The sequence below is a fragment of the Pleurodeles waltl genome, chromosome 3_1 (assembly GCF_031143425.1).
Source record: "Pleurodeles waltl isolate 20211129_DDA chromosome 3_1, aPleWal1.hap1.20221129, whole genome shotgun sequence".
Classification (NCBI taxonomy): domain Eukaryota; kingdom Metazoa; phylum Chordata; class Amphibia; order Caudata; family Salamandridae; genus Pleurodeles; species Pleurodeles waltl.
This window is the reverse complement of record NC_090440.1, coordinates 537,462,300-537,534,388: the sequence shown is the minus strand read 5'-3', so window position 1 is coordinate 537,534,388 and position 72,089 is coordinate 537,462,300.

Genomic DNA, 72,089 nt, shown 5'->3' with positions numbered 1-72,089 from the left:
GCCCGATTGTCTGTCTAGGCTTCCTGTGCGTTCAGTGCTGAGTGCAAAGGGAGAACATGAAGTTGATGAACTCATAGCATATGTTGGTGTGGATATTGGATGTGTGACAGAGGGTAGAATTTCACATGAGGAGTGGGTGTTTATGGTTCAAAAAGATGTCGTGCTGCAAGAAGTTATGGGTTATTGCCGCCATGGGTGGCCAAGTAGAGGTAGTGCTTCTTGCAATGCAGAGTTTTTCCGTCAAGTTGGTGTAGAGTTGTGTATGGTGGATGGAGTTATGTTCAGGGGCGAGCTGTTGGTGGTTCCTACTGGCTTGCGGGAATGAGTATTAGAATTGGCTCATGAGGGCCATCTCGGAATGAGTGCAACTAAAAGACGAATCAGATCGGAGTACTGGTGGCCAGGGTTGGATAGGGATGTAGAACATCATGTAAGGGAGTGTATGTTGTGTGCATGGAGCGATAAGTCACAAAAGGTTGTTAAAAAGGATCTTGTGGTGTCCGACAAATCGGATGGGCCATGGAAAAAAATAGCCATTGATATTATGGGTCGTTTAATATTTTGGGATGTGTGCCAAAGTATGCTTTGGTGGTTGTGGACTATTTTTCCAGGTGGCCAGTCGTGAAATTTGTAGAAAACATAAATACTGTGTGTGTTGTGGAGTTCTTGTCGGATTTATTTGATATAGAAGGTGTTCCGGAGGTGATAGTTTCTGACAATGGTGTGCAATTTGTATCAAATATTATGAAAGAGTTTTTATGCAAATTTGATATAGAGCACATCAGAGCATCTGTTTATTATCCACAGAGTAATGGTTTGGTGGAGAGGTGGAACAGGACGCTGAAAGAGGGGTTGCAATTAGCGATCTATAATGGTATAAATTGGCGGAAGGCAGTGAAGGACCTAGTTCGGTCGTACCGTACAACTCCTCACAGTGTCACAGGAAAGTCACCTTTTGAGGTCATGAGAGGTAGAAGACCGAGGACATTGTTGTCAAAGGGTGTGGTGAGTAAGAAGTTTAACATGAGTGAAATACCTGGTGATTACAAGGTTGGTGATTGGGTGCGAGTAGTGAAGGGTGTGTGGGCAGCTAAAGGGGAGACTAAGTTTTCAGAGCCTTTGGAGGTGAGAAAAGTCTATAGGTACGCTGTGTTGTTGAGTGATGGTAATGTGTGGAACCGTGGGAAGGTTATAAGAGTGCCTGTAGGGGGTAGTCGGAAGAAGTTGCCCGACATGGGAAATAAATCGGGTAACAGTGTGGATGATAATACCAGCACTAGTGAAACCTCATTGAGTAAGAGAGAGCATGATGGCGTGAAGGTGAGAGACAGGTCAATGTTAAGAAGGCCTAAGAGATTAGGGGGGTTATTCCAACTTTGGAGGAGGTGTTAATCCGTCCCAATAGTGACGGTAAAGTGACGGATATACCACCAGCCGTATTACGAGTTCCATAGGATATAATGGACTCGTAATACGGCTGGTGGTAAATCCGTCACTTTTTCGTCACTTTTGGGACGGATTAACACCTCCTCCAAAGTTGGAATAACCTCCTAGAGGATTATGTTGAATAGTAACATTGGCAATGTGCTTCTGTTTAAGATATACTTTATTTGTATTGTCAATATTTTTTTTTTATTCTTCATAATTAGTCATTTTGTATTGATGTGTTACATTTATTGTCATATATATTTTTTCATGTTAGGCTAAAGTTTTCATGTTGTAAAATATGTTGATGTTATTTTATTTTGAAGAAAAGGGGGTGTGTTGTATTCTATTGATTCTGTTCCGCGCGCCGTGCGATGTGGATTCGTGCGTGTCGGCGCGAGGGACAGAATCAAACGGGAGAACGGAGCGCGGAGGAGGCAGCGGCGGTTGCGGTGTCTCTCTCACGGTTTTTACAGAAATTAACATCTGATTAAAGAGACGTATTTCCGAACTCACTGCTTCAGTCCGGATTCCTCACCCCCCTCGCCAACATCTCAGGAACCCACCACATCAACATAGTTTCCTACGCAGACGACACTCAGCTCATCCACTCCCTCACGAAAGATCCTACAACTGCACAGAACAACCTCCACAGCGAGCTTCACGCCATCGCCAGCTGGATGGAATCAAGCCACCTCAAGTTAAACACAGACAAGACAGAAATCCTCATCTTTGGCACCAAGCCCTCAACTTGGAATGACTCCTGGTGGCCCACCTCGCTAGGAACCGCACCCTCACCCACCACCCACGCACGCAACCTAGGCTTCATCTTGGACTCCACACTCAGCATGACTCAGCAGGTCAATGCCATCTCCTCTTCCTGCTACAACACTCTCTGCATGCTCTGCAAAATCTTCAAGTGGATTCCCGTCAAAACCAGGAAAACTGTAAGCCACGCCCTGGTCAACAGCCGATTGGACAACGGAGACGCCCTATATGCAGGAATAAAAAACAAACTCCTAACAAAACTGCAAAGAATCCAGAACGCATCCGCCCGCCTCATTCTGGACATCCCCCGCCGTGACCGCATTTCCCCCCACCTCAGAGACCTTCACTGGCTACCAGTATCAAAGAAGATCACCTTCAAACTCCTCATCCACGCACACAAGGCCCTCCACAACACAGGCCCAGCCATCCACAATGACAGACTCACCTTCTACACCCCCACCCGCAATCTTCGCTCCGCCAGCCTCGCCCTCGCCTCCACTCCCCGCATCTGCTGCACCACCGCCGGAGGAAGATCCTTCTCTCACCTAGCCGCCAAGACCTGGAACTCCCTATCGCTCCACCTTCGCCAGACCCAAGACCTCTTGACATTCAGGAAACGCCTCAAGACATGGCTCTACAACCAGTAGCTCTCCCCCCCCCAGCGCCTTGAGACCATAACGGGTGATTAGTGCGCTCTATCACTCCTTGATTGATTGATTGATTGATTGGTTTCAATAAAAAAAGATTTTGCTAGTTTTCGTACTATTAGTCCTGCCATTACTTTTCCACAATTTTGATGTTCATGGCTACTTTAGGATGTATGATCTGATCTAGTAACCAGTGCTGGAGTCACCCAGGACAAATAGAAATGGTCAATTCATGGATATGTGGAATACAATCCAATTGGGGCAGACATTGCATTGGGTGGTATTTCATATGGTAAGTATGTCATCTCGGCTTGGCCAATGTCAATATCCATTGGGTTACATTTTTCCCTGTGATGTAGGTTGGACTTTTGTTTAATGTGTGCAAGCTAGAGATTTGTTTCTCCACACATGGAGGGTGTTCAATTGTCATACCTTTGTACACATTTTAATGGAAGTGTTAATTTTCATGTGTGTACCTTACACCTACTTTATCTAAGTGTGACCCATGCTGTTACTGCTGTATTTGCTTTCATGACTTGCACTTACACATTTCCAACATATGCATGGCACTTGGGTATACTACTGGTTGTCCCTGATAAACATCAAGCCACAGTTCCTGTGCAAATAGTGGTTTTGATGCATGTGCAAAGTGCAATTTGGCCCAGGGCACCATCCTTCCAAGGTCCCCCTGGTAGATGCATACCTATTCTGCAGGGATTCTTTACGTTGTGACCTATGAAAGTTTCTCACACTATTTTGCATGCCATTTACTTAACATTACCTTGAAATGTGGGTGATATATGGAAGTCCATTACAGAGATTTAACAAAGAAGGTGTGTTTCAGTTCAATAACAAGCCACGGCATGTGAGCAATGTGAGGGTTTCACTTAGATTAATTGATGTGATATTGATAAGGAGTTGCTGTTGTGTGACACAATTTAAAGGACATTACTATCCTTGATTATGGGATATGCACACATGTCAACTTTTGTAGAGAGTGGCTGTGTAGTGTCAGTGACCTGGCCAAGGAGGGCATCATGGAGCTGTGACTGGGTCATACACTGAGTACAACTCCAAATAAAGGCCCACAATATACGTTTGGCACACTGACCACAGACCCCATGCCAGATCGCTGGCGGGGCATCTATTTGATGTGGAGTTGATGGAAATGGGTAAGTGTTTAGCTTACAGTTGGTTGCGTCCCCGACCGCGTCAGTTTTGGGCGTCATTGAGCAGCACAAACAGCGGAAGTCCATGTACGAATGGCTCCAAAGCAGCACATGATGTGTGAAGCTGAGTACAGGTGAGTTCCAACCTTATTTCCCTCCCTTTAGGCAAGCTCAGATGTGGTGGTTGGACCACCACAGTCACGTTGGCGGGAAGCTACTTCGTAATTGGTTTGGCGGCAACACTAGCGGTCCACCCTCCGACAGATGCATTGGCCTATCTCCCCAATGCTACAGTCTAGATTTGCTGGCGGTGTGGGTGGGACCGTGGCAGACTTTCATGTATGCAACCGCATGCATCGTAATACAGTGGTCGGACCGCCAACACTGTGGCACGGTATTTGTCGCCGCAGCTATGGCGGTCCCAAGACAGCAAAACTCGTACCAGGCCCTAAATTGGCTATAATGTTTAAAGAGAGGTTTAGATTGACTGTAAAAAAACACAAACATCCCACAGAACAGTTTAATTTGTTCTTGCTTTTACTCTGGTTCCAGTATTGGGCATAAGGATCAGGTCCTCTGTATTGTTATTTGCTCCCTGTTTGTCATCAGCAAGGAAGCTTGTCTTTGGGGTGCCTCAGGGCTCCTCATTGAGCCCTATCAACATCTTGCTCCCCTGGTCAAATTAGTAGAATTGGATAGCCTTAAGGCTTTTTCTTATGCTAATGACATCATCCAGCTTCTTCTGACAGTCGACCCCTCTTCCTCTATCGCAGCTTGTAGGAAAGGGCCCCTTTTGGCATGGTTACCCCGCCCCCCACACCCTTTTTGCCTGCTAACCAGGCCCCAGCACCAGTGTTCCTTCCCTAAACTATACCATTGTTTCAACAATTGGCACGCCCCTGGTACACAGCTAAGTCCCTTGTAAAAGGTACCAGTGGTATCAAGGGCTCTGTGACCAGGGACAGTCCCTAAGGGATACAGAATGTATTGTGCCACCCTAAAGGACCCATCACCAAGCACATGCACACTGCCATTGCAGATTGTGTGTGCTGGTGAGGAGAAAAAAGTATAGACGACATGGCATCCTTCTCAGGGTGTCATCCCACCAACCATTGCCTATGGCATAGGTAAGTCACCCCTCTAGCAGGCCTTAGAGCCCTAAGGCAGGGTGCACTATACCACGGGTGAGGGCATAGCTGCATGAGCAATATGCCCCTACAGTGTCTAACTCCATTCTTAGACATTGTAAGTGCAGTGTAATGTAATGTAAAGAAATTCGTGATTTATAAAACGCATTCCTATTCAGAAGAGCATCGAAGCGCTAGAAGGAGAGCACGTGATGGAAAACAAAGAACACAGTAGAAAACAGTAGAAAAGCGCTAACCAAAGGAGATGGACGAGAATAAAATGATAAAGAAACATCCAATGAGAGACAAAAACTAGAGAGTTAAAAACCCTGATCATAATGTACCAGAAAGTTCACGAGGAAAAAGCCAAGTTTTTACCATTTTCCTAAATTTCATATAACAGGATTCTTGCCTAATATTCAGAGGGAGCGAGTTCCATCCTCGGGCAGCAGCCACTGTAAAAGCTTTATCCCCCCATTTAGCTTTATGTGTTCGAGGGACCTGTATCCAATAGGCTTGGGACGACCTCAGGTTTCTTTTAGGTATATACCAGTGGAGTCTAGAGGTCAAATACCGTGGTCCTATTCCATGGGCTGCCTTAAAAGTAAGACAGAGCGATTTGAACTGAATACGCTGCACCACCGGCAGCCAATGTAATTTCTTAAGACTCTCTCTAGCTGATATGCATCGCGGGAGATTGAGAACCGCTCTGACAGCGGAATTCTGGACTAATTGGAGTCTATTAATCAGCCCCTTGTCCAAATTAAGGAACAGTGCATTGCAGTAGTCTATAGCAGATACTCTCCATTCATGTGACAAATAAGGAAAGATTTTTCTGAGCATTTTAATGTACCATAGACTGATGTTTACTGTGTGATTAATCTGTTTTTTAAATGACAAATGTTCATCAAACAAGATGCCCAAATTTCTACTAATAGTAGTGGGCACGGGACAGTTGCCACATTCTGAGGGCCACCACCGTGAGTTCCATAAATCTTTTCCAAGTCCGAAACATAAGATTTAAATTTTGGTGGCATTCATTTTAAGCCAATTGGTATTCATCCATTTACTCACTGCCAGCATACAGTTACTAAACCGATCTGCCACCTCCTCCCATGGCTGATTAATAGGAATAATAAGCTGGGAATCATCAGCATAGGAAGATGGGGTAAAACCAAAAGTGCGAATTAGGCTAGCCAATGGCGCTACATACACATTAAACAATGTGGGGCTAAGGGAAGATCCCTGAGGGATCCCACAAGGCAGAAGATAAGGTGTAGATTTAAAGTCACCACAGCTAACTGTGGTCCATCTATTTGTAAGAAAGGACTCCAAGAGTTTAAGCGCCTGGTCCCTTATTCCCACTTGATGCAGACGAGACATCAATAATGTATGGGAGATAGTGTCGAAGGCTGCAGATAGATCTAAAAGAACCAAAACGGCTCCCTGGCCTTTATCAACTGTCCTCCGAATTGCATCAGAGGAAAAGATCAGGGCTGTTTCAGTACTATGCCTTTTCCTGAAACCATGTTGGGAGACATCAAGAACCTCTGCTTCTGCTAAAAACTCAGTCAATTCGGAATTAAAAAAAATTCTAAAATCTTTGCCAAATATGGGAGACGCGCTATTGGCTTCAAATTACTCAAGACCTGACTATCACCATTAGGTTTTTTCTTAAGGGGTACCACTCTTGTTTCTTTCCAGATAGAGGGGTACACCCCAGACATTACTACCTTTTGATAAATGGGAACTAACATCCGTGCCATCAAATCAGGAACCAAATGAAAGATAGAAGGAGGACACGGATCAAGAGGAGAGCCAGATTTTATTTCAAGAATCCTCTTTTTAATAGTATCCATAGAAGGGGGTTGGAAACGTGACAACAATGATTGGCCATCTGCTGTAGAACTCTCAGGTATCATGGGGGTAATACTTCAAAAGTGACCTGAGGATCAAAGTTGCCATGTATTTGCAATATCTTGTTTTCAAAATGAATAGCAACTTTGTCACAGAATTCCTGAGAGTTTTCTAAACCAGCAGGCTTCATAGGCACAGTTAGAGCCTTAATCGTCTTGAAAAGTTCCCTGGGGGCATTAATTACCTCCTTTACTTTGGTAGTGTAGAAATTAGATTTGGCCATGAAGTGTGCTGCTTTATAAGCCTTTAGAGTGGACTTAAGGGCCGCCCTTTCCTCAGGTACTGGATTAAGTTTCCACTGGCGTCCCAGTGTGGCCATATTAAGTACATGGGCTGAGAGTTTGTCATTATGAATTCCACAGTTCCATGATGGCTTCACTGAGGGCTGAAACCCACACTGATGCCAGTGTTGGATTTATTGTACAATGCATCCTGGGGCATCTTAGAGATGCCCCTGTATTTTAACCAGCCCTTTAGTGAAAGGCTGACCAGTCTGTGCCAGCCTGCCACTAAAAGATGAGTTTCTGCCCCATGGGGTGATGGCCTTTGGGCCCTCAAAAGTCAGAAACAAAGCCAGCTCTGGGTGTAGGTGCTTTACACCTCCCACCTGCAGGAACTGTAACACTTGGCGGTGAGCCTCAAAGGCTCAGGCCTCCTGTTACAGTGCCCCAGGGCACTCAAGCTAGAGGAGATGCTCAGCCCCAGACAATGCCCTACTTTTGACGGCAAGTCTGGCGGGAAAATGAGGAAAAACAGGGAGGAGTGACCACCCCAGCTAGGACCACCCCTAAGCTGACCCTCTCCCTGCAGAATCCTTCATCTTGGTTTGCAGGACAGGGTCCAATAGGGTTAGGAATGTGCCCCACTCCCCAAAGGGAGTGGGCCCAGGGAGGGTGTAGCCAACCTCAGGGACAGTAGCCACTGGCTACTGCCCTCTGTCCATTATAATGCCCCTAAATATAGTATTTTGGGGCATCCCTGAGCCTAGCTCACCAGAGTCCTGGTGAAAAGAAGAAAGAAGCAAGAAGAAGTACTGCCAACTTGACCTCAGCAGAGAAGACTCCAGGCACCAACTGACTTGACCCCAGCCCTACCGGCCTGTCTGCAGCTTCAGAAGCCCTGCTACAAATAGGCGATGCATCCAGCAGGACCAGCAACATCTACAAACCCCCAGAGGACTGCCTGCCCACCAAAGGACCAAGAACTCCTGAGGACAGCGGCCCTGTCCACAAGAAACTCCAACAAGGACTCCAGAACCGCCCCGTAACCGCGAGTCCTGCCCACTCTGCACCCAATGCCCATGGCTCGTGTTCAGTCCCTAGGCAATTCCGACGTTGTGTCCACCCTGGGTTGACCCCTCTTGGCTAACACGACAACGCATTGCAGCCTAAATCCAGAGGACCTCCTGACCGCGAGAGAACCGGACAAAGATAACCATGGCCTTAAGGTAGTCCTGCAACCACAGTCCCCTGGCCTTGGGGAATTTGACCACCGGTTCAGCAATGTTCAGCAGGTGGCCCTCCTCCTTGTCCAGCCTTTGGTTTCCTGGAACCGACCCCATGGACCCAGCCTGCAGCATCTTTGTGTACCCTGGGGTCCCCCTACTGAAAAGTATTGGGAGCCTGACACTGTGTTTGCACCCTGCACCTGGCCGCCCCTGCGTCATTGAGGGTGTGTGCTTAGTGCTAACCTGTGGCCCCGATGCTTACCTAAACCCCCCAGGTCTGCCCTCTGAAGTCACAGGTACTTATTTGCCCTCAGATCTGTTTCTAAGTATCCCCAGTCTCCATAGGATCTAATTCTAAATCCAGCACCAACTTTGACCTCTGCACCCAACTGGCTCTTTTTGCTGGTGGTATATGTGTGGGGTCCTCTTGAATCCCGATTAATGGACATCCTAACCCCTGGAGACTGGAATTGTAAATCAAGTACTTACCTCAAAACTGCACTAACACTCCCACCCACCCCCTGTCTCCCCTCCCCCCTGGACTGTTCTGAAAATTGCAGTCAACTTTTAAAAGTGAAAAGTGTTATTTGCCTGTAAACTGTTTTATTTGCTAAATCTAAAAACACTGTGCCTTTGATACATATGCTTGATACTTACTTGCAAATGTGCTTACCCGCAACAAGACCCTTTTGGTTTTAGAAATAAAGTAATAACATATATTTTTCCAATGTCAATATATTTGCCTGGAGTTAGTCATTGAGTGTGTGCCTCATTTCTTGAATGTGTGTGTACAACAAATTCTTTGCACTACCCTTTGATAAGCCTAACTACTCGACCACACTACCACAAAAGAGAGCATTAGTATTATCTGTTAAGCCTCTGGGGAACCCCTGGACTCTGTGCACATTATGGCCCTCATTATGACATTGGCGGTAAGTGCCGCTTACCCCCATGCTGACTGCCACCAACATCCTGCGACCTCGGCGGTATATCGCTACGGGTATTATGACCCACACATAGAAATCCGCTGTAGGAAGTTGGCTCTGTATATACTATTTCAAAGTAAGAAATAGTGTGCACAGAGTCCAAGGGTTCCCCTTAGAGGTAAGATAGTGGCAAAAAGAGATAATTCTAATGCTCTATTTTGTGGTAGTGTGGTCGAGCAGTAGGCTTATCAGAGGGTAGTGTAAAGAATTTGTTGTACACACACAGGGAATAAATGAGGAACACAGACTCAAAGACTTACTACAGGCCAATAGGTTTTTATATAGAAAAATATATTTTCTTAGTTTATTTTAAGACCCACAGGTTCAAGATTTACAAGTAATACTTTAAATGAAAGGTATTTCACTTAGGTACTTTAGGAACTTTGAATAATCACAATAGCATGTACAGTTTTGGCAAAAATGGCAATAAGCTATTTTAAAAGTGGACAGAGTGCAAAAATCAACAGCTCCTGGGGGAGGTAAGTAGAGGTTAAGTTCACAGGCAAGTAAAACACTTACAGGGTTCAAAGTTGGGTCCAAGGTAGCCCACCGTTGGGGGTTCAAGGCAACCCCAAAGTTACCACGCCAGCAGCTCAGGGCCGGTCAGGTGCAGAGGTCAAAGAGGTGCCCAAAACACATATGCTTCAATGAAGAACAGGGGTGCCCCGGTTCCAGTCTGCCAGCAGGTAAGTACCCACGTCCTCGGGGGGCAGACCAGGGAGGACACAAGCAGGCACAGAAAGTACACCCTCAGCGGCACAGGGGCGGCCGGGTGCAGAGTGCAAACAGGCGTCGGGTTTTGTATAGGAAGTAATGGGGAGACCCGGGGGTCTCCTCAACGATGCAGGCAGGCACAGGGGTGGCTCCTCAGGGTAACCACCACCTGGGCTAGGCAGAGGGTTGCCTGGGGGTCGCTCCTGCACTGGAGTTCGGTTCCTTCGGGTCCTGGGGGCTGCGGGTGCCGTGTTGATTCCAGGCGTCGGGTCCCTTGTTACAGGCAGTCGCGGTCAGGGGGAGCCTCTGAATTTCCTCTGCAGGCGTCGCTGTGGGGGCACAGGGGGGGTCGTCTCTGGCTACTCACGGGCTTGCAGTCACCGGGGAGTCCTCCCTGTAGTATTGGTTTGCCGCAGGTCGACCCGGGGGCGTCGGGTGCAGAGTGGAAAGTCTCCTGCTTCCGGCGGGAACATGAAGGGGGTCATTCTGACCCCCGCGGGCGGCGGGAGCCGCCCGCCTGGAGGGAGCCGCCCGCCTGGAGGGAGCCACCATATGGCCGCTCCGCGGTCAAAAGACCGCGGAGGCCATTCTGGCTTTCCCGCTGGGCTGGTGGGTGACCGCCAGAAGGCCGCCCGCCAGCCCAGCGGGAAACCCCTCCCCACGAGGAAGCCGGCTCCGAATGGAGCCGGCGGAGTGGGTATGTGCGACGGGTGCAGTGGCACCCGTCGCGTATTTCAGTGTCTGCAAAGCAGACACTGAAATACAAAGTGGGGCCCTCTTACGGGGGCCCCACATCACCCCATACCGCCATCCTGTTCCATGGCGGTATGGGGTGTCAGAATCCCCATGGCGGCGCAGCAAGCTGCGCCGCCATGGAGGATTCTGCAGGACAGCGGTTTTCCTGTTCTGACCACGGCTGAACCGCCGCGGTCAGAATGTCCTGAGGAGCACCGCCAGCCTGTTGGCGGTGCTCCCGCATCCCTGGCCCCGGCGGTCCTTGATCGCCGGGGTCGGAATGACCCCCGAAGTCTTCAAAGTTGTTTCTTTGTTGTAAGAAAGTTGCAGATTGTTGAACAGGGCCGCTGTTCACTGGAGTTTCTTGGTCCTTGGTTGCAGGGCAGTCCTCTGAGGCTTCAGAGGTCTCTGGGCCCTGTTGGATGCATCACTGTTGCAGTTTTCTTCGAAGTTGGTAGACAGGCCGATAGGGCTGGGGCCAAAGCAGTTATCATCTCCGTCTTCACTGCAGGACTTCAGGTCAACAGTCCTTCTTCTGGTTAAGGTTGCAGGAATCTAGTTTCCTAGGTTCTGGGGAGCCCCTAAATACTGAATGTAGGGGGGTGTTTAGGCCTGGGAAGGCAGTAGCCAATGGCTACTGTCCTTGAGGGTGGCTACACCCTCTTTGTGCCTCCTCTCTGTGGGCAGGGGGGCACATCCCAAATCCTATTGGGGGAATCCTCCATCCACAAGATGGAGGATTTCTAAAAGTAAAAGTCACCTCAGCTCAGGACACCTTAGGGGCTGTCCTGACTGGTGGGTGACTCCTCCTTGTTTTTCTAATTATCTCCTCCAGCCTTGCCGCCAAAAGTGGGGGCAGTGGCCGGAGGGGCGGGCATCACCACTAGCTGGGATGCCCTGTGGCACTGTAACAAAAGGGGTGAGCCTTTGAGGCTCACCACCAGGTGTTACAGTTCCGGCAGGGGGAGGTGAGAAGCACCTCCACCCAGTACATGCTTTTTTCCTGGCCACAGAGTGACAAAGGCACTCTCCCCATGTGGCCAGCAACATGTCTGGTGTGTGGCAGGCTGGCAGAAACTAGTCAGCCTACTCTGGAAGTCGGGTATGTTTTCAGGGGGCATCTCTAAGATGCCATCTGGGTGTATGTTACAATGAATTGCACACTAGCATCAGTGTGCAATTATTGTGCTGAGAAATTTGATACCAAACTCCACAGTTTTCAGTGTAGCCATTATGGTGCTGTGGAGTTCGTGTTTGACAGACTCCCAGACCATATACTCTTATGGCTACCCTGCACTTACAATGTCTAAGGTTTTGCTTAGACACTGTAGGGGCATAGTGCTCATGCAACTATGCCCTCACCTGTGGTATAGTGCACCCTGCCTTAGGGCTGTAAGGCCTGCTAGAGGGGTGACTTACCTATGCCACAGGCAGTGTGAGGTTGGCATGGCACTCTGAGGGGAGTGTCATGTTGACTTAGTCATTTTCTCCCCACCAGCACACACAAGCTGTGAAGCAGTGTGCATGTGCTGAGTGAGGGGTCCCTAGGGTGGCATAAGACATGCAGCAGCCCTTAGAGACCTTCCCTGGCATCAGGGCCTTTGGTACCAGGGGTACCAGTCACAAGGGACTTACCTGGGTGCCAGGGTTGTGCCAGTTGTGGAGACAAAGGTACAGTTTAGGGAAAGAACACTGGTGCTGGGGCCTGGTTAGCAGGGTCCCAGCACACTTTCAAATCATAACTTAGCATCAGCAAAGGCAAAAAGTCAGGGGGTAACCATGCCAAGGAGGCATTAACTTACATCCAACACTATACAGACACACACACACAAGTCCACCAGCCCAAAGGTCAGTGATAAACTGGCGGTACCAAAACCCACACTGTTACACCAACAGAAATATGCCCACAGCATCATGACCCACGAATCACCGCAGCGGTCATTCAACTGCAGTAAATCATTGGCGTTACAGACCGCTGCGCTCAAAATACACACACACATACAAAACAACACCACATTGGACAATTCAAACTGCACACACCTGACACACATACACACACCACACCCACACACCACTATAAAACACATACCCACACTACCCACTACCCAAAGAATTTGACAACTGAGAGAGAGACAAGCCAGGAGCACCCACGTAATCTGAGTCACAAAACACCATCACCCATACACCATCCACGCACCTCACAGCACACACGCCAACACATCACCCCACACACCCTCACACACCACTCACACTACACCCATGGCACCACAACAACACCCCAGATTCTCTGAGGAGGAGCTAAGGGTCATGGTGGAGGAAATCATTCCGGTAGAGCCACAGCTATTCGGATCACAGGTCCAGCAGACATCCATTGCTAGGAAGATGGAACTATGGCGGAGAGTCATAGACAGGGTCAATGCCATGGGACAGCACCCAAGAACCAGGGATGACATCAGGAAGAGGTGGAACGTCCTACGGGGGAAGGTACGTTCTGTGGTTGCAAGACACTAGATAGCAGTACAAGGGGCTGGTGGTGGACCCCCACCTCCTCCCCCACAACTAACAACATGGAAGGAGCAAGTCTTGGTAATCATGCATCCTGAGGGCCTGGCAGGAGTAGCACGAGGACTAGACTCTGGTAAGTCAACTCTTTACTACTTTCACCCCTCTACCTTCATGCCATCACATACCCTAACCCCTACCCTCACCCCCATCACTCCATCACCTCACATACACCCAACCATCACAACCCACCCCTTCCAGTACCCAGCACTGTATTCAACAACAATGCATGGACACCACTCACAGCCCTGCATGGGCACCCATCACCACAGCATGCACAGTAGTGGCAATCACTTAGCCAACCAAATTACAACTCACACAAGCCAAAGCTGCCTTGGTAATAACAACCATGGAGGGAAACACACCCATGCACAAGATGTCACACGCAGTAACAATAACACTGCATTTACATACCCACAGGACCCCCACACAACGTCACCGGAGAGGAGGTGCCAGCAACATCCAGTCCACCCCCAGAAGAGGCCCACAGTGATGACAGCAGCTCTGCACGCCTGGATCAGGATGACCAACCTGCCCATCAGGGACCTCTGGACAGTCGGTGACCCAGCCACATTCCCAAACCATCACAGATCCTCCCCCACTCAGGAAACACCCAGCACAGCACCCACCCAGCACAGCACCCACCCAGCTGACCCATCCCTCTGTCCCCAGGACATGTCAATCAGCAGTGTGTCCACCCCTACAGAGACCCCAGGCAACCCCACAAACACAGGATGATCAGGGACCTGGGGGTCAGTAGCAGTGGGCACACGGTTCATGGGACAGAGGCACAGGACAACAGGGGAGCTGGGAGGACTGCCATGCGACAGGGGGAGGACGGGCCAGGGAACCAACATCCTGGGAGCATACCACCATTCCCTTGGAGACCATGGGCCAGATACTGGCCAAGCTGCAGGAGACCCAGTGGCTGCAGGAGGGACAGTACCTGGGGATCAGGGAGACCCTGAGGGACATCCACCCCACTCTGGTCACCATTGCAGGGGTGCTGACAGACATGGCAAACACCATGAGGGAGGCAGTGGCACACCAACGGGCCCCTGACTCTAGCCACACCGAGGAACAGCCCTCCACCTCCGCCGATGCTAGTGGACAGGAGGCCCGCCACAGGAACAACGAGCCACCGGCATCCCACCCTCTGCAGAAGGAGAACCACCACGTAAAAGGCTCCTGCGATCCAGGCAGAAGCCAGATAACATTGCCAAGACCCCCGACAAGAAATAGGAATCCTCTTATTGTCACCCTTTTGTCCCACTCTGTCACCCTGTCCACCTTTAACTGACATTGCTCCACTTCCTGTGCCCCCTTGGACAATGCACCTGTGATACCAATAGACTGAACTCTATCCTGGACATTTCTCCACCATCAACCCAGCCCATTGCAATAGCCCCTACACATCTTATCACAGAAATAAACACCCTTGGAACAAATACAAGTATGGAGTCTGTCAATTGATTGAAATATGTATTAGTTTAACAAGCTGTGAGCATTGCAATTCAAATATACAGTTATATTTACATAGTATGACCTATAGTGGGCAGCAATAAACACACCAGGAGCCAGAGTGGGGCACAGATATCTGAAATAGAGATGCCAAAGGGTACAGTAAGTGGCCATAGAATTAGGGAAATCAGGCTGCCATGTACAATGGATAACACAAAACTGCAATCGAAGGTGAAGTTACAGTGTCTTACCTGTGTGTCACTGGAAGTACTGTTGAATTATAGTAGTTCTGTTGTCCACATCTTCTTCCTCTGCCTCCTCTTCGTCACTGTCCACAGGCTCCACTGCTGCCACATGACCATCCCCGTCTCATCCTCCTGCAGAAAAGGCACCTGGCTTCTCAAGGCCAGGTTGTGCAACATGCAACGATGATCTGGCACACCTTCTTGGGTAAGTAGTATGGGGGTCCACCTGTCAGATGGAGGCACCTGAATCTGGCTTTCAGGAGGCCAAAGGTGCGCTCAATGATCCTCCTTGTTTGCCCATGTGTCTCATTGCAACGTTCCTCTGCCCTTGTCCTGGCATTCCTCACTGGGGTCAGTAGCTATGAGAGGTTGGGGTAACCAGAGTCACCTGTAAATATCTAGGGACACCTGTTAGCCACACACTCTCCCTTAGGGCCAACCCCACACCCATATACCTACATCAACTGGGTGGGGACCATGGGCTCACCTATTAGCCACACCCGGTGCCTCTGGAGTTGAGCCATCACATATGGGATGCTGCTATTCCTCAAGATAAAGGCATCATGGACAGAGCCAGGATACTTTCCATTGACATGGGAGATGTACTGGCCCACCAACCACACCATCTGCACATTCAGAGAGTGAGACTCTTTCGATTTCTGAACACCTGTTCATTTCTCCAGGCGGGGACAAAGGCAATATGTGTACCATCAATGGCACCAATGATGTTGGGGATATGTCCTGGTGCATAGAAGTCAGCCTTCACTGTGGCTAAATCCTTTACCTGGGGGAATACGATGTAGCTGCGCATGTGTTTCATCAGGGCAGACAACACTCTGGTCAGCACGTTTGGGAACATAGGCTGTGACATCCCTGATGCCATGGCCACTGTCACTTGGAAGGAACCACTTGCCAGGAAATGGAGCACTGACAGGACCTGCACTAGAGGGGGGATACCAGTGGGGTGGCGGATAGCTGAAATCAGGTCTGGCTCCAATTGGGCACACAGCTCTGTGATTGTGGCCCTATCAAGTCTTTAGGTTAGGATAATTTGCCTGTCCTCCATTGTCGCCAGGTCCACCAGGGGTCTGTACACGGGGGGATGTCTCCATCTCCTATTCATCCTCAGTGGTTGAACTCTAGGGTGAAAAACAGTGAGCAGAAGGTCATATTCAAACATATACTCAGATTAGTATGCAATTTTTGTTTTACAGAAACAGTATGTGAACTTGTAAGTCAGTTGATGTGCTGTGACGCAGTTAGGTGCCATGGCCTGCGCCCCCCTGAAATGGCAGCAGCCTGACCTGTGAGGAGGGACAAGTGGAAATGAAGTAATTTCGCTGGCGTTGTGCACCATTGCGGTTGGCGGTCGATGACCACCGTGCAACACCGCATTGGTTATCATTGGGGCCTACAGGTTCCAGGAGCCAATGGCGATGTACACCGGCGCTGACGGTACACACCGCAGCGGACGTGACCGCCATTTTCTATCTGTTCACTCACTTGCTACCTGACCTTCAACAGGAGAGGACCTACACTGCAAGTGCTGCTGTGACCTGTGTCTGGAAGCGACCATGGCTCGAATGTCTGGGGAAAGGGCCCCTGCCTTTACTTCTGAGGAGTTGGAGAGACTGGTGGATGGGGTCCTACCCCAGTATTGTTTACTTTATGGTCCTCCAGACCAACAGGTCAGTACACTGTGAGCATGATGCATGGAACATGATGTATGGAGTGCTGTGTGTGTAAGCCTCGTGAAGGGGGGGCTGAGGGGTCCTGGGCAGAGTGCTGCATGTGTGGTGGTCAATGTCTGTGCGTAAGGGGATGGGAGGGATATGGTGGGCCATGAGTATGACAGTCCGGACGGTATGACTAATACCTTTTCTGCTGTATTTTTTCTGCAGGTCAACGCCCATCAGATAAAGGGTATTTGGCGTGCCATCGCCAAGGAGGTACGCAACCTGGGGGTCTTTGACAGGCGGAGCACCCACTGCCGCAAACGTTGGGAGGACCTGCGCCGTTGGGCAAGGAAGATGGCGGAGGCCCAGCTGGGGCTGGCCTCCTAACGAGGAAGGGGTGCTCGTCGTACCTTGACCCCCCTGATGTTCCGCATCCTGGCGGTGGCCTATCCGGAGCTGGATTGGCGCTTGAAGGCATCACAGCAGCCACAAGGGGGTGAGTACAGATTCTTGACTTTGCGTGCGTTAAGGTGTTACCTGGGTGGGGGATGTGGGCAGTAGGTGCCCCTAGGCAAGGGCGAGCAGACAGGTTAGGTTCTATGATGGGCAAGGTCAGATGCACCTCAACCACAATAATGTTGGTGGGCATCTACTACTGGGCAGGGTCCTGCGGGTTTCAGGTGTGCAGCTAATGGCGTTAGGCATTGTAACCCATGGGGTGGTGACTATTATTGTAACTGGTAGTGCATGGCCTAGGGCATAGGGCTGTTCCCTGTGAGTTGTGTATGCCAACGGTAGTGTTGTTGCTGGCATTGACCAAGCGTATCCTCTGTCTCTTCCCCTCCCTTTTTGTTTTGTCACCCTGTCCTTGTGTGCATTAGCATCGTCTGGCGGAGGAGCAGAGGCACAGCGACGGAGGGAGCTGCATCCCACATGGGCCAGGAGGCCGAATCAACCGACAGTGAGGGCACCATTGGGACGGAGGGCAAGGGGAGCACCACAACAGAGACAGTACCGACAGCAACTCCTCCTCCGATGGAAGCTCTCTGGCGGTGGCAGACACCTCTGTGCCCACCCCAACTACAGGTACAGCCGCCATTCCCCGTACCAGCACCGCCCTCCCAGCAGCCCCTCGGCATGTTTCCCGTGCCGCTCACCTAGGAGGGTGGCCATCTTCTTCGCCCCAGGCACCTCAGTCCCTGCCCCAGTCAGCCCTGCTGCCCTCAGTGAGGAGGCTATTGACCTCCTGAGATCCCTCTCTGTTGGGCATTTGCAGCAAACAAATGCATACCTGGAGGCCATTCCCTCTGGTGTGGCAGCCCAACAGAGAGCATTCCAGGCTTTGGCCAACTCACTGATGGCAGCTATTGTCCCTGTATCCAGCCTCCCCCTCCAACTTCCTCTACCCAGTGCCAATCCACTCAACCCCAGCCTATCCCAAGCACACCTTCAGACCTGCATTCACCCAAATCAACACACAGAAGAGGATCAGGCAAACACAAGCACCACACTTCATCCCACAGGCACTCACACAAGCACCATCCATATGCAGACACACTAACATCCACTGCCTCGACTGTGTCCCCCTCCTCCTCATCATCCACCTCCCTCCCAGTAGCATCTCCACTCACACCTGCATGCACTACATCCTCATCCACTACCTCCATCCCCAGCACGCCTATCACTACACGCCCCTCACTGACAGTCACCACCCCCACATCATGCACATGTCCCCTGTGTCCTCTCCCACTGTGTCTGTGACCTATCCTCCAAAAGTACACAAACACAAGCACTCAGACACCCAACAGCCATCCCCCTCACAACAGCATCCAGCCCAGGCACCTGCACCAAAACACAGCAGACTGACACCTCCAACAACCACTCCCTCTTCCTCCACTCACAAACCTTCACCCTCTTCCCGCCCCAGTGTCCCTAAAAAGCTTTTCCTCACCACCATTGACCTATTCCCTACCCCTCCCCTCCCGTCCTTCACTTCGGGCCAGGGAGGTCAGAACCCAGTCCAGCACCTCAGCCACCCAGTCCACAGCCCCTATGGTTTCTGCAGCTACTACAGGTGTGAGAGGCCGCAAGCAGGCACCCGTCAGCACATCCAGTGTGCCAGCACCACCTGCCAAGAAGGGGCCACCACCTAGCAAGGGCAAGAAGGGGACACCAGCCAGCAAGGGGAAGGAGGCACCACCAGCCAGCAAGGGCAGGAAAAGAACACCAGCTGGCAGAAGGAAGGAGTAAAGGACAATGAGGCAATACCTTCTAACCCTTGTGACCAGGGTAATGAACAAAAGTAAATGTTATGGTCAAGAAAGGGGGAAGTATTCCTAGACTTCCACGGTGAATTATTGATTAAGCACTTATGTATGTCCAATCTATGTTGCTTCAATTGTGCTTTATTGCTTTCGTAATTCTTTTTGAAAGATTTTCAGCAGTATGTATTATACATTTTTGCAACAAGAAAGACCATAACGTTTACTTTTGGCAGAAGGAAGGAGGCACCACCATCTGCCAAGGGCAGGAAGGGGCACACAACACCAGCCATGGCACTTCAGCCGTCCGAGGCTGCAGGGAAAGGGCTGGAACCTCCCCCACCACTGACAGCACCGCCACCTGCACCGCAGCCAGCACCTCCACCTGCACCGCCAGAAGTACCACTGCCAGCAGCAGCAACCCCAGTGGGCAGCCGTCCGAAGCTGCAGGGGAAGGGCTGGAGCCTCCCCCCACCACTGACAGCACCACCACCTGCACCGCAAGCCGCACCGCCACCTGCCCCTCCACCAGCACCGCCACCTGCACCAACAGCAGCACCACTGCCAGCAGCAGCAGCCCCAGTGAGCAGCCATCTGAGGCTGCCGGGGAAGGGCTGGAGCCTCCCGCCACCTGCAGTGCAACTGCCATTCACTGAGCAGCCGTCGCCGGCGAGCAGTGTGTAGTAGTGACTACATGGGCTGCAGTGCGTCCTGGCCCATGCAAAACCTGTCGGTGTGACACCCAGGTGAGAGACTGTGGCCTTGCACCATCCAGGATGAAGCACACTGGGCCCAAAGCCCCCTCCAGAACCAGTGGAAGAAGGCATCCACTCACTCCCTCCTTGGCAGGATGAAGCACACTGGGCACAAAGCCCCCTCCTGAACCAGTGGAAGAAGGCATCCACTCACCCCCTCCTTGGCAGGATAAAGCACACTGGGCATAAAGCCCCCTCCAGAACTAGTGGAGAAGCCACCCACTTGAGAGCCCGTAGCTTTGCACTCCCCAGGACCAAGCAGTGGGCAAACCACCCACTTGAGAGACTGTGGCTTTGCACTCCCCAGGACCAAGCAGTGGGCAAACCACCCACTTGAGAGACTGTGGCTTTGCACTCCCCAGGACCAAGCAGTGGGCATGGAGCCCTCTACAGGCTAGTGGCGTTGTACCATCTTCCGGCTGAGGTGTGCCCCCATTCCCCGTCCCCCTGAGGTGCCTGGGTTTTTTCAACCTGATGCCCCTGCAGTGTTCTCTCCGTATTGAGGCAGGAGTCAAGTGTGGCCTTGGCCTATGTATTATGGCCCCGGGGGCCACGCACATTTTGGAGTGGGCATTGTCCCTCCTTTTGTATATATTGTACATACTGTTTATTGATTTAAGGACGTATTTATCTAAAATTGTACTATTACATTAATTTTAATCCATTCCTTTTGTCCTTGCGTTATTCCTGAGGGTTGTGGGGTGTATTTGTAATGTTATTGCATCTGTTTGTGTGTATGATGTTGGAGGTGAGGGTGGTGGCGGGGGTGTTGGGGGTTGCATGTGTGTGTCACTCTCTTTTTCCTCCCCCCTCCCGTGTGTGCTAGGTGCAGTACTCACTGTGGTCGTCTTCGCCGGCGTTTGTGTTCCTGGTATATGAGGAGGTACACCAGCATTGGAAAAATGTGCAGCTCGGACTCCATGGTGTTGTGGTTCTTCCTTGAGTGTCGAGAGGTGAGTCGTTTCCCTTCAGTGTGCTGTTTCCGCCATGCTTTTGATGGCGTTGGTACCGCCCCAGAAAAGGTGGCGGATAGGCCTGTTGTAATGCTGTGGGCAGTACATTGTCTTCCGCCTGGCTGTTGGTGGTTACCGCTGCGGTGTTTGTTGCTACCGCCATGGCGGTCGGAGTGTTAAAGTGGCTGTCTTTGTTGGGGGTTTCCGCCATGGTCATAATTCCATTTTTTTACCACCAGCCTGTTGGAGGTATTACCACCGCTTTATCACCGACCGCCAGGGTTGTAATAAGGGCCTATGTCCCATTTTGATATAGTATATGCAGAGCCAGATTTTTACACAGCTGATGTGTTTAAAGTTTGCTTCTCTACTACTCTGCATTGGCTGAGAGAGAGCCATTTGTTAGGCAGTGTGGACAACACAAAGATCCTCCTGTTTGCGCATAAAGAACACGATTGGCTGCTTAGATGTGGGGTGAGGGACCAGCCTCTCCACTCCCCCTGCATCATTAGTCAGGAATCTGCGTGTAAAAATAGATGACAAGCTGTGTATTCATCTCATATCACCTCAGTCTCTGCTACTTGTTTCCATCTTCTGAGATCCCTCTGAACATTCCTGAACCTCCTGTCCCTGAAGACAGGCAAGAGAGCAGTTCACACCCTGATAACTTCAAGATTGGACTAAGTTAACAGCCTTTATCTTGGTCTCCTGCACAAGTTGAGAAACTTCAAACGGCCCAAAATGCGGATGCCTGTTTAATTTTAAACATCCAATGGAGAATGCACTTTCCTCATTATCTGCAGAAGCTTCACTGGCTACCAATTAAAAAGAGGATTCCTGTGAAAGCCCTCACCATTCTACATCAGGCATTTTATTATGAGTGAGCACAGTATCTAATTAATAGAACTCACATTATCTGCCCTCAAGACCCTTGCACTCGGCATCTGCCCTGCTAGTCAGGAGAGGTTTCGCCATGTAAGATGTGGAGGCCGGTCCTTAATGGCTCTAGCCGGTATGGAATGCAACTAGCTTCCCTTCTCACTCCACTCGATCTCTCATGAATCGCCTTTCTGTAAAGCCCTAAAAAATTATATATCTTCAGCAAAGTTGCACATTTGCCTGGTCTCCCTTCCTTTGAGTTTATAAAGCAGGACACACCACAGGAGTAGCCATCGACTCTACAAATCCCCTTATCCATTCATTCAATGTTGTTGCAATGTCCACAGCGTTGTACTGTTTTACCTGTGATGCGTCCCGGATCTCAGGGGCTATCCTGGAATTCAACTCTTTGGTAGCCAGCCAATACACCAACTTTCCGGACTTATCGCCATATTCATACACTTTTAAAATCAACACTCTCCAATAGAAGGGAGCTTCTTCTAGGGAAATATGTGGCAATGATGCTCTTTCTACCTTCAACTGGCATTGTAGCGGGTTCAACTCCATCAAAAACCATTGTTCTATCTGAAGGATACACGTTTCTAGCTCTGTCATCTGTTTTTGTTTCTTTCTTTCCCTATCTCAGAGATATCTCTTCGCATCCAACCCCCCACGATAGTGGTTTTACCAGCATGCCACAGTATACTAGTGGAGGAGGCAGAACCCTGGTTAATGTCAAAGTAGATTTACCGTTCTTCATCTAAGTATTCTGAGTTTTTTGCATCTACCAAACACCATGCATTAGGACTCCAGATAGGCTGATGGAACGTGAAAACAGTGTCTAGGACGATCAGGAGTAGAACATGATCAGAGATACCTCATGGTAGGATTGTTGCTGCTGCTGATCTGCGAAGGATGTCTGATGGGGGGTAACACTGATTATCCTGTCCAACCCCCACACTGTGCCGTGGGCTGAATCCGAGAGGGGGAAGGCCAGAACTCCCATGCTGAGGAGCCAAGAGCCTATCAGAGGGCCACAGACAATCGTTGGAGTTCACCTTCCGTCCAAGAGCCGATCAAGGTCATTTAGAAGTCGACAGAACAATCCTACAGGAGCTGGGACATGAACTGCAGAGGGTCCTACATAAGGCTGAAGATGGCTGTGGCCCTAAGGAAGTGGGAACCCCCCTGCGGCGGAGCCCAGCTTTTAAATCGCTGCCTGGGCTCACTGAGCGGTGTGCTGTCGTAATCACCGGGGAAGTTGCACTGGAGTGAGGGGCTGCTGAAAGCCTCCTCGTGCTGTGTCTTCCTGATTGCCACCTGGGGCAACTGGCACCAGAGTGAAGGACACTGGGGCCTGGGGCGAGGTCCCGCAGAATGGCTGCGCTAGCCACTGTCAAGGAATGTGAGGCACCAAGACCCGGGTCTCGTGGGATGCTGGAAGGCATCTGGCTTCTCGTGCTGGCCACCACTGCCAGGTAACTCAGGATCCTGTGGCCGATAGGAGGCCTAGTTTCCCTTTCTTGCCCTCCTTTTATTCCTTCCCCTGTTCGCTGAAACCCGGGGTATGCAGGTCCAGGGATTGATGGGAGACATTCTGGGCCATCCGGCAGAGGAGAGACCGGATTCACACCGGGGAAGTGGGCCCGACCCAGGTGTTGATTCTCCTATATGCTGGGGACTGAGTGACACAAACTACTTGACCCTGAGGTCATGTGGAGGGGAAATATACATTCCAGAATCAACAGAGGCTGGTGGAGGAGATCTATACCCACAATATTGACAGAGGCTGCCTTTCCCCTCCCCCTTGTTGGCTGACCACAACCTGGAGCTCTGCCATGGTCGAAAGGGCCTAATACCAGCCATATTCTATTCGTCTCAGGTTTACTGACTGTCTTTTGTCCTGACGGTACTGAACACTGTGGAGGAAGGGCTGGGGGGTTCTGACTTCCCTGCCATGTTCCGGATACGATTACCACTGCAGGAGCCATGTCTGGACTCTTGACGGCTTGGAGAGAAAGGTGTGAGTGTGCAGGCCCCATGGTTGTGTTGAGGTGGTCTGTGTACGGACTGTTGTTCCCCATGTGCAGAGACGTCTTCCTCCCAGCTCCCTCTAGGAGGGGAGCCAACCCTTGGACTCCTGCTGTAAATACTGGGTCATAGGTGTTGAGTCCCAGCACCACCCTAGAGCCTTTGTCTTGCATCCTACACTGCTGCCTGGAGGCCCTATGGTGCTGGGTTTCATTGGGCATATTGCTCGGCTTAGGGAGATGGCCAAGGATAAGAAGCCCAAACCCCTCTGCCAAGGGAGAATGGACCGCTACAGAAATGTAGTTATTGTCTCCGCTGGAGGTTGTCCCACAGCCCATGCCTGACAATGATGCTTTTCTCCTGGCAATCCAGCCATCCTGAGAGACCCTGGATGGACGAGCAGGCACAGTAGGCTTGGAGGTCTGCCTTCTGCACCAGGATCTCCGTAATGTGGCACAGAGGGACACCTAGGCAGGAACCAGGATCTCTATACTGGAAGATAAGGTCCAGGATGACAGAGGCTCGGGCCATCACCAAGGATGGGGTGTGGAGACTGGAGGAAGCTGAAAATCATGCTTAGGGGAATAACCTAAGGTTTGTGGGGCTCTCTGAGGAGGTTGAGGGCCCAACATGGTGCAGTTCCTGGATAAACGGCCCCCGCACATCCTCCCTCAGTACAAGTTCTCCCCGCTTCATTATTGAGATGGTGCATCGAATGCTGAGGGGCAGACCCACTGCTCGAACCCCACCGAGGCCATTAATAATGTGTTTTCAAATTTTCAAGACCGCAAGATGATACCTAATGAAGTGTAATAAAAAGGGGAAGGTGCGTCATGAATACTCCAAAATCCAAATTTTCCAGGACTATACTCGGGAGGTCCAACAGCAGAGACGTACCTTTGACTCTCTGAAAGCCAGGTAGCTTGGAGAGTGCATTAGAGGTTCCCCCTCAGATGTTGCGACTTTGGGGTTGACTGCGGCAGCCTTGTGGTGGGACTGGCAATGGTATCCGGGGCGGGAGAGTGGTGGAATCAGCACTTCCATGCCCCCATCATAGACGGCTGAGACACTCTGAGTAGGCAATGTCTCAAGCACATAGAAAGAGTCACTGCTTACAGGGGTGGTTTGCTTAGTTGAGGTTTTCAGTGTTTGCAGAGTTCATTTAGTGGGTGGGGGTGGGGGTGGTAGGCTACAGACCTCAGTCTCCCCTGTTGAGTAGTTTTAGTTGAGTTATGAGGACATACACTCACAGGGGTCCGGGTGGGATGGGGCAGAGCTGGACATATGGTTTGAGGTTGCGGGTTTTCTTAGTTCCGGGGGTAAGGCTCTGACATGCCAGGCGATTAGGGGTCTCATCAGGGATCCCATGCATCACATTACCCTGTTGCTAGAGTCATGGCCGATACACACTCATCAATACATCAAGCACCCACCTTAGGGGCCATGGTGGGTACCCTGCCCTTGGATGCCAGTGTCCTTAGGGTTCTATCTTGGAATATAAATGGATTTGGGGATAAAATTAACCCCTCGGGTGCCGGGGGCAAGCTGGTTGCCGTGTGCCGAGGAGGAGACCAGCTCGCCCCATGGGCCTCCCACCCGCACCCCTTGTCAGGGATGGAAGGGGAATCGCTTCCCCTTCCACCCTGACCCACCCCCAGTGATGTCTGATGATGTCAGCGGGCAATTGCGCCCTGACGTCATCAGAGGTCACCTCCCATCGTGCTGGAAGCTCAGCTTCCAGAGAGATCAGAAAAGAAATTGGGTTAGGGCAGGCAGAGGCATGAAAGGAAAGGCCTTTCCTTTCCTTGCATGTCTATTTGAACTTTTCTGTAGCCCGATCGTGAAGTGATCGGGCTGCAGAAATGCCCACTGGACACCAGGGAGTTTATTTTTTCTTCTATTTACATATAAGGGGAGTGACCCCTTGAGCAAGGGTTGCTCCCCAGGGGGACAATTTTTTTAAAGGCCTTTTCTGCCGCCCCTCCCCAGGGGCAGATCGGCCTATTGTAATAAGGAGGCTGATCTGCCCTTAGGGGAGCAGAAACATCTAGATGACAAGGATAATGTTTTTTCAATTTTTTAAAGGAGGGGAGTGACCATTTAGGCAAGGGTCGCTCCCCTGGGGTCAATTTGTCTTTAGGCCATTTCTGATCCCCTTGGGGGCAGATCGGCCTATTTTAATTAGGCCAATCTGCCGCCAAGGGTGGCAGAAACCACTAGGCACAAGGAATTTAATTTTTTTGTTTTTTTACAGATGGGGAACGATCCCTTAGGCGAGGGTAGCTCCTGGAGGGGGCAAATTTATTTTAGGCCATTCTGCCCACTTTGGGGGCAGATTGGCCTATTTTTATTAGGCCAATCTGCCCCCAAGGGGGCAGAAATCACTAGGCACCACAGATTTTTATTTTGTAAAAATTTTTATAAATGGGGTGCGACCCCTTGGGCAAGGGTCGCTCCCCATGGGAGCACATTACTGTTTCCCATTTCTGCCCCCCTTGTGGACAGATCGGCTATTTTTGTAAGCCCATCAGAGACCAGGGCAGATTTTTTTTTCAAAAAAAGAGAGTGGGGATATGGCCATACCCCCACCCCAAATAAATGGGGACAAAGTTGTTCTGCCCACCAGTGGGCAGATGGGGCAGTTACCCCTGATCCACTCCCCGGGAGGCAGAAAGCCTACTAGATGCCAGGGAATAAAAAATAAAAAAAATTATGGTAGTGGCTATCAACCAGTCTGGGCATGGTTATGCCCCCACCCCAACTGAAGGGGGTAACAGTCTTTCAGCTCTCCCCTGCACACTAAAACATCTTATCCCATGGCAAGCAAGAGGACAATTGATTATTTTGGGTTTTGGTTTTACATTTGGGCCATGAGAGCTTGTCTAACTCTCAAAATCGTTCAACTTGGAATGGTGAGGGTTGCACTTTTTGGACTTTGGGACGCTGCCATGTAGAAAAATATACGAGACCTAGATACATCTGAAAACTAAACATCTGGGTGAGTCCAGGGTGGTGTGCTTCACATGCACCCGCACCATTTTCTTTCTCACAATGGCTGCAAACCTCCAACTTTACTTGAAATCACACATTTTTCCAACATTTTTGTCATAGAACCTTACGGAATCTGCAGGAATCCACGAAATTTCTGCCACCCAGAATTGTTGCATCTATACTGATTAAAATTCTGCCCCCCTTGTCAGCCTAAAAACGTTTTTTTTGCAAACGGCCTTTTTGGACCCGCTTTGGTTCCCCCTCATTTTCAACATGTTTTTGGCTCTTCTCTGTCACAGGCACTTAGCCCACCTACACAAGTGAGGTATCATTTTTACCAGGAGACTGAGGTGGACGTTGAGTGGTAGGAAATGTGTGTCGGTGCGGTGATGCCACACAGAAATGTGGGAATGTGGGAAAAATGTGATTTTTTTTAGCTAAATGTGAGGTTTGCTGAGGGCATTGGTAAAAAAACACTGGGAGATCACCTTAACTCACACCTCCCTGGACTCCCTTGAGTGTCTAGTTTTCAGAAATGTTTGGGTTTGGTAGGTTTCCCTAGATGGCTGCTGAGCCCAAGACCAAAAACGCAGGTGCCGTCCCCTCCTCCACCCGCAAAAACAGGTAGTTTTGTATTTGATCATTTTGATGTGTCCAGACAGTGTTTTGGGAAATTTCCTGTTGCAGGCACTAGGCCTACCCACACAAGTGAGGTACTATTTTTATTGGGAGACCTGGGGGAATGCTGGGTAGAAGGAAATTTGTGGCTCCCCTCAGATTCCAGGACTTTGCAGCACCGAAATGTGAGGAAAAAGTGTTTTTTTTTGGTCAAATTTTGAGGTTTGCTAAGGATTCTGGGTAACAGAACCTGGTGAGGGCACCACAAGTTATCCCATCCTGGGTTCACCTAGGTGTCTAGTTTTCAGAAATTTCCAGGTTTGCTACGTTTTCCTAGATGCCGCATGAGCTAGAGGCCACACTCCACAGCTAGGCACTTTGCGAAAAACAGGTCAGTTTTCGTTGGGAAAATGTGATGTGTCCATGTTATGTTTTGGGGCATTCCCTGTTGCGGTCACTAGGCCTACCCACACATGTGAGGTACCATTTTTATCGAGAGACTTGGAGGAATGCTGGGTAGAAGGAAATTTGTGGCTCCTCCCAGATTCCAGAACTTTCTATCACTGAAATGTAAGGAAAAAGTGTTTTTTGCCACATTTTGAGGTTTGCAAAGGATTCTGGGTAACAGAACCTGGTGAGAGCCCCACAAGTCACCCCATTCTGAATTTCCCTAGGTGTCTAGTTTAAAAAAATGCATAGGTTTGCTAGGTTTCGCTAGGTGCCGGCTGAGTCCAAAATCCACAGCTAGGCACTTTGCAAAAAACATGTCTGTTTTCTTTGGGTAAATGTGATGTGTCCATGTTGTATTTTGGGGCATTTCCTGTCGCTGGCACTAGGCCTACCCACAAAAGTGAGTTACCATTTTTATCGAGAGACTTGGGGGAATGCTGAGTGGAAGGACATTTTGAGGTTTGCAAAGAATTCTGGGTAACAGAACCTGGTGAGAGCCTCACAAGTCACGCCACCCTGGATTCCTCACGGTGTGTAGTTTTAAAAAATGCACAGGTTTGGCAGCTTTCCCTGAGCTAGAGGCCAAAATCCACAGCTAGGCACTTTCCAAGAAACACGTCAGATTTCAATGTAAAAATGTGATGTGTCCATGTTGCGTTTCCTGACGCGGGCATTGGGCCTACCCATACAAGTGAGGTACCATTTTTATCGGGATACTTGGGGGAATGCAGAATAGGAGAATAAGTATTATTGACCCTTGTCTTTCTCTACATTTTTTCCTTCCAAATGTAAGACAGTGTATAAAAAAGAAGTCTCTTTGAGAAATGCTCTGTAATTCACATGCTAGTATGGGGACCCCAGAATTCAGAGATGTGCAAATAACCACTGCATCTCAACACCTTATCTTGTACCCATTTTGGAAATACAAAGGTTTCCTTGATACCAATTGTTCACTCTTTATATTTCAGCAAATTAATTGCTGTATACCCGGTATACAATGAGAACCCGTTGCAAGATGCAGCTCCTTTATTGGCTCTGGGTACCCAGGGGTCTTAATGAACCTACAAGCCCTATATATTCCCACAACCAGAAGAGTCCAGCAGACGTAACGGTATATTGGTTTTGAAAATCTGACATTGCAGGAAAAAGTTACTGAGTAAAACGTGGAGAAAAATGGCTGTTTTTTTCACCTCAATTACAATGTTTTTTTATTTCAGCTGTTATTTTCTGTAGGAAAACCTTAACGGATCTACACAATTAACCCCCTTGCTGAATTCAGAACTTTGTCTACTTTTCAGAAATGTTTAGCTGTCCAGGATCCAGCGTTGGTTTCACACCCATTTCTGACACTAAGTGGAAGGAGGCTGAAATGACAAAAAATAGTAAAAATGGGGTATGTCCCAGTAAAATGCCAAAATTGTGTTGAAAATTGTGGTTTTCTGTTTCAAGTCTGCCTGTTCCTGAAAGCTGGGAAGATGGTTATTTTAGCATCGCAAACCCTTGGTTGATGCCATTTTCAGGGAAGAAACCACATGCTTTCCTCTGCAGCCCTTTTTCCCATTTCTTTTTAAAAAAACTATGGCCCTCATTCGGACCTTGGCGGGCGGCGGAGGCCGTCCGCCAAAGTCCCGCCGTCAAAATACCGTACCGCGGTCGCAAGACCGCGGCGGGTATTTTGACTTTTCCCCTGGGCTGACGGGCGGCCGCCGAAAGGCCGCCCGCCAGCCCAGGAGAAAACGACCTTCCCACCATGAAGCCGGCTCGTAATCGAACCGGCGGAGTGGGAAGGTGCGACGGGTGCTACTGCACCCGTCGCGTATTTGACTGTCTGCTATGCAGACAGTGAAATACTAGCGGGGCCCTCTTACGGGGGCCCCTGCAGTGCCCATGCCATTGGCATGGGCACTGCAGGGGCCCCGCGACACCCCCTACCGCCATCCTGTTCCTGGCGGGCGAACCGCCAGGAACAGGATGGCGGTAGGGGGTGTCAGAATCCCCCATGGCGGCGCAGCGAGCTGCGCCGCCATGGGGGATTCAAATGGGCAACGGAAAACCGGCGGGAGACCGCCGGTTTTCCATTTCTGACCGCGGCCAAAGCGCCGCGGTCAGAATGCCCAAGGGAGCACCGCCAGCCTGTCGGCGGTGCTCCCGCCCCCGTTGGCCCTGGCGGTGCAACACCGCCAGGGTCATAATGAGGGCCTATATTTTTGCTGTATTTTGGCTAATTTCTTGGTCTCCTTCAGGATAAGCAACAAACTCTGGGTACCTCTAGAATCCCTCGGATGTTGGAGAAAAAGGACACAACTTTGGTGATGGTAGCTTATGTGGACAAAACGTTATGAGGGCCTAAGGGCAAACAGACCCAAATAGCCAGAAAAAGGCCTGGCATCTGAAGGGGGGAAAGGCCTGGCAGCGAAGGGGTTAAGAGGGGTTTTGTGGCTAAATATATTAAGAGGTTATGACCAGACATGGTGCTTTTACAAGCAACTCATCTTAAAGGGACACAATGCAGATTGCTGGGAAAGTTGCCCACACCACATTGACCCATGCAGGATATACATCTGGATCCAGAGGGATGGCCATATTGGTTCGAAGGAGGCCTCCCTTCCCTGTAGTGAAACTGAAACAGTGGATAGACCTATCTGGCAGGTATGTGGGGCGGTCAAAGGGCTCTGGAAACATACCATTTTTACCTTGATTAGTGTCTATGCACTTGTCAGGTTGCAAGCCCCTATGATGGCGAAAGTCTCTGAAATACTCCTGGAGGTGAATTCTCCGGTTTACTTTCTGGGTGGAGATTTCAATGATGTCATGCGGTCGAGCTTGGTAGAACCGGGACATAAGAGATGCCCATACCACCTACCCAACTCTCGCATTTCGTGAATACACTAAGCCTCTCAGATCTGTGGCGATGGGCACACCCTGCTGATAGGTGATATTCATACTACTTCGGGCCCACAGGGTGTTCTCTAGATTGGACTATATATTTGCCTCAGAAAGGGAAATGGGCACCATACAGCAGGCAAAATACGTGACCAGAGGGCTTTCTGATTGCTCGCTCTTGCAGGTGAAACTGGGTAAATGGGGCCATGGAGGAGTTGCAAGCTGGAGGCTAAATGTGTGGCATCAGCGGGACCGGGGCGTGGCCATTGGGTTACAGGTTGATTCTGAGCTGTACTTTAAAGAAAATGAAAGCTCATTCATGTCCAGTGTGGAGTTATGGGAAGCATATAAGATCCTCAGGGATAACGCTCAAAACCTGATTGCTCAAAAAAAGAAGAGGGAGGTAGGGACCCTGGAGCAGCTTCAGAACAAACCTTTGGACCTCGAGGGAGACCCAGGTCCAGGGTTAAACTCCCTGAGCATTAGGCAGATAGAGCTCTTGAGGGCAGAAGACCAAGAGCTGGCACAAGAAGGGGCAGAGAAACAAATGCTAGTAACGTTCCACAGGTTATATGACACAGGCGATAAGGCTGGGAATCTCCTGGCACGTTAGACAGGAAGGAAGTGGAGGCCAGATGGGTGTATCAGATAGTGTAACCAGGGGGCAACTGTTTTGCTACAAAGTGAACCATCACTGGGGTCTTTGCCTGCCACTATGAGAAATTCTATAGTACTAGGTCACTCTATGATGCAGCACACATCGCGAAATACCTGGTGTGGGTGAACGATGCCGGAAGTGGGTGAAACTGCTGTACACTTTCAGACCCTGCTAGCCGCTGTTAGTGAATAGAACGCTGCCCTCCAACTTCGCCATTGGTAGGGGTACAAGGCACGGCTGTCCACTGCCCCCCCCTCCTCTTTGCACCTTCATGATTGAATTACTGGTCTTTATAGTACAAGATCAGCTCAGAGTCTGTGGTTTCCACATTACTGGGGTGGACTATGCAGAGTAGAAAATTATGCTCTATGTGGAAGCTATCCTTCTATACATTACAGAGCTATACACGATCCTCCCCCTCATCTTCCATCTGCTCAAAGAGTACGGAGTTACTCCGGCTGTTGAATTAAGTGGTATAAATCAGTAGTTTACCTTCCACATGGTAGAATAGACATGTCTATGCTTCCCCATCGTTTGACATGTACAGAGGATGGCTTTAAATACCTTGGTACTTTTATGACGTTGGGGATAGACCTGTGTTTCAAAAGAAACTTGGGGAGGGCGCTGAGAGTATGTCAGAAAGAGGTGGAGAGGACTGCCCTCACAATAATGGGACGCACAGCCACGGTCAAAATGATCTCATCGCCAAAATTGCTCTATGTATTATAGAACACGTTTTATTGGATTCACCCAGAGGGCTTGACTAGACTGGAGGGTGACTTGCGGCCCTTCCTGTGGGACAAGAAACACCCCAGAATTACTTTGAAAAGCTTACAACGCAACCCACATAGTGAGGGCTTAGCTCTACCGGATATGAAAGCCTACTATTTTGCAGCCCATCTGAATAATATTAATGACTGTCTGTTTACACTATTAGGTCACTCCACCTTTAGGCTTGAGTGGGTGCAAAGGGGGAACAGGTCAAGCCTACACTACTTGTATGGGGCCAAAGGTGTGCACTGTCTTCTCCCGGCCACCCATGAAATGCCAGGGTTGGTATCGAAGGTCCACGCAGGTAACACCCTTGTGGGAGGGAAACTGGCTCTCAGAGATGTGGAAATTGTGAGGAATTGGGGCATGGAATCTTATTGGGATCTCCCAAACAGGGGACCTACTAGAAGGTAGCGACATAATGTCATTACCCTCGCTTCAACGCAAGTTTGAGATAAATGCCAATCAAATTTTGAAATACGCACAGGTGGGTCATGCCTAGAAATGCCAAGGGGCTGCCCAGGAAGGGCATCCCAGAACTTGCTCCACTGGAAGGGCGCTGGTAACAGAGAAGGTAGGAAAGGATGCAATATCCCAAATATATACAGCCCTTAACAGCAACATGCCTGGCACTTTTCCTAGGTTGAAAGCGAGATGGGTGGAGGATGTGGGAGACCTGGAAGATATTGACTGGGAAGCGGCCCTAATGCACCCGATGGAAACTAGCTGCATATAATATTACAGTACTGGGGGACTTGTATCATTCCAGGACGTTACGTACCTTCGCCGAGCTGAAGGAGCAGTTTGACATCCCCTGCGGAATGTTTCTTATATACAACGCGATTACGAGGATTATACAGAGGTCATGGAAGTTGGAGTTTCACGAACCACCTATACACGAAGGATGCCAAATTATTTGTTCACGGGGGAGAAGGGGGTGAGATATCAGCAATTTACAAAGCCTTATACAAAGACACATCCACTCCTTTGGACAAACTCAGGTTGACATGGCAGACAGAGTTGGGTACACCCATAAACGAGCAGAGATGGGCCAGGATTACTACACATATATATTCCGCAACTAGGAATGCTCCCTTTAAATTAATAAACCTCTTTGTCTATCACAGAGCTTATCTTACCCCCCAAAAAATTGCGAAGATGTATGCTACCGGAGGTGGGGGAGCCCACGATGCCCGGAACCAGAAGCAGGATTAGAACACATGTTTTGGTACTGCCTGAAAATAATGCCTTACTGGGAAGAGGTATTCAAGAACTTGGCCGCGGTTACAGACAGGAAACTGAGGCTGTCTCCCTTGACAGCACTATTAGGGGATTTTCCCCGCCCTTCTACCAAAAAGACAACCAATAAATATATTGACCTAGCCCTAATTTTGGCCAAAAGAGAAATTACGATTCATTGGAAGGACGCTGGGGGCCCCCACATTCAAAGGTGGCAGAATGCAATGATAACATGGGCAGAGGGAAATATACTACATCAAGAGGCAGCGCCGGGGAGAGGAACTCAAGACACGGCAAGACAATGGGACACGCTGTTAGGTTGCCTCAAACACCCAGGTGACACAATCTCAGACAATTCACGAGTAACCTCTGAGTATGACACAGACAAAGACTCGAATACAGAAAAGTGCAATAAATTGAGAAGGATCAGTTTTCTTATTTGGAAGTACTATGATATTTGATAAATGACATGTTGTATGCTGGGAGCTAATTTGGGGGGAGGGCATGGGAGAAGTATAATGTTTGTTATATATGGTAGATGTGAGTTTTTTACTATCTTTGCTTGTAAAATCAATAAAAAGATATTTAAAAAAAAAAAAGAAAAGCCAGGGCAGCTAGGTTCCAGTCTGGTCCTTCGCTTACCACCTCGTTGTGAAGGTAATCATCATGTGCAGAGGGCAGTCTTTAGTCATCTAGGGCCTTCCCAACATGGTTGGGTACTTCTCATGGCCTCAGCATGTCATGCGCCCTCTGACAGACCTTACGTGGGACCAGGCACCAGGAGATGTCACTGCAGCCTATCAATGCAGTGGGCAACTGCATGGGGCCTGGCTAGATCCCTCTTGCTGTGACTCTTCTCTCTGCAGCACAGCTGCACTTCCACCAGCAGGCTGCTCCTCTGGCCCTGGGGCCCATCTGAGGGCACTGCCAGACCAATCTCTCCCCAGGTCTTCATATCACCCCAGCCAGTCTGGGAAGTGCGTCATGATTCAGGTCACAGGGTGTGTCTTCAATGGACCCTGCAACCACTGCAGCATCTTGGCCTGCTTTAATTCAGGCTCTCAGGCTGGTGTCACATGGCCACCAGACTGCAATGTACTTCAAATTAGCCCCTCAGGGTTGTCCAGGGCCACTCATGGAGACTCACACCCAGTGTTGCAATGTTATTCCGCATCTAGATGGTGGGATGATGTGTGAGGATGTCTGCAACCATGCTAAAATGAGTTCTCCATCTTGGCCACTCAGGCCACACCCCATGAAAAATGATTTAGAAAGGAGATAGATAGCTATTCCAAGTTCTTGAACAAGCAAAGAGGAAATGTATGCCTGAGGTAAGAGAGGAGTTAATTATCCCCCCACCCAAAAAAAAGCTGAGGAGGAAGACCCTTTTTCTCACCCACCAAATAAAGTCAGATTTCTTGCAACATTCACTAATGAAGCCCAGCAGATTTGGGTACTTAGTAAGAACTGTAAGCACTAGATAAACAACTGCGGGAGCCAGCTGCAGGTGGAGGACGCGGCCGCGGTGCTGGTGCCCCAGTGCCCGCAACACCAGGCAGGGAAGAAGATACAAAGCCCCTGGGACCCTCTGAGGCGGAGTTGCGACGGCGTGGGCTGGGGGAGCGGATGGGACCTATAGAACAGTGGCCCTTCCCTCCACCCCCCACATCGTCCTCGGCAGAGGCCACGCTCAAAGTGAGCTGCATGGGGCAAAGGACCCTCAGCACACAGAAGGTGAGGCGTGCCGGGTGTGGTGCGGGAGCGATGGGGCTTTCTGGAAATAGTCCTATGGTGCAGAGTGGCTGAGAGGGCTGCACGCTAAGAAAGGGCCCCACTTGTTGTGAAAGCAGGGGCCCATAGACACACTTACCCATCAAAACCACGGTGCTGCTGTTCCTCAGCAGCTCAATGCAAGGGCATTGAGGCCCCCAATGCTCCTGCTCTGTGCTGCCGCCCCTGCTGATGACCATATACCTTTGCATGCATGGCCATTCTGACAACCTGAGACGGAGTCAGAAAGATGAGGGGCCCTACCTTGCCAAAGCACAATCGGATGTTTGCCATTGCTTCACAGTGAGTGGCAGACAGGGCCAGTACTGGAAAAATTGGGAGCAGCGCCCTACCCATTGTGGACCCGGGTGAGTCTAAGAGGCGATGGCATTCAGGCATGCAGGTGATACCCGACTGACCAGAAAACTGCGTGGCAATAGCAACCAGACGCAGGGGTGAAGACACACGAGTGGGCGGTTGGGAACAGCAGATACCCCACATTGTAGGGGAACTGTAAGAACTGTTGGGACACCAGGAGCCCCTAACAGTAGAGAAGGGACCAACATTGGTGAGGTGGCAAGAGGTCCCCCACCCAATCTGAGTGGGAACACACAAGCTAGAACCAGTCAAACACTGTAGAAGGATCCCAATGAAGAAACAACTCCCTAAACCGCAGGAGTTGCGTGCGGGTAGCCTAGAGGGTGAGCAAAGTTCTAGAACAATGACGCCCCAGCTGGCAACCCAGCCGCCGCAAATACAAGACACCTTACAGAACATCCTGGAGGCGATTGAGGACTCTAAGAACACCCTATAGCGGGAGATAGGGAAAGTGTTGGCCGAGCTGGGCCTGCTGAGAACTGATCACCGGAAATTGACAGATAGGGTGGAAAACACAGAAGAAAAGCTGATTGAGTTGGGCACGTCGCAGCGGGTGCAGCAGACCCAGCTTGCCCACCTCACAGACAGAGTACAGAGACTGGAACGTAGGGCAGAAGATGCGGAGGGCCAAAGCCGGCTTAATAATGTACGTATCATAGGCCTTTCAGAAGGTATAGAAGGCACTGACATGATAGCCCATCTGGAGCTATGGATGAAACAGCCTATGGGCAAGCCACAGTTCACACCATTCTTTGCCCTGGAAAGAGCACACAGAGACCTGGCCAGACCTCCAGCGCCAGGAAGACACCCAGGGTGTGGACAAGCTACTGCACTACAAGGACCAGGACTTACTGCTTCAGAGAGCATGCGACGCAGGCCCCTTTGAGGTAGAGAACAGCAGGGTCCCTATGTTCCCGGACTATACGGCATTGGTGCAGGTCAAAGAAGAAAACACTGAGAACAGAAGGAATCAGGTACGCACTGTTACTTCCCTCGAAATTAAAGATAATGTGGGATGGCCCCACCCATTTGTGCTTGAACCCAGAAGAAGCCTGGAACTGGCTTGAAACGTGTGAAACTAGAAAGGATGACTAAGGACCATCTGAATCCACCATACTTCAATGCCAGAGAAAGTGGCCATGAAACGACAGAGTGGTTCGGCCGACACAAATGCAAGCAAGTCAGGGAAAACGCGGGGCGATCAGGGCAGCTGCGTCCTTGACAGAGTCGCCCACGTCAGACAAAGACAAAAATGCTCACATGGATCCTCGTGAGATGGAGGACTCCTGTGACAGTGATTCGGTTGCAAGCCTACTTGGTGACCTCCCACACGTGACACCCCTGACAGCAGAAGACATTATTTAGCAGATTATGGCGGTCATTCTGACCCTGGCGGTCAAAGACCGCCAGGGCGGAGGACCACGGGAGCACCGCCGACAGGCCGGCGGTGCTCCAATGGGGATTCCGACCGCGGCGGTAAAGCCGCGGTCGGACCGGCACCACTGGCGGGCTCCCGCCAGTGTACCGCTGCCCCATTGAATCCTCCAAGGCGGCGCAGCTTGCTGCGCCGCCGAGGGGATTCCGACCCCCCCTACCGCCATCCAGATCCCGGCGGTCCGACCGCCGGGATCCGGATGGCGGTAGGGGGGGTCGCGGGGCCCCTGGGGGCCCCTGCAGTGCCCATGCCACTGGCATGGGCATTGCAGGGGCCCCCGTAAGAGGGCCCCTACATGTATTTCACTGTCTGCTGCGCAGACAGTGAAATACGCGACGGGTGCAACTGCACCCGTCGCACAGCTTCCACTCCGCCGGCTCGATTCCGAGCCGGCTTCATCGTGGAAGCCTCTTTCCCGCTGGGCTGGCGGGCGGCCTGAAGGCGACCGCCCGCCAGCCCAGCGGGAAAGTCAGAATTACCGCCGCGGTCTTTCGACCGCGGAACGGTAACCTGACGGCGGGACTTTGGCGGGCGGCCTCCGCCGCCCGCCAAGGTCAGAATGAGGGCCTATATCTTGTAACACTGTAAAGACTTCATACTACGGGAGCGGCAACCCGCAAACAGACTTGGGGTGATCCGGACACCATTGAAATTCACCACTATTGAGATGTCACACGGCGAGCGCACCCCCCCATTCACCCTTGGATTACCCCAGCAGGGTGAAGAAGATGGCTTGTTACAGACTGACATCACAAGTTTGGGCAGTCGGACATTTCTGCACTGCCCTGGGGATGGGGAGTTGGGGATCGAATAGTCCTGTTACTGTTATTGTTGATTCCTAAATATGTGATTGGTGTGTGTGGTTAGGATCAGGGGGAGGAGCATCAGGGAGTGGTGGGGACCCGGGTCGGGGGACATAATAGACACATGATGCATGCTGACACTGATCTTAAATTGATATCCTGGAATATACAGGGGATGGACACCGCGTCAAAGCGCCATAGCATCCTGACATACATGAAGAGGAGAGGAGTCCACATTGCTATGTTACAGGAGTCACATATTACTAGGGTGGAAGCTGACCGCCTCCGTAAACATTGGCGGGGACAACTGTTTGCCACTACTTGTTCCGCATTTGCGCAGGGAGCATTGTTGTGGGTGCATGCAGGAGTACCCTTTGAACATCTCCTGGTAGACATAGACAAGGAGGGCTGTTATGTCTTGGTGGAGGGCTGCCTGTATGGAAGATTGATAGCCTTGGGGAGCATATAATCCCCCAATCAGGACCAGGTCGCCTTCCTCCACACACTGTCAGCCCGGCTGGCCCAACACCTAGATGGCCCTTATCTCTTGGGGGGAGTCTTCAATAGTGTATCTGACCCAGACATGGACCGCTCTATGCCTCCTGTGCAAGGGGCAGCAGCAATTAGAGTGGCAAAGGGCTTGATGTTGTGGAGATCTTGGTGGGACATGGTGGACATTTGGCGGCTTCAGTACCCCCTCTGCAGGGAATTTTCCCACTACTCCCACACCTATAAAATACACACGAGAAATGACCATATGTTTTGCACAACTGGCATCAGCAGTACCTTCATACAGTCAGAGTATTTGGGCCGCACAGTGTCTGATCACAGTCCTTTACTGATAACAATGCATCGAATGGGAGGCACTTAAAGTGGTGGTTCGAGGCCAATGCATGAGAAAATGGTGGGGATTAGGAGGGAGCTGGCGGCTGACATCCTTTGTGTAGAAACAGCCTTACGCATGTGGGAATCGGAGTTAGGAACCAACCCGGAGGCTCCCCGACAGCTCTTAGAAACACTGGAAGCACACAATGAGGCAACGGAGTGCCTTAGATGCCAGGATTACAAAATGCACATGAATCGTATACATGTGGAAGAGGGGAGGGCAGGGAGGCTGCTGGCCTGGCTGATTAAACCAGAAAGTAGGGGCATGTTAATCACCCACCTGACGGCTAGGGATGGGGCTATGCTGTACTTGCCGATACATATCAATGATGAGTTTTGATCTTACTACATGACCCTATACAGCGAACCACCACCGGCGGAGGTGGATGCACTCCACGGCTACCTGGAGGGCCTCCTCCTGAGAACACTTGCAGCACAGGATAGCGAACAGCTAGGGGCACCGGCAGACGTACAAGAGGTGCAGATGGCTATCAGAGCTCTGGCAATGGGGAAAACCCCTAGAACTGACGGCCTCCCCCCAGACTTTTACCAAAGATTTGTAGAAACACTGACACCACGACTTGTAGAAATGTACATGGAGGCCTACGCGAAGGGAGAACTGCCCCCCTCCACCAGGGAGGCATTGGTGATACCCCTTTCCAAGGGGAAACAGGACAAGGCGATGGTAGCCGACTATTGCCCACTCTCAATGCCAAACACTGACTTTAAGGTACTTAGCAAAGTGCTAGCGAACCTATTGCTCCCATACATGGGGGACCTCATACATGAGACCCAGAATGGGTTAATTCCTGCGCGGAACACGTCAAGCAATCTTTGACGGCTTTAAATTCTTCTGTATAATGAAAGACACCCACCTGACCCAGCAGTAATGATAGTGTCAGTGAACCTGGAAAAGGCCTTTGATAGTACGCTGGGACTATCTGGAGGCTGTAATGTTGCGCATGGGCCTTGGACCGGACTGGGGGGTTGGGTTAAATTACTTTACACCCACCCTACAGCAAGGGTCAGAACTGGACACACAATATCCACCAGCTACGATATATACAGGGGGACTAGATAGGGCTGCCCACTCTCGCCCTTGCTGTTTGCTATGGCCGCTGGTGGAGAATTTCAAGGTAGGGGACGGGAGTTGGGAGTATATAGAGGAGGGGTTCCACACATCATCTCTCTTTACGCAGACGATCTCCTTATTTCTGTACAAAATGGGAGTGATGCGCTACCCCAGGTACTCCAGATGCTGGAGGACTTCTGTAGACACTCAGGCTTAAGACTCAACAGAAGGAAGATGTGTATTCCTGATGCTCGAAGGGATGGCGCGCCCACTTTCATACCCAGAGGACGTACAATGGGCTCCCTGAACGTTTCGGTATCTGGGAATCCAGATTTATCATGATCACCGGGACCTTGGAGAGGGCAACCTGGAGGGGGTGGAGGGCAGGGGCAGTCCGCGCACTGAAAACTGCGGTGGCCTTTTGGCACTCGTTCAAGTTACTGGTCATGGCCAGGGTCCCATTTTCCAAGATGGTGATGCTCCCTAGACTCCTTTACTATTTCACCAACCTGCCACTGCACATATCAGCAGTGTCATTCCAAACCCTAGACACCTTGCTGCGGGAATAGGTGTGGGATGGGGGATGTTTTCGGGTAGTGCTGGGGACTCTCCGTCTGCCAGCCGAGAGTGGGGGACTCGGAGTCCCTGACTTCGAGCTATAATACCTGGCGGCTCAATTACAGTGGCCGGCGCAGTGGCTAAATGGATTAGACTTATTAGAAACCACCCTAGACGGTGAAGGTGAGCACAGAGAGGACTCCTTAGTTCAACTACTCCGGGGGAGACAATGTCCTCCTAGACCAAACATATTGGTATACACAGCCATGGTTGCATGGTGTAGGGCCCTTAAGTGAACCAACACAACTGTCCCTGTTGCAGGGGCCCTGAAGGGGTTGTGGGGGGAAAGCAGAAAAGAGCCCCCACGACGGCGGCCCTACAGACTATGCTAGTTGCCGTGGGGGGATCTCACCTGATCACATGGATCTATAGGGCACTGAATGAGATGATTGAATGACCACTAGACGGACTGCGACTCAAATGGGACACAGATATAGGCAGGAACATGACAGACCATGAATGGGCTACAACTTTAGCCTCTGCACACAAGATCTCACGTAATACACGACTGAAGTATATACAGTACAATTATGTTCACAGGACATCCCTCACCCCACATCCTAACAAATAGGATATATGGGGTGAAGACAGGAGCATGCCCCCGATGTCAGTTGGCTGATGCTGACTTACGCCACATGACTTGGGAATGTCCAACACTAAGACAGTACTGGGGGGGCGTGGTTGCTCGTCTCAATAATTCCCTAAATAGACAGTTGGACGATGGCCCGGCAGTATGTTTACTCAGCCTTTTTGATAAGCCCTTAATTAAAAAAGTGGGGAACAGGTTTGCGGACCTGCATTGGTGCTGGCACGCAGGAGTGTGGCGATGTCCTGGAAAAATAGGTATGGACTTTGGCTGGACACGTGGGTAGCAGACGTTACACACTGGGCGAGGGTGGAGGAAAGGGCACTACGGAGGGAGAAGATGAAGGGACAGAGGCACCGACCAATAGCCAACATGTAGGCGGAAGTGGTAGACAGCTGCGAGACGCTGGACGGCTCCTCGGAAGATGACTCTGAATGGACATCAGTCCAATGTGAGCCGGTAATGGACAAGCGCTAACCGCCAGCCAGCCCACAAAGGCTCCACATAAGAAGCCTCCCACCCTGCTGCCCCCTCCCCGCTCCCGACACCTGGAAACCCGGGCTGACTGGCAGTCCCCCATGCCCCGGCCTCACCCCCCGGCTTATGATGTGGATCAGTGGAGGAGAGTGCAGAGATGCGCAATGCAACATGCTCTAACAGCAGCAACCACACACCACCTGGATGTATTACAGATGTATGGGCAAGTTCATAAGTTTAATGGTTATTTAGTTACGCTCGCCTATATCTCTTTTTTGGTATACGATATGGGGGAAGATAAGTATACAGGTCTGCAAAGGTATCATCGATGGACAATGACTCCCTGTCTCGCAAACATGCTACTGAGAAACTGTGACAACTAAGTTGCCGACAATGCAAGGACTAGGATCCGAATGGAATAAAAATCACCTAGTGGTAATGGTACTGTAATGCATGTAATGGACATTAAAAAACTGTATAGCAATGTGATTGAGAAACAAGAGTATTATACTATGGCCTTGTGAACAACAAAAGAAGCAAACTTGAAATGGCAATAAACAAATTTGTTAAAATAAAAGTGTGATACCGAGGATAACATACAAATGGGTACAATGACTAAAAGAAAGATTGATACATGTGTATTTTGTAAATATGTTGCAAAAAGTATTGGAATGCCTGAAAGCAAACCCCATTTTACCAAGTTCAAAATTTGTAAATCATATGAAACCAATCTGGAATACAATGACTACGTTAGCTGAGGTAATAGAACAGAACATTTAAAAAAAGTTAAACTATATATATATATATTACAATACCCTTGCCAAAATGTATACACAGGGATGTCAGTTATGTTGCCAATTTTTGAAAAAACATGGGAACAATTAATGTCTACCTTCAATTATTTTTTGTCAACACTGTGGAAAAAAACATGAGAGGTACCAATAGAGAAGTTGAACTAAGTAAATTGGAATCAAAATACATCCTAGAATTAGACAGCTGGTTTCCTTTTGGGCTTTACTAGAATGAGGCAACTGAACTTTAATTTTGGACATTATCTGTAGTGGCTAAGATTGGGAAGGTTGTTTTCGAGCAGAAAAGCCAACAGACATCCGTTTGGTCAAACCAACTTTAGTGCACTAGGTCATAATTTGGTGCAGTTAATATTTAGCTTCATTTACTAGACACACATAAGGGTGAATCTGAAATAGACCACTGAGATAGAGATAATGGCTTTATTGCTGACTAGTTATAGAAAGGTTAGTAGAAGCATGGCATGCAAAGCCAGGCATTCTCACATAGTACATACAGTACTACATGGTTTTGTCCCGTCACCAAATGACATTTAGGGCTTAATTTAGAGTTGGCGGTATGTACGCTCCGTCGCAACAGCTAACATAATGGTCCGTCTGAATTTAGATGCGGGCAGTCTTTTGGTTTAATCACTGCAGAGACTACTCTGCCTCCGCAGTGATTAAACCCCTATGATAAGCCTATGGAGTAAGGGCCAGTGGAAGCAGACCTCTAATTCCTCCCACCTAATTTAGATGGGTGGAATTAGAGATTATTTTTCACTGCCTGTCACCAACAGGAAAACCCTGGCGATACTTGGGGGGGTGCAGGGTGTGGGTTTCTGTAAAAACTGCTAAATGCTCCCCTTGCCATGATAGAAGACTACAATGTCGAGGGGAGAATTTTCTTTTTCATTTAAAAAAAGAAAATTCCACTTCAGGATTTTCTTTCTGAAAATAAAAAAAACAAAACAGTTTGGTGCAGGGCTCCGTCATGTTGACGGAGCCTCCCATCAACCTGCAAAAAAGCATTGATAAGGACCGCCATGAGGTGGTTCCTGGCAATGCTTTAGAAATGACCGCCTACTTGGCGAGTGTAGTAATTTACACTGTCACCCTGGCGGAGAAATGGGCCATCTGCAACACACTAAACTAGACAAAAAAGTGATGGATGGAATGTGTTAATTAATCTCATCCACTGGTAATTACTTGGGCATCATGCCAGTCCATCATTCTTTTGCACACCATACCACCTCAGTCTGGACCCAGCCATTCGCTAATCAGTCCTGACCCGACTCAAGTGAGAACAGTCCAGCCAGAACTGCCAGGCCGGGTCCTCCATGAACCGGATTAGAAGCAACACAGAACTAGTATCACCCTCGTTAAGGACCATGGGCCAGATGTATGAAAGGGTTTTGCACTCACAAACGGTGCGAATCGCAAAAATCGGCTGTTTGCGAGTACAAAAACGTGGTCTGCGGTGCATGAAAGGCATTCGCAGACCAAAAATAAGAAATCGAAAAATTTGCGATTTTTTTGCGGTGCGACCTGGTTTTGCGAGTCGCATTTTGCGATTCGGTATTTCCAGTAGGAAATTGCGAGGTGCAAAATGCGATTCGCAAAATCCAAATCGCAAATAGATGCAATTAGCGATTTTTCGCAGAATGGCATTTTGCACATGCAAAATACCACCAGGTGAAACCAGGTGGTAACCAGGTGCAACCTATATAAAGAGGCCCAGAATGCCTCAGACTCTTTTCCACAATGGCTGCACTCTGCGTCATGGCGAGGAGGATGAGGATCTTGGCAGGTTTGAGGAGAGGAAGGAGGAGACAGGAGCGCATTTTCAGAGTGCGCATTACACTATTTGACCTGACAGAGGAGGAAATATTTGAGAGGTATAGGTTGAACTCAGCCATGATACTTGATCTGATAGCTGAGCTACAACCCATACTGCAGCGCAGAACACTAAGGACTCACAGCATACCCACCCATGTGCAGGTATTATGCTCCCTACACCTACTCGCCTCAGGGAGCTATCAAGGGGTTATAGCAGCGGCTGGGTGGGTGTCACAGAGTACCCTCTCCAGATTTTTCAATGCATTTATCAACGCCATGCTAAGCAAACTCCAACAGTACATCAGATTCCCCCACAACCCACAGGAAATACAGCAGACAAAATAGAGTTTTACCAGATAGCACAGTTCCCCCACGTCCTAAGTGCCATAGATGGCACCCATGTGGCAATATGTCCACCATCAGTCATAGAGTATGTGTACCAAAACCGTAAATACCAACATTCCATGAATATACAGGTGATATGCAATGCCTCCTATATCATAACTGATCTCGTGGCCAGGTACCCAGGGAGCACACATGATTCTTACATCTTTCGTCACAGCGGCATTCACACAAGACTGCTAGCTGGGGAGTTTGGTGAAGGATATCTACTAGGTAATGTCACACTGTACACTGGCGCATAGATGACAAACCCATGTCAGATGGCAGAGTTACTCATCACACCTTCTGTCCCTTCCAGGAGACAGTGCCTACGCAGTGCGCACCTACATGATGACGCCCTACCTCAATCCAGCAACACCAGCAGAACGGAGATACAATGCAGCACACAGGGCAACCCGCAACGTTGTGGAGTGCACATTTGGCCTGCTGAAGAGTCGCTTCCGTTGCCTCCACAAAAGTGGAGGGGCACTACAGTACAGTCCAGAAACCACATGTAGAATAGTGGCTACTTGTGCAATCTTGCACAATATAGCTACAACCAGGGGCATACCTATAGAAATCAGTGACACTGAATCAGATGAGGATGACGATGATGATCCCATACCACCTCTACAGCCAGCAGACAGGACCAGTGCAGCAGAGGGAAGGCAAAGGCGTTCCGACATCACACACAACCATTTCAGACGTGAGTATGAAAGACAAAAATCCACAGACAACTGTACCTGTAGTGATCGAAATTTCTTACCTTACGTCAGGTAATGAATGAGTGATAAATGAAGTAAACAGGTGATGGAAAAAAACTAAAATTAACAAAAGAACTGAGTCACGCACTATTACGTCATAGTGGCAACACCAGTGTTAATGCGGCAAGAGTCACTTTCTCCTCCCACGCACACCACTCGGTGCCCAGTTAACTCACTGGCACCCTGAATGTCACCTTCAGTGGCAGTGCTGCGCCTGGCACTGCGCCGTCTGGTGTCTGCTGCAGGTACGGCCACACTACTGAGGCTAGAACTGTCCTCAGTGTCCCTCAAGGCTACCTCACTGGGAGTGGCAGATCTCTGTCCCATGACAAGTTCAATCACATTAGTGATTTGCACAAGGCCCTGGACCACGTCCCTGCTGGTGTGTGCAGCCTCCACTTGTGCCGCCACAGCGCAACGGGCGATGAGTGCTGTGGAGTTCGCCATCCTGTTGGAGGACCTGCAGTAGCTTGCAAACATTGTCCTGAATCGGTGTTCATGTCTGCGCCGGCTAACCCTTTCATGGCGCAGCTCCTGGCAGAGGTCACGCACTGCACTAGTAAGGTCCCTAGTGTCCTCAGAATCCTGCACCTGTCCCTCACGCAGCTGTGTGATGTTGCTGTTCAGTGCATCCAGTTGCCGATGCAGGCCCATCATGTGTCTATTGTGGACTCTCAGGTTCCGGTCCAAACTAAGTATGCGCTTGTTTTGCAGGCGCTGTTGCTGCAACATAGCAGCCTCAAGGCCCCCGAGCAAGGACGGACCCTCACCTGCCTCATGAGGTTGCTGCTGGGACACTGTGGCACTCCTGCGTTGTGCTGGCTGACCCCTGCCCTCCAGTATCTGGCTGCACCTGTCTGGTGCAGACGGTGTGCTTGGCCCTTCCTGCTGCACATCCGAGTCACCGCTGAAGTCTGGCAGTGGTAGTGCCCTGGGCCTGCGACGCACAGTGGAGATGTGGAGGGACCCACTGGTGTTGGTGTCAGAGGGCTGCTGGGTGTCCGTCTCCCCTACACATGGACTGTGTGTGGCTGCTGGGCCTGGCCCACCTGCAACAACAATATGCAGCATGTCAGTTCTGTATGTTACATTATCTGTCTGAAAATGGCAATAAAGGTACAGGTACTGCTCTACATGGTGTTGTGTGTGTTGTGTTAACTTGGGTGTCACTATGCTTCATTACATTGTTATGCTACTGTCTGTACTAGTTTGTGGACCGTAACTCCCATAATGCATTGTTGTGCTGCTTCTAAGATGTGGACTGGACTACTTCACACACTACTTCACATTACATGCTAATTCCTAAGGGGCTTTTGTGCATACACATATTGGGTTCACAATCAACATTGCACTTACCTTGGCTGGTACTCGGTTGACCGGAGGTGTCGATATCTGTGACCCCTGTCACAGCTTCAGGGAGGAGTGTGGATTCCACCAGGTCCTCAAGTGGTGTGGATGGTGGTTCGGTTGGTGGTCCGCCACCTGTGCCCCTGGCCTCCGCAAGTCTCCTTGCCACCCTCTCCTTTGCCCGGGAGCGCAGGTCGTACCACCTTTTCTTAATCTCCTCTATGGAGCGCTATGCCACTCCAATGGCGCAGATTTTTCCCTGGATGTCCAGCCATAACCTTCTTTTCTCACTCTCAGGAACCTGGAGTGAAGATTTCCCAAACAGGTGGTCATGGCTCCTCACAACCTCTTCAGTCAGTACCTCCAGCTCCGAGCTTGCGCTTTCTCTCCTGTGATGTTCCTGGGGTCTCCATCCTGGCTCAGGTGTTTCTGCTCCTGCTGAGTGCTGCTCTATGTGGCTGGGCTGCTCTGTCTCAGGATGCTGGTTTGGGTGTGGCACCTGAAACTGCCTGGGATGACTCATTTCCTGCTGGTGATGTCATCAGGCTCCTCCAGGTGTGCATTCTCGAACTTTCTCGCAATTTGCGATTTTTTACAGAATCGCAAAAAAATCGCAAATTGCGAGAATGCAAATTGCGATTCGGTAAATGTGCCTTGCAAACCACAAATAGCGATTTTTAAGAAATCGCTAATTCTGAATCGCAAATTTGTTACATGGCCAATTGCGACTCGAAAATAGCGATTTCTTAAAAATCGCTATTTGCGATTCGCTGACCCCAGTTTTCATACATATGGCCCCATATTGTTTGAGTCCTGATAATGATCCATCAATTTAATGAGACTGAAACACTGTCAATTTTGTAATTTATGTACCCTTACGTAGCATAAGGAATGAAACAACATATGAAGGAGCAGAGGACCTGAATGATGCTGGTCCTTTGGTGAATAATTATCTGGAGTCCATGACTAAAGGCTCCTGTCGGGCATGGCCTTGGGGAGAATCAATTGATTATTTAGCGGGCTCACACGGCTTTTACCAAAGTAGAAATGCTAAGTGCATCCAAGAATTGACTGCTGGAGAGTGGGGCCAGGCAGTCATGTGATGCATGCATATGAACAAATGAAAAAGTTACTTACCTTGGGTAACGCATTATCTAGTAGAGACTCCATTTAGCTGCAGATTCCTTACCTTTGAATTCCCTGGTGTCAGCTTCGAGTCTGGAATTTTTTGCTGAGCAATACCCTGCCTGTGCCGTCGGGTGGTGTAGTTCGGATCCACATGCGTCTTTCGGCTCTGCGTGGCGTCGTCAGTGCTGTTGGAGCCTTCTGTGACATCACAGTCGTCTATAAAGGCACCACCAAAGCACAAATAGGTCCGTTCTTTACCCATAAACGTCAATGCCAGAAGTGCAGACAGGGATAGAACCAACAGTTTGACTGTGCAAAACTAGGGCCCTGAAAAGGATAAACTCTAACCCTACTAGACATACTACCAGATAATGCGTTACCAAAGGTAAGAACCTGTTCATCTGATAGAGACTTCTAGCTGCAGATTCATTACCTTTGAATAAGATACCCAAGCCATAACCTCCTGGCCGTGGGCTGGAGATAAATCTCCTTTACACCAAAAGTCCTGAAGGACCGAACGGGCAAAGTGTCCGTTCCTCCGGACCTGATTGTCCAGGCAGTAATGTCTTGTAAAAGTGTGTAAGGATGCCCACGTTGCTGCCTGACAGATGTCCAGGACTGGTACGCCCGAGCTAGCGCAGTGGTAGCAGCTTTGCCCCTGGTAGAATGAGCCCTCAGGAGGCAGCTTCTTGGTCAATGCGTAGCAGATCTTAATGCAGAGAATGACTCAGCCTGAATAGGTTTATTTCTGCACTGCTGACCATTCTTTACTCCCACGTACCCCACAAAGAGTTGGTCATCCTCCTGGAACTCTATTGTGCGGTAAAGGAAGAACGACAATGCTCTTTTTGGGTCCAGCTGGTGGAGTCACTACTCTTCTTTGGAGGGACGGGGTGGAGCAAAGAAGGTGGGCAGGGTGATGTTCTGACCCAGATGACATGGGGTCACCACCTTGGGGAGGAAAGAGGCACAAGCTCTGAGAACCACCTTGTCTGAAAATATGGTGAGATACGGTGGCTTAGATGACAGAGTCTGCATCTCACTCCCCCTCCTGGCAGATGTTATTGCCACTAAGAAGGCTGTCTTGATAGTGAGCAGCCGGAGGGTCCAGTTGTGTAAGGGCTCGAAGGGAGCACACTTAAGAAATGTGAGGACCAGATTTAAATTCCATTGGGGCATAACAAAGGGCATGGGGAAACTTATGTAGAAGCCCTTTGAGGAATCTATGTACAATGGGAGATTTGAAAAGCGAAGTCTGATTAGGCAGCCAAAGGAATGTCGATAAGGCAGAAAGATAGCCCTGGAGAGTACCCAAGGCAGAACCCTGCTGGGCAAGAGATAGGATGAAGAGAAGGATCTCAGAAAGAAAAGCAGAAAGAGGATCAATAGACCTTTCCGTACAATAATATACAAAGCGTTTCCAACGGCAGGCGTATACCGTTTTAGTGGAGGGATCCCTGGCTGCCAAAATAGCTTTACAGACTTCAGGAGGAGGGTCAAAAGCCATTAATTGCCGCAGCTCAAGCTCCATGCATGAAGGTGCAGAGTTGACAGGTTCGGGTGGAGAACCCTCCCCTGCTGCTGGGGCAGAAGATCCTCCTGAAGGGGCAGCCTTATCTGAGGCTCAATTTCAGAAGTTTGGGATACCAGACTCTCCGTGCCCAATCCAGAGCCACTAAGATTACTTACTCCCAGGGGTTCTTGATCTTCTTGAGAACTCTGGGCAGAAGTGGTATGGGCGGAAAAGCGTACAAGAGGCCTGAACTCCACTTGCGATGAAAAGTGCCGCTGAACGATTGCCACCTTGGAAACCCCAAGGCATAATACTGCTGACATTGCGTGTTCTCTGCGGAGGTGAAAAGATTTAACCAAGGCTCTCCCCACTGCTGAAAGAGTCCTTGCGCCTTCTACGGATGGAGATACCATGCATGATCCACTACGCATCGACGGCTGAGTTCGTCTGCCCTTGCGTTCAGAGAACCTACCAGGTGTTGAACCACCAGGGTTACGCCCTGCTGTTCCAGCCATGTCCAGAGACACAGAGCCTTTTGACAAAGGGTCCAGGACCCCACACAGGCCTGCTTGTTGCAGTACCACATTGCGGTCGTGTTGTCCGTGAACACCTGCACTATCTTCTTTTTTACAACAGGAAGAAATGCTTTCAATGCCAGTCGGATTGCCCGGAGTTCCATTAAGTTGATATGGAGTCTGGATTCTGCCAGAAACTAGAGACCTCTGATCTCCACCTCTCCCAGAAGGCCGCCCCATCCCAGAAGTGACGCATCTGTCACTACTGTGAGATCTGGCTCGGAGAACGGAGAGGAGTCTGCCTCTGACCCAATCACAGTTCACTAACCACCACTGTAGGTCTTTTGCAGTTCCCTCAGAGATCTGAACCATGTCGGTAAGATTCCCCTTCCGGAATGAGGATGGAGCTTGCATCACCAGTGGACGCTGGTGGTGGGGGGGAACGTCAACATCGGGACTGATGCCGGAGGAGGCTGACTGTGTGGTACTGCTGTTGATCTGGATCCGATATTGGATCCGGGCCCCCAATGGCACGAAGCCACCGGAGTCGAACCCGATGGGGCCCCTGCCGACCCTGCACAGCCCTAAAGCTCACCAGTGGGGGCAGCCCGCTCAAATACGAGGCACATGGCTTCATAAAATTCTTTAAATGGAGCGGGGGTCGCTCCAGCTCCTGGATAGGAGGGGAGATGTGAAGTCGGCCCTGGTACTGATTCAACAGAACCGTGCATGGAACATCGACGATCCCGAGCTGCCTTGTTGGCCGACGGGCATGGAGAAGTCGAAGTCCTCTTGGACTTCTTCTTTTTCTTGTGCCTCTTCAATGAGTGCCCTGAGGACCTTGAGTGCAAAGAAAATGACTTGGGGCTCCTGGAGTGGTCCCGCGACCTCCTCCTCGAGCGGCCCGCAACCGCCTCCTCGAGCGGGAGCGGGACTTCCTAGGAGTCACGCCAACCGACGTTGACTGTTGGGCCACCATGACCTTCAGAAACTGCTCTCTCAAAGCTATCTGGGCCATGGCCCGACAGTCGGAACACGACTTTTAGTCGTGGTCTCTGTTGAGGCACCAGTGATATAGCTGGTGGGGGTCCATCACTGACATGGCACAATGACATGCACCACACGGCTTGAACCCCGTCTTCCTCAAGGGCATCTCGCACAGAGAAAAAAATCTTTGACAAAAAAATTGAAAAAAGGCCTGCCAAAAAAGGCAGAGGGTAGCTCAATCCTGGACTTGCACTTAACCGGTGTAGAAGGAAAAGAACTGATGTATGCGTGTCGGGCGGTGCCTTTATAAACGACTATGACATCACAGATGGCCAAACGAGGCTGACAATGCCCCGCAGAGCCGAATAACGCACGTGGATCTGAACGATGCCACCCGATGGCACGAGCAGGGTATTGCTCAGCAAAAACTTCTGGATTCGAAGCTGACACTAGGGAATTCAAAGGTAAGGAATCTGCAGCTGGAAGTCTCTATCAGATACATTGGCATTGGAGGTAAAGTCGCATGCAACACGATTGCCTCAGAAATTGTCTTGGCCAGATACAGTAGGAAGACCCCACAGGAAAGTGATAGAAGCTTCACTGGATGGTAAATTGCTAGCAAGCACTATTTGGTCCCTAATATTGTTGCTGCGTCTGAATGAGAAAAGGTGTACATCAAGGGCAAGGCCTCCTGAACACAGTGCAGTCTAGTATTTTTTAATACTGGGGTGAATCATGGGTAAAGTTGTTTCATGCTTTTTGTGATCTTATTAGATAGTGGGCAAAAGTTGGTGACACAAGTAATCATATCCAAGGGCTGTTTGTGTTTGGAGCTAGAGGCCAGATGTATCAAACTTTTTTTGCATTTGCAAATGGTGCAAATCGCAAAATTCAGCTGTTTGCGAATGCAAAAATGCCTTTCACAATGTATGAAAGGCATTCGCAGTGCAATTTTAAGGAATCTCAAAAATAGCAATTCCTTAAAATTGCATCCCCATTTAGAGAATCGCAAATTGCGATTCTCTAAATAGGAAATCACAAATAGGGAATTCCTATTTGCAATATCCAAAGCACACGTATCAAGAATTTCCTAAAGGCAAATTGGACATTTAGGAAATTCAAATACCACAGACTCAAGTTTGGTGGTAAGCATGGGCATTATAAATTTATTTCTTTGGGGTGCATCAGAGGGGGCCTTAGGCCCCCAGCACCCTGGGGTTTGCATTACCTAATTTGCAAATTCCTAACTGGAATTGGCAAATTGGGAAATGCAAAACCATTCATACCTATGGGCCTACAGGCCCATAGGGATGAATAGAGTTGCATTCTCTAATTGCGATTCGGTAATAGCGATTGCAAATTTTAAGAAATCTCTATTACCGAATCGCAAATTTCATACATCCGATTTTGCACTTCTTAAATAACGATTTCTTAAAATTTGATATTTAAGAAATGCAAAACAGATCTTTGATACATCGATTACTTTATCTGCCATGCTTGTTTCATCGAGATTTCACCAGGTTCTTGGGATAGCCTCTGTTGAGTAATTTTGATTATAGCCTGATTGCTTCCTTAAAGAAGTCTTCCATCAAATTGCCCAAAGGGGAGGCCATCTCTTACGGTTCTTAGGTGATAAATGTGATATGTCAGAAGTGTATTCTTCTCAGTGGGTTTTCTGAATAGCATGGTCTAAAGTTTGTTCTCAACAATCTTTACAGTCAGCCCCAACTAATCAACACTTTGGTGGCTTTTATAATAAGTGAAGCTTAATGCTGTTAAGCTATTTATTGAACTTGGATAACATGTGGTTGTCCCCAGACCATATTATGAAAACATCATCAACAGATCTTTTCCACAACCTTATGTTGTGCAGAAAGGGCTCATCGCATTCAGTGTGGAGGATGTCTCAAGGTCATCTACAAAAAGAATAGCAAAGTTGGGAGGACAAACTGCTCCAACAGAGGTGCCTTTGTATTGGTATTAATATGTTTCATTGAAGTGCAGCATTTTTGGAAGTGTGATGGGGAACAAAGACATTATAAAGGAGGTAGGTACCTGTGAGAGTGCTGATCTCTTATCAAGGTGAGCCTCTATCACTTCATACATCTCATCTGTGGGATATTGGTGGAGAGCAATTCGATGTCCAGCATAATCATTAACTGAGTATCACATTTGAAATCTAGGTCCTCTATTATGTTTTTAAAGTGAGTACTGTCTTTTATGTTGTTTATGTTGTTTAGGTAGATCACTTGATTGTGTCTTCCCATCCTCATTGCCCTACTTCAAGCCATCAAGTATTCAATTGGCCATTTAACTTCTCTTTACCTTGTAGGGGCTTTGTTGTTTTGCTTATCCTCTCAGTGCACTGGCTTGAGTCTTTCTGCTGTATGACAGTCTTAACTCTTTCCTTACTTTCCCTACAGAATATAACTTTTCCATCCAGGATTAGTCCCCCTCTCCCTAATAAATTAAGGCTTAGTCCTCTGTCCAATCCCAGTCCTGATGATGACTACCCATTCCCCATTGAGGTTGAAACACCGTTGACTTGAACACAGAGATTTTCTAACCACTTTTACTGCATATTTCCCGAAGACCAGAGCCACTTGTTCATCCAATGTATACACATGTCACTTCTTCACATTTGTCTGCACCATGTGATCACTTCTCAGAGCACTGAATCATCACTTACATAGTAGTGTACATGCTGATAAATTTAGATGTAATTAATTTGTTTGCTGTTGTTTAGACAGCATCCTTTTAGTACTTTTGCATTGATTTGTTCCTTGGAGTCAAATTTCTCATCCCTTGAATTTGCATTTGGAATTTGAAATAAGATTTATAATGTGCAAATTATGCTCAAAATATAGCATCAAGGTGTTAAAATCACAAGACCAGCAACAATGTTTGGAAAGATGGCAGAGATCAGTTTTCTGCAAAGAGCCACATTTCCAGGTTCTTAATGAACCTAGCTATATTAGATTTAGAGCATAGAGATAAAGGAAGAAAGTTCTAAATTTTGGCTCCTGCAATTACTGTAGAGTAACTGCCCCACCGAGTACTGTGATACCTGGGGAGGGGGCGAGTTAGAAAAGCATGAATGATCTATGTAATCTGGGTGGAATATGAAATCTAAACAGTTTCTGAAGACTGGGTGGGTGGGATTAAAAAACTGTGTGCCGTGAGCCAAATTGAACCCTTTTGAATAGGAAGCAAATGAAGGCCCTTCAATTTAAATGACATAGAACAACATATGGGACGATGAAGGAGACGCCTGGCTGCAGAGCTGTGCTCCTGCTAAAGTTTACTGGTGATTTTTTTGGGAAGGCCAAGGTATAAGGCATTAGAAGAATCATGCTGAGATGTTCTTAATGAATGGGTCACTGACTTTCTGGCCTTGAGCGGAAGAAAATCTAATTCCTTACAGAGAACTCTAAGTAGCCTAAAGCAAGTGGAAGAGGCTGACAAAATCTGCTGTTTAAAGGAGAGCTGACTATTTAATTTCATACCCAAGTTTTTAACAACATCAGCTAGGGGAGGAGATGGGCCAAATTCCAAAGGCCACCACAGGACACTCCAAAGAAGTTTGATTTTCCCAATTATTATCAATTCAGTCTTATCTGGATCAAGCTCTAGGCGATTTTCATTCATCCATTAGGCAACAGAGAGAAGGCATTGCCTGAACTTTTCTTGGCCAGAGGCCGAGTCACTAGTTTATGATACAATCACTTGTGTATCACCCACCTAGGGCTTTACCTCAAATCAGAAGTTTCAGATAAGGGCAGCCAGAGAGGTCATGTAATATTAAAGAGGGTTGGACTCAACAATGAACCCTGAGGTACTTAGCAACCCAATAGAGTAGAATTGGAGGAAATAGGAGAAAGGCAGACTGAATGGGTGATATATTCGTTAGAAAATTAGAAATCCAAGCTAGAGCAAGATTTATTCCCCTCACAGCATGATTTAGATTTCAGCGGACGGGTTACTCCATCACAACCGTGATGAATATACCGTTCGCTGAAATATAAATCCCATTATTCCCTATGCAATTTATATTTCTGCAGACGGGGTGTCTGTCACCATTGTGACAGAGTAACCAGGCTGCCAAAATCTAAATCAGGCCCTTAGTCTCTGAATGAGGATGGTTTGCGAAATGGTGTTGAAGGCAGCAGACAAGTCTAATAAAATAAGTGTCTCCCCTGTCAAGCAAATACTGGCAATAGGCTCTGTGCTGAGAGGCACAGAAGCCAAACTGGGATGGGTCCAATAAATGGTTAGCCTCTGAATAATCTGAAAGCTGTCGGCAAATATGCATCTCCATCAATTTTATGAAGGCCGGGATAAACGTAATGGACCTATAATTTTCCAGTATCAATGGGTTGGCATTAGTCTTTTTAAGAATCAGGGTAACACAGGCCAATTTCCATAAGTCGGGTAAGCAGGCAGAGTAGATAGATGAATTAAGAACAGTGTGAAGTGTCAACAGTATTAAACAGGATTTTTGTTTCAAAATAGAAAGGAGCACATGGATCAGTAGATGAACCAGGTATGTATTTCAGCAAAATGTCCTGCATGTCTAAGAATACAATGGATAAAAAATCCTTGAACCTTACTAAATTCTTTTTATGCTGAAGAATGGGAGTACTATGTTCACCTTTCATAATCGATCCTTGAATACTCTGGATCTTATCTTTAAAATAACCAGCTATTGAGTCACAGACTGACTGAAAATATGGTATCTGCTGATTCAGAGAAGCTGAGGGAGCCATTGATTTGACTATGGAAAACAATTCCTTTGAGGAATGTTTAGCGGTGTCTATCTTCCCTGGATAGAAGATGGATTTTGCTAATTTAATCTCTTTGTGATAGGGATCTGATGGCTAGACAATGTCTGACTTTGTCTGCCTTGTCAAACGTATTAAGCCATTTCTTCTCTAATTGACAGTACTTTCTGTTAAGAGATATAAGCTTCTGATTGAACCTTTGACAGGACTCTCTACTCTGCACAACTTTTTTCTGCTTACGGGGGAGGCTATTGTGTTTAAGGCAATTGTTAGCTCATCCCAATGTAATTTAAAATCTACCTAATTATCACCCATCAACATTGGAACATTGGCCATCTAGGCCACATTAAAGGCTACTTTTGTTACCTGCTGCCATGGTTAAATAATTTGGGAGGTGGGATATAACTTTTATAGAAGGAATTCTTAATCTTAAGAAGAAACAAACAGCACAATGGTCACTTCAAATGGGCTCTTTTGGAGTGGATCAAACAAGATTAGCAGAGTTAGTATAAAAATAAGACCCAGGGTATGACCTGCACAGTGGGTTGCACCAGAAACAATCTGAGAGAGATATAAAGTTGACATTTCTTCTAAGTGTAGGTTAGCTTGTCCATCAGACTTTTTATCAATATAAAAAGTTAAATCACTAAGTATCGTAAAATTAGATGTTTTAATTCATATGGTGACAAAGAATCAGCAAGGTTTTTGCAAAGGAGCAATCACAACCCGGAATCCGAGAGATTAGGGCTCTAGAGAAGGTGTAGGTGGGGGTGAGCTGCAGTGAGGAGATTAAGGCTTCCGGGCTAGGGATGCTGGGGAGGGAGTGATTGTACATACAAAGATCTGTTTAAAAATAATGTCTAGTTATATGCCGCCAATCCTCTCTTCACGGTCTAATCAAAAATACAGAAGTCAGTTGAAATGGCTTCTACTATATCAGGCACCGAGTGATCCCAGAGCCAAGTTTCCATACAGACTATCACATCTGGATTCAGATCTGTGATTAATTCAATGAATCAATTAATATTGAATTTTAAATTTAAGTAACTCCACAGTAAACCACTGTTTTGTTAAATGTCTATGAAAAATACAGCAACCTTGTCAAGAACGGTCCTGCTCAACACTGATAGTACTGATCCTTTAAAAATGTAGCAGTCCTGATGAAAACAATTCAATGTATGTACTTTCTTTAAATTCATAAAAACATACAAAAGATAAACATTTCCAGTGATTATATTTCTAATCCCATTTGATGGGAATACTCAAATGATGGAGATGTGTTTCACCAAAAGGGTTCATCAGGGCAATTTCATTATTGCTTCAATGTTAACCTTTAAAGGGACTGAGAAAGAAATCAGGGTAAAGTAACCTCTTACCCTGCAGCCTACCAAAGGCTAGGAAACCTGCACCGGTCCATGCCCAGTCAGTGGCAGCTCCAAGTCTTTTTAACTGAAACTTGTGATCCTCCCAAAGAGGCCATAAGTATCTCTATCTTGAGCCAGGAGAAGGGGTGTTGCTTAGGATTTCAATGGAAAGTCTACTAATGGAGAACTAGCATTGCAGGTAAGTAACGTTTCCTTCTCATTTAGGAGATGTCCACTGAGAATCATAGGCACTGGATAAAATGAAGAAGCCCATCCCTTAAAAAGTAGAGGAAGAGAAGAGAAAAAGAAAAAGTGTTATATTGTTTATCCAAACAAATTTGTCAGGAAGGCTTAACTCACATGAGTGCCAACTCTATAGATGGATTCAAGTCAGAAGCGTTTTATTAAACTACAGCAGACTGCCGGGTAGCTGCTTTGCAGATTTCCACTAGAGGGCTATTCCTTAACAAAGCGGAAGTAGCTAATTTGTCACTTTTAGTATGAGCTTTAGGTTTGGAAGTGGATAAAACTGTGTAAAAGGGGCATAAATCACATACAACTGTGTCAAATTACAAATGTCTTGTTTTATCTAGATAAAATTTCAGAATTCTTAACATCTAGTGAATTCAAAGACCTTTCTGCTCGAGTGGATGGATTCTGAAAAAAGGGTGGGGTGATATGGACTGATTAAGATGAATGCCGGAGGCTAATTTAGTTAGGAAAGTTGCATGCATCCTCATGACCCAAACCCCCAGGCCCCCCTCATGCTGCTGTTGTATGCTTTTCTAGTGTTTGCTATTGTTTCTCTATTGCTTTCTAGTGTCTTTTGCTTTTCTAGAGTTTTCTGTTGTTTCACTATTGTCTTTCTAGTGTCTTTTGCTTTTCCAGTGTTTGATATTGTTTTTCTATCGCCTTTCTTGTGTCTTTTGCTTTTAAAGAGTTTGATATTGCTTTTCGATTGCCTTTCTAAAATATTTTGCTTTTCCAGTGTTTGATATAGTTTTTCTATTGTTCAAAGTTTATTGAGTTCTCGAAAAAATTAATTTCATCGTCACACATAAAACACATCATTACAGCCATCAAATAAAATAGTATAGAAACCTTCTTAAAAACTCAAAAAAACTTCCAGCACCTCAATAAAATACAGTAAAAACATTATTTAATATTGTTAACATAAAGGCGGTCATTACAACATTGACGGCAAAAGCTGCTTACCGCCGTGCACAAGACCGCCAACACACCGCCGCGACCGTGGAAGTCCGCCACAGCTATTATGACCCACAGCACGGAATCCGCCAAAATTCAGACACCCACACAAGTCCGCCACACCAAAGGTCAGTGATAAACTGGCAAAAACAAAACCTCCACCATCACGCCAACAGAAATACGCCCACACTATCACTACACACGAACCCACGCGGCGGTCTTTCAACTGCGGTATTCCATTGGCGGTACACACCGCCGCGCTCAAAATACACACACATATACAAAACACAGCCACGTTGGACAATTCCAAATACACACACCTGATACACATACACACACCACTCCCACACATCCAATACAATATAAAACACACACCCACATCACCCACAAACCCTTACGACCACAAATCACGAACGAAAGCCATAAAGAGACACCACCAGCAACAACACTAGCATCCACAGGCACACAACAACATCACCCACATAACTTCCACGCACCTCACACAACACACCACACACACCACCCCACACATCACCTACACCACCCCATGGCACGGCAAAGACACCCCAGGTTCTCGGAGGAGGAGCTCAGGGTCATGGTGGAGGAAATCGTCCGGGTAGAGCCACAGCTATTCGGATCACAGGTGCAGCACACCTCCATTGCAAGGAAGAGGGAGCTATGGCGAAGAATAGTGGACAGGGTCAACGCAGTGGGACAACACCCAAGAAATCGGGAGGACATCAGGAAGAGGTGGAACAACCTATGGGGAAGGTGCGTTCCATGGTATCCAGACACCACCTGGCGGTTCAGTGGACTGACGGCGGACCCCCACCTCCTCCCCCACAACTAGCAACATGGGAGGAGCAGGTCTTGGTGATTCTGCATCCTGAGGGCCTCGCAGGAGTAGGTGGAGGAATGGACTTTGGTAAGTCAAAGCTTTACTATTACAACCCCCACCCTACCTGCCTGCTAGCACATACTCCCACCCACGCCCTCACCCCCATCACTCCTACTCCTCACAAATGTCCCAACATCACAAACCACACATCCCAACACCAAGCCCTGCATGCAACAACAAAGCATGGACACCCATCACTAAAGCATGCCCACTGCACATACCCATACACCCCCCTAAACCATCATCACACAAGGTCCCACACAGGAATGAAAGCACTGGGGTACACGGTCACCCACCCATTGCACACCTTCACACACACAGATGCAATAATCATGCCTTTATACCCCTGCAGGACCCCTACCCAACGTCACCGGACAGGAGGGTCCACACATGTCCACACCACCAACAGAAGAGGCCCACAGTGATGACAGCACCTCTGTCCAACTGGATCTGGATGACCAGCCCGGCCGATCAGGGACCTCGGGGCAGTCGGTTCCCCACACCCAGTCACAGGCCACTACAGAGCTTCCTCTCTCTGGAAACACCAGCACATCACCCACCCAGCGGGCCCATACCTCCGTCCCCAGGACACGTTAATCAGCAGTGTGTCCACCACTATAGGGAACCCAGGCTAACCCACCACCCCAACAACAACAGGGACCTGGGGGCAGTGGGCACACGGTCCAGGGGACAGAGGCCCAGGAACACAGGGGAACTGGGAGGGCTGCTGTGCGACAGGGGGCGGACAGGCCAAGGGAACCCACTCTCCACGAGGCCCTCTCCAACATCATGGGAGCCTACCACCACTCCCAGGAGACAATGGCAACGGTACTGGACAAGTTTCAGGAGACCTAGCGCCTGCAGGAGGAACAGTATATGGGCTTCAGGGAGGAACTCAGAACCATCATTCCACCCTGGGCACCATTGTAGGGGTGCTGAAGGAAGTACTCAACACCAGGAAGGACACTATGGCACAACAAGGGGCTCCTGACACTAGCCTGGACGATAAACTGCCCACCACCTCTGCCGGCGCTAGTGGACAGGACGCCCCGCCACAGGACCACCACACCAGCACCCCACCCCTTGCAGAGGGAGAAACATCTCGCAAACAGTCCCTGAGATCCAGGAACAAGACAGAGAACGATGCCAAGACCCTCGCCAAGAAATGAGACCACCCTAATTGTCATCCTACTGTCCCACTTTGTCACCCTTTCCTTACCTAAACTGCCCCAGCTCCACTTCCTATGCCCATATGGGCAATGCACCTGGGAGACTGATAGACTGGACTCTGCCATGGACATTCCTCCGCCATCACCCCTCACCATATTGCTACCCACTCCAATTTTGAGCACTAAAATAAACACCCTTAAAGCACAAAACAATCTGGAGTCTGTGTGTGATTTCGGAATACTGTATTAGCAATAACTGTGGCAAAAAGCTCTTTCATCTGTAATGTCAACATACCTATGTCACACAGCTCTAGTCCACGAGGAATCAAAGCAGATGTCACACTGTGGGACCCAGATCTGTAAAGTCGTAAGGGAAAGTGACAACTCAGTGACCATACACTGGGTGAAAAAGACAGACAGCAGAGAGGCAGTAGTGTTTAAGTACATGTAGTAGGCAGGTTTGTATCCTTACCTGTGTTTCACTAAAAATATTGCTGGATCACTGAGTCCCTGTTGTCCATGTCTTCTTCCTCTGCTTCCTCGTCTTCACTGTCCACAGGCTCCACAGCTGCAACAACACAGCCATCTGGACCATCCTCCTGCAGAAAGGGCACCTGTCGTCGCACAGCCAAGTTGTGAAGCATACAGCAGGCCACGATGATCTGGCACACCTTCTTTGGTGAGTAGAATAGGGATCCACCCGTCATATGGAGGCACCTGAACTTGGCCTTCAGGTGGCCGAAGGTCCGCTCTATCACCCTCCTAGTTCGCCCATGGGCCTCATTGTAGCATTCCTCTGCCCTTGTCCTGGGATTCCTCACTGGGGTCAGTAGCCATTACAGGTTGGGGTAACCTGAGTCACCTGCAAATGGAGAGGGACAACTGTTAGACATACACTAACCTTGAGGGATATCCCCAGACCCAGACAACCATTCCCACTGACTAGCTTCCGGGTGCTCACCTAATAGCCACACACGGTGCCTCTGGAGTTGCCCCATCACATAAGGGATGCTGCTATTCCGCAGGATGTAAGCGTCATGCACTGAGCCAGGGAACATGGCATTCACATGGGAGATGCACTGGTCTGCCAAACATACCATCTGTACATTCATCGAATGATAACTCTTCCGGTTTTTGTACACCTGTTCACTCCTGTGGTGGGGACCAAAGCCACATGAGTCCCATCAATGGCACCTATGATGTTGGGGATATTTCCCAGGGCATAGAAATCACCTTTCACTGTAGGCAAATCCTCCACCTGAGAGAAAACGATGTCGCTCAGCATGTGTTTCAGCAGGGCAGACAACACTCTGGACAACACGTTGGAAAACATAGGCTAGGACATCCCTGATGCTATGGCCACTGTTGTTTGAAATGACCCACTTGCAAGGAAATGGAGCACTGACAGCACCTGCACTTGAGGGGGGATTCCTGTGGGATGGCGGATAGCTGACCTCAGGTCTGGCTCCAGCTGGGTACACAGTTCCTGGATTGTGGCACGGTCAAGCCTGTATGTGATTATAACATGTCTTTCCTCCATTGTCGACAGGTCCACCAACAGTCGGTGCACCGGAGGATGCCGCCATCTCCTCCCATGTCCCAGCGGACGGTGCCTATGAAGGACAACAGCGAGCACAGAGTCAAACAACTCAGAGGTACGTACCCACAGCTTACAAAGAACACCATTCATACTCAAAAAATGGCCTATATGTGTGTTGATTCTAGGCCTAGGTATGTGTGACGCAGTTGAAAATGAAGCCATGTGTGGAGAGGGGTGGATGTAAGAAGGAAGGGGGGAGAGTGCGGCGTGCATGAAATGACGGTGAGTGCATGTGCCACATGGCAAGGGTAGGGATGGGGGCCAATCACTTTGACGGCGCAGTTGGTAATTACTTTCTCTTTCCCCTGTACAAATCATGTAAGTCAGCACCCACCAGAAAAAAGATATTTGGCGTGCCATCGCCAAGGACGTCCTGACCCTGGGGGTCCACCACAGACGGCGCACCCACTGCCGGAAAAGATGGGAGGACATTCGCTGCTGGAGCAAGAAGACGACAGAGGCTCAGCTGGGGATGGCCTCCCAACGTGGGAGGGGTGCCCGTCGCACCATGACCCCCCTGATGTTCAGGATCCTGGCGGTGACGTACCCGGAGTTGGATGGGTGCTTGTGGGCATCACAGCAGCCACAAGGGGGTGAGTACACTCGCATTCTGCTGACTTTGCGCGCAGGGGAGGGGTCTGGGTGGGGGAGGTGGGCTTTGGGATTCCCTAGGCTAGGGCGAGTTCCGTAGGCAAGGTCCCTCCGTAAGGCAGGCCATGTGGCACCCCACCCCACCTCTGTAGAGTGACAACTACACCTAGTCATGCCCCTGTGTCATCTATGTGTGCAGATGTCGTCCATAGCCTAGTAGGCCATTTCCCAGGGATTGAACAGTGGAGCACAAGAGCGCGGCATAGTGCAGGGGGCTTCTGTGTCTGTCGTGTCCACCAACGGTAGCGGTAATGCATGCACTCAACATGTCTTTCTTCTGTCGTCCCCCCATTTTTGTGGTCTCCCTGTTCTTGTGTGCATTAGCATCATCAGGCGGAGGAGCATTGGCACCAGAGCACCAGGGGGCTGCATCCCACATGGCCATGGAGGGCCACACTACGGAATCGGACTTCACCAGTGGTACGGAGGGCGAGGGGAGCTCCACAGCGGGGACAGGAGCTGAGACCAGTGACACAGACTCGTCCTCTGATGGGAGCTCCCTTGTGGTGGCGGCAACATGTGTGCCACCCCCATCTACAGGTACAGCTGCCACCCCCCATTCCAGCACCGCCCTCCCAGCAGCCCCTCAGCCTTCGCCCCGTGCCCGCTCACCCGGGAGGGTGGGCATCACCTTCGCCCCAGGCACCTCAGGCCCTGCCCCAGTCACCCCTGCTGCCCTCAGTGAGGAGGCCATTGACCTCCTCAGGTCCCTCACTGTTGGGCAGTCTACCATTTTGAATGCCATCCAGGGTGTAGAAAGGCAGTTGCAACAAACAAATGCATTCCTGGAGGGCATTCATTCTGGTCAGGCGGCCCTTCAGCGAGCTTTTCAGACTCTGGCCTCAGCACTGATGGCAGCCATTGTCCCTGTGTCTAGCCTCCCCTCTCCAACTTCCTCCACCCCGACCCAATCCCCTGTACCTCAGCCTATCCCAAGCACACCTACAGACCAGCATGCACACACGTCAACACACAAAGGAAGCTCAGGCAAACATAAGCACCACACATCCCACAGGCACTCATGCAAGCATCACACACATGCAGACACACCAACATCCACTGCCTCCACTGTGTCCCCCTCCTCCTCGTATCCCTCCTCCCTCCCTGTCTCGTCTACACTCACACCTGCATGCAGTACCTCTACAGCCACTACGTCCCTCTCCAGCACACCCACCACCACACCCTGCTCACGTGCAGTCACCACCCCAGTACCATTCACACGTCCCCTGTGTCCTCTCCCAGTGTGTCTGTGACGCCCCCTCCCAAGATACACAAAAGCAGGCACACACCCACCCAACAGCCATCCACCTCACGACAGCCTCCAGCCCATGCACCTTCACCCAAAGTCAGCAAACGAACACCTCCTACAACCACCACCTCTTCCTCCACTCCCAAACCCCCTCCAGCTACCCATCCCAGTGTGTCAAAAAACCTTTTCCTGTCCAACCTTGACCTCTTTCCCACACCTCCCCCACCCGGTCCGTCTCATAGGTCCCGAACTAGCACCTCAGCCACAACATCTCCGGGACCAGTGGTGCCTGTAGTCACTGGAATCTGGAGTGCACTGGCCACCAGGGCAGCCAGTGTGGCACGGAGCCACAGCACAGACAGTCCCCCACCTGTGAAGCATCAGAAGTTGGCCAGTGCCCGGCGGGAGAGAGGGAAAACTCCAGCCACCAAAGCCGCTCCCAGGGGTCCCGGTGGGAGTGTGGAGTCAGCTGTGACACCTTCCAAGGTGGGGAAGGGCCACAAGAAACCCGGCAAGTCTGGGAAGAGAAGACCTCCAGCACCAGCCCAGCTGCCCAGGAGGCCACCACCAGCCCAACTGGGCCATGAAGGACCGCCAGCAAAAGCCACGCTGGGCCATGAGGGACCGCCAGCAAAAGCCATGCTGGGCCATGAAAGACCGCCAGCAAAAGCCCCGCTAGGCCATGAGGGACCACCAGCAAAAGCCACGCTGGGCCATGAAGGTCCGCCAGCAGCTGAGTCCCTGCAATGGAGACCGCCGCCTCAAGCACCGCTGAACAGGGCACCACCGTCTTAAGCACCGCTGAACAGGGCACCGCCATCTCAAGCACCGCTGAACAGGGCACCGCCGTCTCAAGCACCGCTGAACAGGGCACTGCCGTCTCAAGCACCGCTGAACAGGGCACCGCCGCCTCAAGCACCGCTGAACAGGGTACCAACGCCACTAGCACCGCTGGCCCATGAGCGCCAAGGGCACTGACGCTACTGAGCAGGATGAAGCACTCTGGGCACCATGCCCCCTCCAGAACCAGTGGAGAGATACATCCACTACCTCTGTCCTTAGCAGGTTGAAGCACTCTCGGCACAGAACCCCCTCCAGAATCAGTGGAGAGATACATCCACTACCTCTGTGTTTAGCAGGATGAAGCACTCTGGGCACCATGCCCCCTCCAGAACCAGTGGAGAGATACATCCACTACCTCTGTCCTTAGCAGGATCAAGCATTCTGGGCACAAGGCCCCCTCCAGAACCAGTGGAGAAGGTTATCCACTTGAGAGACTGTGGCTTTGCACTCCCCAGGATGGAACAGTGGGCAAACCACCCACTGTAGAGACTTGAGAGACTGTGGCTTTGCACTCGCCTGGATGGAACAGTGGGCAACCCACCCACTGTATAGACTTGAGAGACTGTGGCTTTGCACTCCCCAGGATGGAACAGTGGGCAACCCACCCACTGTAGAGACTTGAGAGACTGTGGCTTTGCATTCCCCAGGATTGAACAGTGGGCATGTGGCCCCCTCGTGGATTTGGCGTCGTGCACTCAACCAGCTGAGGTGCCCCCCCTTTCCCTCCCCCTGAGGTGCCTGTTTAGTTGCTCTCTGATGCCCCTGCAGTGTTCTCTCCGTCATAGTGGGGGATCTTGTGTGGGCCTCGCCCATACCGTGTGGTCCCAGTGTTCCACTGACTTAATTGGAGCACTACCTGGACTACTATGCTTGGTATATATTTTGGAAATGGTGTATATATATATTTCTGCCTACTTGATTTTAATATATTACAATGGTTACACTCATATTCTATTGTCTTTGCATTCTTCTGGGGGGTTAGAGGGGTGTAACTTTGATGTATCAATATGCATTAGTGTGTGTGTTGTAGTGGGTGAGGGTGGGGGTGTTGCGTGTTGCGTGTGTGTGTCCCTGTTTTCCCCCCCTCTCCCCTGTGTCGTAGATGCAGTACGCACCGTGGTCTTCGCCTCCGGCGTTCGTGCTCCTGGTAAAGGAGCAGGAAGACTATCGCAGGTAGAATTTGGAGTTCCGGGTCCATGGTGTCCTCGTTCCTCGTGGGGTGTGTAGAGGTGAGCGTTTTTCCTTCGGAATTCCTGTTTCCGCCGTGTTTTTATCCGCGGTGAATCCGCCCCGGAAAAGGTGGCGGATTGGCCTATCATGATAGTGTGGGCGGTACATTGTCTCCCGCCTGTCTGTTGGCGGTGACTGCCGCACTGTTTGTTTGTACCGCCGTGGTGGTAGGAGTGTCAAAGTGGCTGTCTTTGTTGGCGGTTTCCGCCACAGTCGTAATTGCAATTTTTTTCCGCCGGCCTGTTGGCGGTCTTACCACCGCTTTAACACCGTCCACCAGGGTTGTAATGACCACCAAAGTATCCAATTCTCAAACATGATAGCAGTGCATTATATATTTTAAGCCCCCAAAACAGTTTCTTTGACAACCAATCTTTTGGACAACCCAGATGCTCCTGTGGGACTTCAGTTTAATTGCAGGAGTTCTTTCTGCCTAATGGTCCAGGCTGCATATATAAATTTAGACACTGCTGTTACTATGTGCATTGAGGAATCACCCTTACATATTCTGAAGGCAGTGACTCGGTCAAGTATAAAAATACTTTTTGTAGAGGGGCACAATCCATCTTCATCTGGGGACATCATATATGGGACAGAAAAAGACCAAATGCTTATCTTATTCGTCAGCCATACAGCATAGTTTACACTTTTTATCGCCCTTTGCCGAGGAAGGGCAACAAGCAGTGAAGGAGGCTGTAGGCAGAGTCCCATACCTAAACTATAAAAACAAGGATCGGGCATGGACAGGTCTAATCACATCCAGAAAAGACTCTGCTGGAGGTTCATGCTTAAATTGGAGGAAACTGCTGACCAGTAGACCACTATCGCCAGATTGGGCAATCCAAGAGTAAACCTTCTTCCCAAATTTCTGCTTTACAGTAGACACAGCATTCAGTGGTATTGCTTCACAAGTGGCCTACAATTCTGGGAGATCTAGTTTTGCCCAAGTGCTCCTCAGGTTCCTCAGCCATCCTATCTTCTCTAATGCTCACACCCGCCCCAATATATTGCTAAGGCCAGCCCTGCAATTCCACAGTTCCTCTTTTCTTCATATGGAAATCCAATAGAGCAGGGTTCTTAAAATTGCCAGATCTGTTACTGAATAGATACTGAGGTTGAGTCTGAGGGGCACCAAATGTGTGCCTCTCCCAAACCCCGTGATGTACCTAAGGAAATGCTTTTCCTTTACACCAAGAATGTTGAGATCACTCTGGCCCCACAATTCGATCCCATATAGTACTGCTCCCCTTGCCTGCATTTTGTATATGTCCATTGAACAAAATACTGGGCTTTTTTTTGCCATCCTACTTATCGTGCCCCCTCTGTAACTGATACTGTGCAAGCGTTTCAAAATGTGCAGTCCACAGGAGCCCAAATCTGCTAATCTCACTCCCAGGTAGTCAAATTCGGTGACTCTATCTAAACTTTTAGTGTTCAGAGTCACCTTACCATTCAATTTCCTCCTCCTAGTATAGATCATCAGCTTTGTTTTCGCTGCATTAACCTCCCGCCCAAAATCCTTGCAGAGCGTACAGAAATTATTTACTAAATTCTGGAGACCCATCATAGGTTTAGCTAACAAGAGGGTATCATCAGCATAAAACAACCCTGGTATTTTTGGCCTAGCCAAAATGGGATAGTCATTAACACAACTGATCAGGTATCCAATAGAGTTAATATACAAAGGAAAGAGTGGTCACCAGGACCCAACTCAGCCATACCCCCTTCCCAATCCTGACTGTGTCAATTAGCTCCCCCTAATCCATGCAAATGTGATCTTGTGAAGACGAACAATGAGGCCGAGCAGTTCTAGTGGGCCCCCCATCTCTTGCAATGTACTCCATAACTTCCCTCTTGGAACTAAGTCAAAAGCTGTATGGAAGTCTATAAAAGCCACAAACAGACCACCCCTCCCCCACCAATATCCATTGTCTTCCACTTAATCTGCAGGAATCTAAAAACTTGGTCTACAGCACTGGTCGCTGGTCTAAATCCTGCCTGCAGACTTGAGATGGCACCACTCTACTCAATCCACTCCAACAGCCAGTCTAAAATCTGCTTACAGAAAATCTTCTGTAGGTTGTCCAGTAGACTGATCAGCATGAGTTTGGATGGATCGCTTGGATTACCCTTTGAAAAAATGGGCACTATCTCAGCCTCCTTCCACGTAGATGGAATTGTAGCACCAGCTGCAACTGCATTACAGACAGTACTGATATAGGGCACCCAGATGTTCATATTGGATTTGTAAAGATCACCTGGTACGTTATCGAGATATGGGGCCTTACCCAGCTTGAGTGACTTGACAGCCGATAGGGTTTCAGATATAGAGAATTCAAGAGTGGCTGTGGCCTCAGTCCCAGTAAAACTAAAGTTTTCATACTAGGACTCATTGGAAGCTGAGTATAGGAAACTGAAGTGCAACACCTATTCACCCGACAGAATTGAAGACCCAAAAGGGAAAGGGGTATCCGCATTGTAGCTGCTACCAAAAACTGCTCTGGTTATTCCTCCTGGCTGCATCATGTAGGTCATTCCAACGTTCTCCCTCCCACCTCCTCCTTGCCTGGGTTAATTTCTGCATGTCATCTGCTCTAGTTGATCTGATCTCATTTCTATCACCTGCTTTAATTGCCTTCAAAACGTTTGTTTTGGCTTTTCTGCATCTTTTGGTAAACTACTTGATGTTTGGGCTGGTCCTGACTTCCCCTGATATGTCAGACACAAATAAGGTACTGAAAAAGTCATAGAAAGTCAAATGCTTATCAACTGTTCTCGTATGGTCACACCAATGTGAAGTCATAGATTCCATATGCTTGGTTAGCGACTGATACAAAATAGCAATAGTAGAAAGACAGCATTCTACTGCTTCCCACTTGACATTTCTCCTGTTGTTGGTCAGCCTAATTTGCTGGTCAAAGCCACCTGAAATGGGAGAAGCAGTACAGGGTAGGAGGTTACAAGTGGAGAGTATTAGAAGATGTGGCTCTTGTACATCCTGCGTCTGAATGTTGGGGACAGATGTACACCCAAGTGCGAGCGACCATTTCACGCTCGGAGCCCATTTGCCATTTTAATGTCCACCATCTCTACTACTACACTATAGCTACTCTAGTTAGCTTGCGCTTACAAGGCACAGTCAGTTTGGTTATGCCCCACAATTTATCCCCTTCTCGTGCTAGATCCTGGGCAACTAAATAGGACTCAAAGGTAGCATTAAAATCCCTCACATTAAGCTCCCTTGAACCCTATAAGGAGATTGTCTAACTTGTGCAGAGTTTGAGATTCTCTGCTCTTTCCCACACGTCTGTTATACAGGTTGATCAACAATACAAAAATCTCTTTATTTGCTGAAATGACAACACCCTGCATATCATATGACCCCAAATCCAACTCATTTACAGTACTTTTGAGGGACCCACTAAACCAGATAAGTAAACCTCCTGATGCCCTCCCTGCTGTTACCCCACTAGAAGGAACCCAGAAACTTTTAAAACCAATCCTATACTTGGGTTCCAAAGCCCAGGTTTCCTGCAAGATACAAATTTGATGTTTATCTAGAAAATCCCCACAAGCCAGTTGGTGAGCTTCGGCCCTATACCAGCTATATTCCAACTCAAGATTCTTGTCAGATGATTATGATAACCTTACTGCAAGACCGGAAAGGTAGCCATTGAATTTGAACATGATGTTCCCATTGATGGGGGTTGCATTGGAGGCTTTGGGTGGGTTTCTTGGATCTTGTCAGAGGGGGCACATTTAGCTGTTTGAGTTGACCCGAGACGCAACTGCCCTTCAATGAAAGGTGGGAAGTGAGGCAAGCCAAGCAAGAACCCTGCAGCCCTCTGCTAGTGTGGGAAGGATTCAAGCCCTGGTGTCAGTCCACCTTGGACAGAGAGAGAAAACCCTTCCTCTGACTATTCCAATGGTGGACTGATGCAGTTTTGTTACGTCTACATGTGGTGGATCGCCATGCTCCTTGCCGAACCTCAAGCAGCAGAGAAAAAACCCAAACTGAGGATAAGATACCACAAGTGGTTGCAGGAACGGACCCCTGAACCTGTTCCCCACTTTTTGGCAATTGGAGAAAAGCTGCTTAACAATTATGGGTGAGTTAAAATTTACAATGATGTAATCCCCCTCACAGAGCTTGGGCATCGTGCCCACCTATACCACCTTCCTCACCATTAATATTGTAGATGGTAGGGCAAATCTGCATTAAAGTGCAACTAATGGGGTACCCTATTTTTCAGCTCCATGAAGGATTCTGTGCGATTTGGGTCAGGCTGAGTGCGTTGGCTATCACTGCTACTAAGGGACTTGCTTCAGGTGGGAGGTTAAATGTACTTGGCCCTGTTTCACTGGTGCCTTTACCCCTATTGACCCGACAAGTAGTATCACCTTGTTGGTTTGTGGCACCTTGGTTCCCTTTATCACAACTAGACTTAGGTCGTCTCAAGCTGGCCACCTGGGGTCTAAGTTTGGCAAAGTGACTGGGTTTACAGTGACCTTAGATACAGTGCACAGGACCTAGGGTTCCAATTCACTGCTGGTCGTCAGTTGAACCAGGTCAATATGTGACAAAGGGGGCATTGGGTGAAATGGTTGAGCCTGGTTGGTGTATGGCAAAGGAGGCATTGGGTAAAATGGGGACATTAACACCAGTTCATGAGTCGATAATTTGGCAATGTTTTCCAAAGCCTTCTCATTGTCAGTTAGCTGATCTGGAACTGGATTCAGTCTCCTCTCAAGTTCCTCTGTAATCCTCTCAATGATTGATTCAAAAGTACCCCCAGTGCGAACCTCAGTGGCCCTTACTGGTGTTTCCTGATAAGTGTCCGAAAGTGCGAGGGCACTTACGCCCTCATTATGACCTCGGTGGACGGTGTAAATATGGAGGAAAGTACTGCCAACAGGCTGGCGGTACTTTTATCCATGATTTAGCAATGTTTTCCAAAGCCTTCTCAATGCCAGTTAGCTGATCTAGAACTGGATTCAGTCTCCTCTCAAGTTCCTTTGTAATCCTCTTGATGATTGGTTCAAAAATACCCTCAGTGCGAACCTCAGTGGCCCTTGCTGGTGTTTCCTGATAAGTGTCTGAAAGTGTGAGGGCACTTAGGCCCTCATTATGACCCCGGTGGACAGCGTAAATATGGAGGAAAGTACTGCCAGTGTCCAGTCCAGTCACACCTGCTTCCTCCTCCGATTAGCGCGTCTATTACCTTTCTAGTGTTTTTGCATTTCTAGCGTTTTTCTGCTTCCTTTTGCTCCCGTCTCTTCGCTCTCCTCCCATGCCTCTGCTGCCTGTTTCCCACCTCTCGTCAAGCCCCACCAAGCACCTCCCAGCGCCCCTCCCTCCTCCCAGCACCTACTCAATGGAGGCCGCAGTGTGGGAGCAGAGGATGAGCCGCTGGTGCTCCTAAGGCATGCTAAAGGCAAGCCTGTCTGCACCTGGACAGAGCCCAGAGCTAGGACCCCTAGTCTCCAGCCCATACACATTCACAGCGCCGGCTTCCTACACAGCCTTAACATCAAATGCCCTGGCAAACACTGCTGCCAAGTTGCACTGCCCTCAACAGTAGGACCATTCTTCTACACTAACTGCAGCTTCTCCTGCACCAGCATACCCATCATCACATCATGGAGCATCATCTCACCACAAATCACCTCATCAACTTCTCGCCACACCACATCAGAAGCAATGCACCAATTCCACTGCCTACTCGTCAACACGCGCTCTATCTGCAAGCACTCCACCAAGCTATGGGACCTCACCACCACCCTCACACCCATGGTCATCTTCCTCACTGAGACCTGGCTCAACCCTGCATCTGCCCTCAACATCGCCACACTGACACCCAACTGAAATAAAATCACTCACGAGAACCGCAACAAGCCGGGAGGAAGAATAGCCAATATCCACAAAAAGACCATACAGTGTACCACCACCACCCAGGGTTGTGGAATTCCTATAGTCCGACGCACAGGACATATTGTTTGGGATCAAGGGAAACAAGTTTTAAAGTTTATTTTTGCCCACAGGACAAGTAGGCCCACGCTCCTGCAGTACAAACCCTTTGACTGCCAGTTTATAGGCAAAAAAAAGAACTGACTGCAGTTGAGGTAATATGTGTGCCTGTATGCTAATGCTGTTCGAACATGTATCTATAGTTCATTAATGCAAAGCCTTTTTTATTAGGGTGAGCAATCTAAATAAACATTGTGAGGTCACACTGCGCTACTGACAGTGGTGCGAGGAAAAAAAAAAGTGGACACACATTTTAAAAATGTAACAATATAAAGCTATATATATTGCTCCCAGAATGCTCTCTGATTAGATACAAATATTTGCAGAAGCTTGTAAGCAAGACTGACAAGATTGATGATTCTTTGCTTTCAAAATAAAATGTTCAGAAAAAAATGGGAGTAGGAAAAAAAAGTTTT